The sequence below is a fragment of the Brienomyrus brachyistius genome, chromosome 23, assembly GCF_023856365.1.
Source record: "Brienomyrus brachyistius isolate T26 chromosome 23, BBRACH_0.4, whole genome shotgun sequence".
NCBI lineage: Eukaryota > Metazoa > Chordata > Actinopteri > Osteoglossiformes > Mormyridae > Brienomyrus > Brienomyrus brachyistius.
The window spans coordinates 19,809,034-19,872,087 of record NC_064555.1 but is presented as its reverse complement, the minus strand read 5'-3'; the positions used below and the strand labels follow the sequence as shown (position 1 = coordinate 19,872,087).

At 45.0% G+C, this 63,054-nt stretch overlaps 4 protein-coding genes across 6 annotated transcripts; 2 read left to right on the top strand and 2 right to left on the bottom strand.

Annotated features, from left to right (window-relative positions):
* Window positions 1-4,828: 4,828 nt before the first annotated feature.
* xkr8.3 (XK related 8, tandem duplicate 3) lies at window positions 4,829-7,930 on the bottom strand. Its single transcript, XM_048993441.1, has 3 exons — window positions 7,082-7,930; window positions 6,157-6,344; window positions 4,829-6,006 (listed from the first exon to the last, which is right to left on the bottom strand). Exons 1-3 carry the CDS (start codon window positions 7,435-7,437, stop codon window positions 5,309-5,311), a joined length of 1,242 nt encoding a protein of 413 aa, XP_048849398.1. The 5' UTR covers window positions 7,438-7,930; the 3' UTR covers window positions 4,829-5,308.
* Window positions 7,931-9,149: 1,219 nt separating this feature from the next.
* srsf4 (serine and arginine rich splicing factor 4) lies at window positions 9,150-14,590 on the top strand. Its single transcript, XM_048993026.1, has 6 exons — window positions 9,150-9,348; window positions 10,632-10,774; window positions 12,676-12,779; window positions 12,898-13,112; window positions 13,379-13,456; window positions 13,559-14,590. The coding sequence occupies exons 1-6, from the start codon at window positions 9,170-9,172 to the stop codon at window positions 14,181-14,183; spliced, it is 1,344 nt and encodes a 447-aa protein (XP_048848983.1). The 5' UTR covers window positions 9,150-9,169; the 3' UTR covers window positions 14,184-14,590.
* Window positions 14,591-16,135: 1,545 nt separating this feature from the next.
* LOC125718855 (uncharacterized) lies at window positions 16,136-21,329 on the top strand. Its single transcript, XM_048993027.1, has 2 exons — window positions 16,136-18,624; window positions 19,355-21,329. Exon 2 carries the CDS (start codon window positions 19,379-19,381, stop codon window positions 20,453-20,455), a length of 1,077 nt encoding a protein of 358 aa, XP_048848984.1. The 5' UTR covers window positions 16,136-18,624; window positions 19,355-19,378; the 3' UTR covers window positions 20,456-21,329.
* A 4,464-nt stretch (window positions 21,330-25,793) lies between these two features.
* LOC125719180 (protein 4.1-like) lies at window positions 25,794-61,284 on the bottom strand. Of its 3 annotated transcripts, XM_048993726.1 has the most exons (24): window positions 61,192-61,284; window positions 54,667-54,706; window positions 52,747-53,096; window positions 52,402-52,623; window positions 52,100-52,204; window positions 50,256-50,298; window positions 49,825-49,897; window positions 49,489-49,707; window positions 49,108-49,195; window positions 48,365-48,517; window positions 47,757-47,854; window positions 47,245-47,420; window positions 45,824-45,910; window positions 45,343-45,627; window positions 44,244-44,479; window positions 43,449-43,523; window positions 42,448-42,489; window positions 41,528-41,590; window positions 40,698-40,877; window positions 33,450-33,581; window positions 32,555-32,656; window positions 32,356-32,436; window positions 31,785-31,879; window positions 25,794-30,817 (listed from the first exon to the last, which is right to left on the bottom strand). In XM_048993726.1, exons 3-24 carry the CDS (start codon window positions 53,086-53,088, stop codon window positions 30,799-30,801), a joined length of 2,916 nt encoding a protein of 971 aa, XP_048849683.1. In that variant the 5' UTR covers window positions 53,089-53,096; window positions 54,667-54,706; window positions 61,192-61,284; the 3' UTR covers window positions 25,794-30,798. The 3 variants fall into 3 exon arrangements, with proteins under 3 accessions (XP_048849683.1, XP_048849684.1, XP_048849686.1); XM_048993727.1 differs by lacking the exons at window positions 45,343-45,627; window positions 45,824-45,910; window positions 54,667-54,706; window positions 61,192-61,284 and adding an exon at window positions 56,064-56,210; XM_048993729.1 differs by lacking the exons at window positions 25,794-30,817; window positions 45,343-45,627; window positions 45,824-45,910; window positions 54,667-54,706; window positions 61,192-61,284 and adding an exon at window positions 56,064-56,210 and having other exon boundaries at window positions 31,781-31,879.
* Between the last annotated feature and the right edge of the window lie 1,770 nt (window positions 61,285-63,054).

Sequence of the window (63,054 nt, the reverse complement as noted above, 5' to 3'; positions counted from 1 at the left end):
GTGCAACCAAATTTAAGCAGGTTATCAGTGCCCTCCATGGTCAGGAACCTCAAAGAAGAAAACGTGTATTTTTGTCTCTCAAAACTACAGCATAATTTCAATGCCAGCAAATCACTCCACCAACCTCCAGATGGGGGACAGGGAAAATTAATTTCCTTGCAGTACTATATCTGTTTTTGAACCATAGAGAACATTTACAATACAGCATGTGTACTTAAAACAAAAGGATCTTTTTGGTAGGATTGAAAGATGGCCACATGAGAGCGGAAGAACACATATGTTCTCACAAAAACAGGAGACACTTGGGATGGTCCGTCAAGATAATGCCATCCAACTGCATGAAATACCACAGTAGATTATTGAAGACAACATGCAGTTTGAAGGCATAAACAGTGTGAGTTTATAAACAACAGACTGTATCCTGCAACGCAACCAGATAAGTTATGAAAGAAGGCTAAAGGGCACTGTCTGAATGAACTCAAAGAGTGAAAGTAGTCATTTTAATATGTGCAAGCAAGTAAACTTTTTTGTGTCTCTTGGACTTTGCGACCAGGGGAGAAAACTGTTTGTATCATGTTTATACCAACATGAAAGATGCATACAGAGCAGAACCATGTCCACATCTAGCCACCTTGGACCATATCTCTGTTAAGATGATTCCAGCCTATACATTTCTTCTCAAGTGGATGAGACCGGCGAAGTGAAAGACATGAGTGTGGCTGGAGGGGGTCATCTGAGCACTGCAGGATTATTTTAAGTGCATAGGCTGGAATGTGTCCAAGGTGAGGTGAAGGACACATCCCCCGGATGCACTGGGATGCATCATCAGTGATGTTTCCTGTGTTCGTGGGGTTTCGGGTCTCACAGCAGCTTACACCCAGGTGACCCAGCTGGGGTTGATGCCCAATCTTCCCGAAAGTACAGTCAGTTCTATCAGGTCAAGCTGTTTTAGAAGCCTCTGACAGAAGGACAATGTCTGGTCGCAGTGATGTTGCCAGGATATGTGAATGAAAGTGTGAGTGAATGAATTAATGAATGAATGAATGAACTCATTGTCATGTTCAAGAAACCAGTCTGAGATGATTCGAGCTTTATGACATTGAGTATTATCCTCCTGGAAGTAGCCATCAGAAGATGGGTACACTGTGGTCATAAAGGGATGGATATGGTCAGCAACAATACTCAGGTAGGCTGTGGCGTTGCAACGATGATCAATTAGTACTAAGGGGTCCAAAGTGTGCCAAGAAAATGTCCCCCACACCATTTCACCACCACCAACCTGAACCGTTGATACAAGGCAGGATTGATCCATGCTTTCATGTTGTTGACGTCAAATTCTGACCCTACCATCCGAATGTCGCAGCATAAATGGAGACTCATCAGACCAGGCAACATTTTTCCAATCTTCTATTGTCCAATTTCAGTGAGCCTGTGTGAATTGTAGCCTCAGTTTCCTGTTCTTTGCTGACAGGAGTGGCACCCGATGTGGTCTTCTGCTGCTGTAGCCCATCTGCCTCAAGGTTCGATGTGTTGCGCGTTCATGTAGAGTGGTGTGGAGGAACCGATCTACTTCTTCCTTGGAACATGTGAGACATCCATTGCGCTTGCTCCCGAGCAACTCCCTTGTGAAACCAAAGGGGTTGGCAATAAAAGCAGCCCATTACCTGGCTCTCTCCTTGCCCCTTCCCAGTGACAGCCTGCTCTCCACAGGACCAAGACCTTCATCCTTAACATTGTGCTGTGGTTTCTCCTCTTCCTCTGCATTCTTGTATTGTTTTGTGTGGGCCAAGGAAGATGCCACTTATGGGGACTATGTTAACCTGGAGGAGTACTCAGGGTCTGTTACTGGCTACAACAGTAAGTGCACAGAGAATGTCACTCACACCAAAACCATCATTATAAGGGCAAACGAGAAACTCTGGATGACCGGTGATGTCTGGTAGCTACTGAAAGCCAGAGATGCTTGATTCAGATCTGGTGACAAGGCGCCACTCAACACTGCACGAACTAACCTGTCTTGAGCAATACAACATAACTGGCCAGGTGCTGCTGAAGGACTGTGCAAACCAGCTGGCTGAAGTTCTCCCAGGTGTCTTCAGCACCTCCCTCAGCCAAGCAATCATCCCATCATGCTTCAAAATCACCACTATAGTTCCAGTCCCAAAGAAATCTACGGTAACCTATCTGAATAATTGCCGGCCTGTAGCATTTATTTCAGTTATTATGAAGTGCTTCGACAGGCTCATCACGAACCATATCAAAGCCAGCCTCTTCAGTCCGTTGGACCCTCACCGGTTTGCCTACCACCCTAATTGGTCCACTGGAGATGCCGTATCAACTGCACTTCATCGATCACTGACACAGCTGGAAAAGAAAGCCTCATATGTGGGGCTGCTTTTCGTTGATTTCAGCTCAGCTTTCAATACCATAATCCCACAGAGGCTTTTGTATTACATCTAGATATACACAAGAAGCACCTGGATTGTTACTGTTGTCTATTGCCCACTGTCTGCACTTTAGATAAGCCTTATTGTGTGGTATGGTTATTGTGTATTGTTGCCGTTATATGTGTACTGTTATAATGGGGGGATGCTGTTTCATCTCACTATGTAATTGTATACAGTTGTTGATGGCAATAAAGTGAAACTTACCTTACCTTTTACAGTAAACTCAGCACTAGCCTGTATATTGTACTGTATGTGAAGCAGCACATGTCTACAAAGCACATCATACTGTGTCATTTACAAAATTGGGTGTAGTCTATTTTCACTTTGTATGGAGACTTTTTGACTCAATGGAGAGGCCTCATGAATACAAAAAAGAAACATAATTGGTCAATATGCCATTCTAGATGTGCCTGGTCAGCGTGGTGGAAATGTGACCATATGCGCTGCCATAAGCAGCTATGGGATTGTCGACCACCCTGTTACTGTCGGCCCATACAACACTGAACACCTACTAACATTTCTGGATGGTCTATGGGATGCTTTGCTTGAGCAGAAAGATTGCGAGCAGGCAGAGCATCCCATTCATGTTATCATTTGGGACAATGTGAGCTTTCACCGTGCTCCAAGAATATGCGATTGCTTGAACAATAACCAGCATTTTATGGATGTTTGCCTTCCACCATACTCTCCCTTTTAAAACCTATTGAGGGATCTTTCTTCGCTTGTTAATAGAATGTATATGACTGAAACCCCTACACACAGGAAAATCTAAACAAGCAATGGATGCAGAATATGATGTAGAAGCAGAATCTCGCGAAGGCTGGATTCTGCATGCCAAGGAATACTTTCCATTGCATGTTATGTAGATGAAGTCCTGTGGCCTGACCCAGTGCAGAGGCATGATGCCAAGGCAGAATAAATGACTAATTCTGCTGTAAAAATGTAAAATCACATAGTGCAATTTTATTTTCGCTGCAGGCTTTTTTTTTTATGTAAATAAGCTTTCATAAGTGCATGAATATCCAAAATAAAGATTGTTTTCATTTTATCCCAGAAGGTTTTCAATTTATTTATGTAGTGTGTAACAGTCACTGAGTAGCGTTTATACATTGGCTGGTTTTGTGTGATTTCTGACCTTAGTGCTTAATTTTGAGTAAAGCTAAAATAGTTTAGGGTCAATTGTTTGATTTTGCAAGACAAAGGTTTTGTTAGTGCAGTTTAAATCATGCAGTTTGTGCTTAGTGTACTAAGAACTGGAAAGGAGATTTTAGGAAACGCATTTCAGCAATTAAAAAAAAAAAACTGTAACATGACTTCTACTAAGGCAGAGAATTAGTACGTGTCAGGGTTTCCTCACGACTTCAGCCTTTTGTTTAAGTAGTTGCAAGGAGATTGAGCTGCACAGCAACACTATTCAACATTGAAAATAAAGTGATTATGCCCCATGTAACATTATTAAGCTCAGAGATCACTTTTCCCCTAGCTACACTCAGTGACGAAAAAAGTTATGCAGCCAGAAGCCAGATGGAGTGGTGGAAATTAAATGAATCCGCACGTGCTGAAAGGTCGTGTGACTATCGCAATGAGTATTCAGATCAAACGGATATTATCAGATGAAACGGACAACAGAGTTGGCAGAATGGGCACACTGCTAGTCCCATGTCAGTAGGGGGTGGCACCCCCCCCCCCAGGCCTGGATACATTGCCTCTCCTGCGGCAAGGTGGCCCACGGCTGTTGTAAATGGCCCTCGAGATCCTGCAGATGGGCACTGGGTCTGAGTTGATGTCCGAGCTGATCCCTGACCTGGCTGACCACAGGAGGACCTCAACATGACACAGGCAGTCCATAGACACAATGCCTGTGTGACTGTGGTTGGGCTATACCCCGGGTGGCATTGATTGGCTGGGCAAGTGCAAAATGGGAAGGAATATGTATAAGTCGAGCTACATAGTCGTCTCTTTCTCATCGTGACTTTCGCCATCGTGGTTTCGGCACAAGAAATTGAATGGAAATTTTGAGGAGTTTCTGGGAGCTTTGCAAAAGCCGCAGATGGCACACAAAAAAGTTTAGCAACGCATAAATGTATTAAATATATGCGCAGCGCTGGCTGGGAGGACACCGAGTGGGTTTACGGCAGCCTCTCATGCGATATCGCGCAGTGATCTTTCAATCTCGCATTTCTCATACCTTTTTGTGCTACTCGCATGCTCACTTACAAAAAATGCATGTGGTGTTTCCAGATCATGGTGGACCTGCGCCCCTATAACCCCTGCAATGTGGAATGGTTTACTATTCATTGAGGCCCACTCTAAAAACCGTAAACTGTAGTTCAGGCCCAACATTCACTGAGAAGGTGAGTAATAACAATCAATGATACAACTTTTACAGGTAACGCAATTATATGCCAGGTTTTATAGACAATTCATCAGTCCCGACATTGACAAAATATTGTGTTGCTTAGGAATCACATAAATAGAGCAAAAATGTATTTTGAACCAAATGGCATTGTGCTGCTGGTAATTACATTAATAATAAAAAAACTTTCTTACACTTTATTATACATAATCCCTCTATATATAAAAATATACATATTAATAAAACACATCAGTAGAAAATAATGAAAATCTCATTCCACATAAAAACTCCAGACACATAGATGTTTTACTATACATTCTTTCATAAATGCACATTTCAAACATTTTGAATGGCATCCAGCAGCATTTCTCCTATAATGTTATTTCTGATAATGATATGTTATTGTGATATAATGATATTATTATGCTACTATTTCTCCTTTGCGCCACATAAGTTTTACCATTACAAAAATTTTCTGTTATAGGGGGTTTGAAATAGCTTTTTGTCAAAGACTGGCAGCTCTGTTAACATTCCTGGTCAGCGGTAATGATTGTTCAGTAGCATAAAAATAATTAGACTGGCGTTCCATTCTTTGGTTCTGCCACAAGGTCTTGCCATCCAACATGTCTTCCCTATCCGTACCAGCAGGGGGCAATGAGAGTGTGGGATGGAAGCAGCGGTAGTACAGAATCTTCACCAAGATGCCCAATATGTGAACAAGAACCAGTATGGAGACTAACCATATCGCGTAGTGCTGCGTCTTCTCTGAATCCCTGTAGCACCACCATGTGGTTAACAAGATGGCACCATCGGTGACCATAAAGGCATGGTAGATAACAGCCCTGCCCTTTGTATTCCCTTCAACTACATTGAACCAGCTGAAGTACCAGACCAAGCCCACAATGGTCCTGTACAGCCACTCTCCAAAAGTGCTGTCCATAAAAGCCGTCTTTTGCAGATGGGCCCAGAGGATCAATGATGGCCATAGCAACAAGAAGTGATACAGGAGGCAGTAGGGCAACACGCTGGCAAACAGGGCCACGCTGCATATACGCTGACCAATCAGCAACAGATTCCAAAGGAAGTAGAGAACAGAGGAACCCCATCCTTGATTGGCTTTGTCAGGCAGAAATGATCGCATGGCACGATGGTAACTTACCACCATCCAGGCAATGGAAATCATGGAGACTGCAGGACTGATATCTACAGAAGACAAAAGTTAAATGGCATGCTTTTATGACGAAAGGCCTTGTGAGGCAAACAGAAGTTCTCAAATGAGGAAGTTAGGTTAGCCTGCCCCGAGTTACCCACACTGCTGCAGAAGGCCGTGTGGGGGGTGGGGGTGTTACTTACACTGGAAGGTCCCAACATGACTGTTGTGCAGCAGGATGTAAATCATTAGTGTGAGCTGAGGGGTGCTTTCACAGAACGTCTTAATGAGTCGCAGCATGCTGATATCATGGTCCATATAGAGCACAAAGTCGGAACTCAGCTCCCCATTACACCGCAGACGAACACCCTGCCAGACTGTAGAGATGTACCTGTAAAAAATAACCAAAAACCTCAAACACCATTATTCAGACACGTTTTCATAGACGTTGATCTCGTTTGAGCTTTACATCTACTAGAAGTGATACAGAACCCATTCTCAGCACATGACCAGTAAAGGTTTCTTATAGTCACCAAGCAACTCCGGATGCCTAAAATAGATCTACTATTTACTGGAGACGCCCACATTACGTACTCCAGCAATTGCATAAGTGAAAATATCACAACATTATATTTTTTTCTGTAACTTGTTTTCTTACAGTAATTAAAGTATTCAAATATTAGGGTACAATGCCAGCCTGATTGACATAAGTCCTATGAAGTTCTTACACAAAAGAAGAAAAGTTAAACGACTTACATGTGAATGATGATAACATGAACAAATTAAGAGAACATGACTGGAAGACTCAAGAATTTACTAGCTGAAAATTTGAGATAATACAGGCTTTTTTAGTTGCTTGTAGTTACCGAACTTAAATTAAAATAACTAAAATAACTACCTAAGATTTCTCCATCTTAAGAAGTTCAGTCGAGGGTACCATATGAAAACATAGAGCATCATTAAACAGCCTGAATTACTAAAAACATAACGGCTAAACTAAGACGGATATTTATGTGTATGGATGGCTAACTATGAGGCTAACTTAACGAACTCTAATATTTAAAAAAGTAACAAAAAACTAAATTGTACTGCGCAATACTTAAAGATTAACTTCTTAGTGTATGTTACCTGAAGAGAAATCCGAGTTGAAAGATGTGTAGAACACTAGAAAGTCGTAGGAATCTTTCAGTGCCAAAAAGCACATTTTCTTCCGCTGTTTTTGTTTCGAAACCATCCACTTTTCGGTCGTATTTATACCACAGCCAGCTAAACGCTTGGACCACGATAGACGAGGAAATCATAAAAAAGATCCACACCCCAAACCAAATGAAATCTCCGTGCGAAAAGAACTCACTGGCGACCCAAAAATCGGTTCCCACGTCGATCAAAAAAGTGCAGAATCCAGTGACCGAAAATATCAAATCTAACAGTGAATAGTTACACTTCAATCTTCCCATCGTGCCCTTTAATATATTGACAGTCATAGTTAATTAATCAGCCAGAGAAAGCAGTTCTGGCTAAAACTTTTAAGGTGTTTCCGCGAATAAGCGTATTAAGTACGAACAGAGCTTTCCAGATCCACAACGAGCTACACTCGATCTCTTCCACACTGTTTGCATGACGGTAACGAAACATTTTATCAACAAAGAAGTGAATATTTGCGCGTCTCGTAAGGCTTTGCATTCCTCTGGTTTTAGGGAAGCCAAACAAACGTAACGCAATCGGACTCCTCCTCCTCCATCGCTACATCCATGCTCCACGCCATGATGTAAAGTAATATACCTATATGCGTCATATCTATCCGTAATCGGCTCGTCCGCTTTGCAGTGTGTCTGCATCCTGCCCCGGGAAGCACGTAGCATAAGACATGGGGCAGGATGGCACGCTGATCCAGTGCATCTTTATGCACTCTATGTAAAATGTCCTTGTGCACCCGGGAGAAACCGCCACACACAGGAAACTCCATACAGACAAAGGACACGCATATACCCACAGAGTACATGTATATACCAAAATGACTGCCAGCTGAGTGGAATTAAAAAGGCCTTTGATACAGTTGCGATGTGTGCAACATCCGGGGCCGTTGTTATGGACAATGTTGTTTTCAGAGTATCTAAATGTAATGAATGGCCGTGTCTGTTTTGGCGGTTTTAACAGTTGGCAACGTTGCGGGAGGGCTGGAGCCTGTCCAGGATGCAGAGGACACAGGCTTCGGGTACACTGTAGACGGTATACTAGGCGATCGGCTGATATTATTATCAAGGACAGCCGTTGAAACTGGAATCGACTTACATTAAATGGGAAAAAATGCCATGAGAGGATGATGGGGTAGTAATTGCAAATGGCGTGCTATTTTGCAATAAACAATGTGGATACAGCTAGGCCTATGGATTTGTTGGACCGAAATACTGTACAAGGCTACACTTTGCAATGAGAATTAGAACCATTTTACGTTAGTATGAGTCAGTTTTCTTATGATATGTTACCTTTTTATCTAGTTATAACCGAATAAGCAAAATGTCGCATATTGAGGCCAGGACCTACGTTTGGTTTCAACACCGGTATCATCCCCTAAACCCCTGCCCCCTAAACGCACGTGGTAGCCCCCAATATTGGTACGGACATGCCTCTGCCGCCCATACTCAAATGTACGCCCTTTTAGTCTAGAAACAGAAAATAGGAAATAAAACGTTGTGTTCTTCGGATTTAAAACAATTCAGCCACGAAATGTTTATATAAAAATTACTAAGCATAAAAATATCGTAAGGAATACTTCTCAACATTAAAACATAAATGTAAAGCATCAAGCACAGACTTTAGGACGGCATTTATTTGATATTTGTCATTCTGTAATTGTAATTCCAAATGGTCTGTGTCATAGTATAACGGTTAGAGGACATACACAATCAGTATGATTAACAGTTAACTCGCTGGATATTTTACACCATGAGTCCAGAATTATAGACCACTGCTAAGATATCAGGTTATGGCACACATGATTTCTCCAGGAGATTGAAAAATAACCAAATCCTACTAAAAAAATACAAAAATTTAAGTAAACAACCAGTACTGACAAAATAGCAAATATAAGGGATGCATTGTCTGCCTCGCAAAATAAATATATTTGATTGTAACCGAAAAGTGTAAGAAAACGCGCGATTTAGCGGAAGCCACGCCCCCTAATGTGTCGTCTAAAAGGGGCGGCGCTTCTCATCTATGCGCTCTTCGGCCGGACCGTGTGTTTTGATAGCGTGTAAAGGGGGGCTACGTGAAGCCAGGGCCGGGGAAATGTCAAGAGTTTACATCGGCAGATTGAGCTACCGTGCACGGGAAAAGGACGTGGAGAAATTCTTTAAGGGTTATGGGAAGATACTGGAAGTCGATCTCAAAAACGGGTAACGAAAATGAAGGCCGAGGCAGAGTCCCGTTTCGGGCTAAGTGAAGCGTACATGCGCTGGGGCCTGGATTTAAGGGCCTGTCCAGTTGTTAGGGGGCAGCCAGCTGCAGACAGCCGTAAGCAGTTTAAAGGATGGTCTCATGGGCGGAATGTTAATATAACCGTAATTAAGTTCTTATTAAGATATTGTATATGTTTCTTTGTAAATACAGGCGATTCACGGGCGCTCTCTGATGCGGTGCCTGGTAGCCTTATGGGTTAGCGAGCCCGCTAGCTGGATATTCTGTTTGCTTATTGCGACGAATAATTGCTGCGCGTACACACCAGGAGTTAGCTGCTAATATTTGCGTCGTCTAAGATTTCTTTTTTAGGGCGGAATTATTTATTAGTAATGCGTGATATTGTATATCATATATTCCCGTCGAATGTGCATTTGGCCGTACGGCTTGCTACGTTAGTAGCGGGTCGGGCGGTCAGCAAACCGGCTAACGTAAGTTACGAAACGTGGAAAAAAACAACGTAACAGAGCAGCGCAAAGCATTAAAGCAGACCTTTGTAAATGTATGCGATTTGCCATCAACTAGCTTTGATACCCGTTAATGGACGGATGTTCGTGTGTGTGTGTATGTGTATTTTCTTTAAAATCTCATTGCTGCACTACGGGAAGGCCCGAAATAGGCCTAGTCTGGATAGTTAACTGTTACCGCACAGCGATGCGTTTGCGACATGTGATCTAATTGGATGTCGCCGCTCAGCGATAAGTCTCGAAACCATTGTTTGATTGGTTACGTATGTCTACGGTCGCTCTGGACAAACGTGACTTAAGTACCTGGCCGTAGATGCATGACTCCGGATTGCGTTAGGTTTATGAACTCCCTGGAGCCATTTAATACAAATAGCGGTTTATTGTAGTTTCGGGGCCCGGTTCTCGAGTCAAAATGAAAACCACCCTACTTTCTTTTTTTTTTTTTTTTTTTTAATAATTCTGGCTCATGATAGCACACTACATAACTAAACTCGCCTGGTTGCAGTCTACGGCGCACTAACCAGCTTCAATACTTGCCCTACTTATGGTGATTTCGTTGTGAGGTTTTGTTTGATTGGATGTGGTCATCTTTAATTTTCAACATTGCCATTGTTTTGTGTGAGGAATGCTTTTCGGGGCTTTCCGATTTATTCTTTTCCATTAATATCAGTTATATTCTCTGTGTGTTGAATCTCCCAGGCTGGGCCTTGGTGTTTGGCATGTGCTTTCAGTGGTGTCTCTGGTTCCCTGTAAAGGTATGGGTTTGTAGAGTTTGATGACCCCCGTGATGCTGATGATGCTGTTTATGACCTGAATGGCAAAGACCTGTGCGGTGAGCGAGTGATAGTGGAACACACCAAGGGTCCCCGGCGCGATGGGAGCTACGGTTCTGGGCGAAGTAAGTAAGCGGCCACCTGGCCTCACATGTGCATATGTACACAAACGTGCACACGGCGGCTGAGATGCACGGCAGTGATTCTGCTGTGGTCCTGAGATGCTGCAGCACCGTGTGCCTTTCACTCCTGCTTATCAGCTGAGGGTTGATCATTTTTAAGGGTGGGGGAGTCTGGCTAAGGGGAAGTATCTAGGTGAAATGGAATGGGCAGAGTCCCTTTAGATTTGTATAAATGGACATTCATAAACTATATGGCCAACAGTATGTGGACACCTCTAAATTTAGGAATTAAGCCACACCTATTGCTGATACAGGTGTATAATTAAGCATACAAGTCGCACAAGCACCTAAAACATTAGCGGTAAAGTGGGGGTGTTGTACAGGAGAGGCTAATGACTTCCTATTGGCACCATCATATGACATTATTCCAACAAGTCAGTCTACCACAGGTCTGCCTTGCTAGAGATGACCTGGTCAACTGCAAGTGAGGTGATTGTGAATGTCAGAACATCTGGGAGCAGGTTCAGTAGTGAAGTGGTAGGTCACACAAGCCCACAATGATATTGGGTGATCAGGTCCCAGTGGCCAGCTTGATTGGCAGGAATTCCAACATGTAAAGCTTTCGCAGTAGGGTAGAGACTGTTATAGGAACAGTGAGCTGACCAAGTTCATATTAATGCATTTGGTTTCAGAACAAGATGTTGGACAGGCTGATGTCCACGTACTTTTAGTCATGTAATGTATATGCCAGGATAAACTGTATTTGGGGGGGTTGTGTCAGGGTTTCTGAACTAAGCAGGAGTGAAAGAGTGCAGGACCTGCAGCCTCTCAGGACTGAAGCTAGGAGGCAGACTGCTTCCATGTCAAGTTCCACAAATTTAGCACGTGAACATGTTGTGTTGCTCAGGCACGGGCTTCCCTGCCCTTGAGCCAGTACAGCTTTGTTCACCAGCTGCCTCGATTGAGCCTTTTGGCCTGGGTGTCACTAAATTGACACAGGAACAGATTTGGCCATTTTCTGATGCAAAAACCAAGCATTCAAACAGATTAATGATTATAAGCTTATTGAATTAAGTGTCACGTGTGCACGTGCATTTTACGCAAAAAATGTTTTGAAATGTTGGTTTGATGAATCCGTTAATATTTTTTAGTGTTCATTGCCAGTAATAACTGATTTTTTGTTTAGGTTTTTTCTCTTTTTTTATATTAACTTTTTTTTTTTTTTTAAATGTGACTGTTATTAACGCTAGAGATTTAACAAAGACCCTCAATGTTTTAATTGAAAGAGTCCTTTGAGGCTGACTGACTGCCTGCCCCTATTGCTGGCCTTGGGTCCCTTTCCAAGCGTGTGGCTCTTTGACCTTTCTGGGCCTCTGGCTGACCAAAAATGGGGAGCCATTGTGAATGAAGACCGCTTTTCCCATTATGCCCAGGTGGTGAGGATGCCATGGGGGATAGGGTCAGATGGGGGTTCAGTTCTTATAGGTGCTAAACAGCTTTTTTGATTTTGTTTCATTTGTCTCAAACTGTGTACTAGGACACATACTGTAATTGGCCGTAAGTACTTAAATGATGGCCCCTTGGCTGAGAGTAAACTATATTAGTGAGCTGTAATCATACAAATTCTGTATGTACTTGAACACTAAATTATATTGTTATACAAATTTATTGTTACATATCTTAGACTTGTATACTTCTCCATGTTGTCATATATTCATTATATGATGGGTTAGGTTATACTCTTATAATTGTGATAGCATTTTTGTGCCCTTTGCCTCTCTCTCCCAAAATCTAATGGACATTAGTGTTTAAATTGCAACAGGCTGGGGTTTATAGGTTACCATTCTGCCCTGGACTTGTCCCCATCTCTAACCTGTGCCCAATCTGTCCCTGTCGTCTTGAAGGCTACGCCCGTGGTGGGCGGGATCGATATGGACCTCCAGCACGTACTGACTACCGGCTGATTGTAGAGAACCTCTCCAGCCGTTGTAGCTGGCAGGACTTGAAGGTATGGAAATGGAAGTTGATCATTGTGCTTCATTTGTATAGATTAAGAAGACCCTAATTAGTGTGTACGAGAAACTTTGAGTAGCTGTTTGCTCGGTTGACAATGTCCTTCTGTCCAGGACTACATGCGTCAGGCGGGTGAAGTGACCTATGCCGACACCAATAAAGGTCGCAGAAATGAGGGTGTGATCGAGTTTAAGCTGTACTCAGACATGAAGCGAGCTCTGGAGAAGTTGGATGGGACAGAGGTTAATGGCCGAAAGATCCGACTGATTGAGGACAGGCCAGGATCACGACGCAGGCGGTCCTATTCCCGCAGTCGCAGCCAGTCTCGGTAAGCAGTTTGTCACCCCTGCCTAGTGTTTCTGAGAAGAAGGCTTGTTTGCAGTCACACTTCCTTGAAGGTTGCTCAGGCTAAATTGGTATCCTCAGTGTTCTTCATGTCTGTGGTTGAAGGAGTTTTTCTTGTGTAACTTGTATGATGAAAGGAACCCAACCCAAGATGAATTTGAGAAAGCAACTTGTGGATCTTCATGGCTGGGATTCTAGAGCTATTTCTCATCAGTGAATCAGAGTGATGTTCCCTCCCTCCATCTCCAGATCACATTCGAGGAGCAGGCGATCCCGTAAGAGCCGCAGTCACAGCGAGAGCAGCAGCCGCAGTCGCTCCCGCTCCAGGTAGGTTGGGGAGGGGGAGGTGAGACAATGGCAGTGTAGCTTCTGGTAGCCTTGGGTTCCTTTGGGGTTGGTGCCTGTGTTGACTCAAGCTTCCACTGGCAGGATGGCTTCCAGATCACGTAGCCATACGCCTAGTAAGAGGAAGAGCAATGGGGCCCAAAGAAGCCGCAGCCGTGACAAGCGCCTTGGCCGAGACGAGGCCCACAGTCGCTCCCGAAGCCGCAGCCCTCGCAACAAGAGGAGCAAGAGGGAAGTTAAGAAGAGCCGCAGGGATGATTCTCACTCCAGGTCTCGCTCCCGCTCCCGCTCTAGAAAGTCCCGATCTCGGTCAGTGAACAAGGATCGCACCAGGAAGTCCAGGTCCCGCTCTATATCAGGAAACAAGGATCGTTCCAGGAAGTCTCGCTCTAGGTCCCGTTCGGGAAATAAGGATAGCTCCAGGAAATCGCTGTCTCGTTCCCTGTCCAGGTCAGGCAACAAGGATCGTTCCAAGAAGTCTCGTTCTAGGTCTAAGACCTGTGATGCCAAAAGTGATATTGATGAGGGTGGTGCCGGTCCTGCCAAGGGTGACTTCCGCTCCCCATCCTTGCCCCAACCCAAGTCCAGATCACCTTCCCCCACCAAAGCCCTGTCTCGTTCCCCCTCAGTGTCCCGCTCAGATTCCCGTTCCAAGTCCCGTTCTCCCTCTAAATCCCTCTCTAAATCCCGTTCTCGTTCTCGCTCCTGAACAGCTATGCTGTTGCCCCACCCTCTCGTTGGTCCCAATTTTGTTTTTTGATAAATAGGATAGCTCTAGGATAATGGCACTCTCGCTTGACTTGTCTGTTAAAACACATGCACCAGGTTACTTTTCATGAGTATTCTAAATTTTATTTTCAGTAGCATTGTCTCCAATTAGAGTTGTTTGTAAAATATGAAGTGTGTGAGACTAGTTTGAGAGGGTATTGCTTCATAGACTTTTATAGGTTAGACGTGTCTGAAAATACAGTAATAGATGTCAACCTTTGTATGGCATACTGTAAAAGCATAACTCGTACACATTTGTGTGGGTGGGGTTGTTTTATTTTGCATATTTCACCTTTGTGGAAATCATTTTACCAGTTATTAAAAAATAAAATGCTTGATACCCGGAAATGGATTCAATTCACTATTTTGTATTAAGACTCAGCTAATTTAATATTGTAATGTGTCTTGCTAGGTAGAACCCTATTTGTCCTTTATCAACAATGTATGTTCACACACTATTTAATGATACTGTGGCATTGTTTATTTCTTTACTTTATTTCAGCCTTCTCTAAGCCTTTTAAAATGAGTCTTCAAACTAACGCCCAAACACTAGCGCAAATGGGTTCCCCTGACATTGATACTCCACACATGGAATAGATGCTATTTCACATGAGAAATTGGAAACCACCGGTTTATCTGACATCCATAACTGATTTTCCTGTATAAGGTTGGGGTGAGTCTGGAGGTAATCCCAGGAAGCGTAGGGGATTCCCTGGATGGCACAGCGGTCCATTGCACCTACCCACATGTCTTTGGCCTGCACTTCAAAACCTGCATAAACACAGAGCCACATAACTAACGATTGGTGTGCACTGAGCTCCTGTCATTGCACTAGGCTGAAATAAAATGCTAAGCGTAACCACCGTTTTTTCAGTTGCGCAGTTTGTATTTATTTGCATGCATGTTGTGCAGTTGTGTTGACATGCTTCTACTCTAAACCAGATGCTATTACACCGAAGTACTTATGAGTGACTGCCTTAGAGTTTTCTAAAATTTTCATAGCATCCAGTTAATGGAAGCATATGTGGGTGAGGGTGAATGCATCGTATATAGGGCATCATTCATCTCATATTCATGAACATATATACCAGCTCTGAGTCATTAATTTGGGTGACCAGCTAATCCACGTCAGGTAGGACACCTTGAACATTGAAATAGGACAATATTTCAAAATTACCATTTCAATTAATAGCACCTGGATTTCACTTAAGCACTGATTTCTTGCTGTGTGCTGATTGGTCTGTCTCCTATAATCATAAATGTGTCACTAATGTTAATGTGAAACCGTTGGATGAGTCTTTCAGTCAAGGAAACAAACCGGTCAACGTGCAAGAAGAACTGAACTATTTAGCCAAACGTGTGTTTTTTACTTGTAAAGTAGTTTATAAAAACCTGCAGTAGCTCAAAATATCCTTCCTGACATGGATTAGCTGGTCTCCCTATCCCTAAATCACTTGAAATGTATGTTTTTGGAGTCTAGGGCAAAGATTTATTACCCAGATGATACATATAAACATCAGCAAAATGTGCGAAAGTCACACACACACACAGCGGCAGCTCATTTGCCCCTGTCTCTGGAAAGGATGTATCTTGTATCTGCTGTGGTGTTTTTCATGCATAGGATGTCCAGGCCTGACCTTGGCTGAAAGCGCACCTCAGGTGGAGGGCTGAAAGTGAGGTCTCTGCTGCAGGGGCCCCAGCACGCCCTTTAGCAAAGTAATGGCTAATGTGAAGCAATAGCAGCGAGAATCAGCACCTCCCAATCCAAGCCATGGCACGCCCTTAGAAAGGAGAGATTAGCTTATTTCAAGCGTATGTGGTGGTGAGGGGGTTCATCCTCAGTGCCTTGGGGTCTTATTCGTGAAATATAAGAGGGAATGTGAGATTCACATGATGGATCAGTTCAGTGACCGCGATTTTGTGGCCATTGAGTTGATCCATCACGGTGATGCCGTAGTTAAGTTACTTGACATGGCTCTCAGTTTACTGGTCAATCTACCTTCAGTTTTACAATCCATATCCTCACCTGTGGTCATGAGCTATGGCTAACGACCAAAGTCAGTCATGAGTACATGCTGTCAGTATGAGGTTTCTCCGCAAGGGATGCTGAAGCTAACCTTTGTGATAGAGTGAAGAATTTGGGTATCCCAAAGGACCATGAAACAGAACCTCTGATTCTGCACCTTGAGAGGAGTCGATTGACGTGTTTTGGGTATATATTAAGGATGTCACCTGGAGAGCTTCCAAAGGACTGTGTAAGATGAGCATGTTATATAAGTCGGTACTGAGTTTATATAGAAATGTGAACATTTTTAAACCTTAGTGTTAAAATAAGAATCTATAACGACGATGTCCATTCGGCTCGTTTGGTTATTTAATATAGTAGGTTCGTCTGTAGACAGCGTAGGCAATATAAGCTGTACGTGCTCAGTGAGGATTTACTTACGTAACATTCTCTGCAGATTAAGTACATCACCATATCTCGTCCAGCAACCATATTGTTGATCTTTCTGCTTAGTGGGTGGTTTCTCGTTTCATGACTTCATATTCTTTTAATCATGCATCTGTATGTTTTAAAATAAGCCATGTGTTCAATTGAAACGATGTTGTTACACTGAAATAATGAACACATTCGGCTAGGTCACTCTCACGGAGCAGTATCCTTGGACTCCATCATTGCACATTGAATCGAAATTCGGCTTTTTTTGTTGTTGTTTTCAGTGGTTTTTTTAATAGGTGTGTCCGTTTTCCATGTCCACATGGCTTCTAGCGTTTGAAACGTATAGGGTGCTGCCATATACTCGCCAGTTATATCGCTGTACTCATGAGCACAGATATCGCTCCGCACCATAGCCACGTTTCTGACTTGGGTGTTTATAGCTGCTTTTAAGTATATTAAGCTTACATGCTAAATGTACTTTTTTAATCAACGAATGCTTTTTCGTATGCGATTACATATTTTGCAACAATCGAACGGTTTTTATTTTTTATCATTTTCATTTCGGTGGGAGTCACTACTGCATAATACACAATTAGCTGTATGATCTCTTTATTAGCTAAACCCAGAGTGAATGGACGTGACTGACCAAGCCGTTGTGATGGTTAGCATAGGAAATGTTGGGAGATCAAGTTATTATTGCAGCGTGATCTTCAGATATTGGGTGGAAAGCGACAGCATCATATGTAAAGAGGGGGGCACGCACGGCGCTATCAGAACGTGGAAAGCCTTGGAATGTAATGGTTATATAAGCTGAAATTCCTGCATTCATATGTGACATTTCTTGCATCTCCAACTGAGGAATTTGGGAAAAGAGTGGCGCATGAGACCGCAGGATTCCCTCGGTATCCGTCACCCTCCTCTCGCTCCCCCAGTCGTTTTGCGTTCATTTAACAGCTTCGGAGAAATGAAGCTGCACGGAGTGGTGGGGAGTATCGGATCTTGTGATGTAAATGGCTTGGGGGGAGACAGAAAGCTACTTTACAGCTGTAAGGCAAGCCACAAAATCGGATCCCGTACGATCCAGAGGGCATGCATTATTTCTTTATATTGTGTTTGAGAATTGGTACTAGACGTCTTTAAAGGTTTCGCTTGACCTTTGTTTAACTTTGGACGTTCACTAAGAAACTCGTGAAGGCACACATCTGTTTATTGGCGTGGCAGCAGTAATATATTAAGTCATAAAACTTTTGCGCGATAGAAATCGTTTCTGGATGTCCGTATTCCTTATTAATTATTCAATATACAGATTCTGCGTGTACGAAATTTCTTATGCAGAACTTCGGGATGTGTTGAAACTTTAAATCCTTCGCGGGAAAATAAGCCGATGTCTACTGGATTGTCCTTTCATTTTTTCACTCGCGATTATTTTGATGAGGTTTACGAGAGAGGTTTTTGTTTCATAAAGATGGACAGATGTGTGCTTAATGCATCTTAGCATACTGTATGGATGACAGACGCTAAACGATTAGATATAGGTTGATGTGGCTACAGCGCGCAAAGCTTCGCCTGGAATCATAAGGAATTTTAGATTTTGCTGCATTCGTTACATCACCCGTTCATACTAGCGATGGCTTTTTGAAATGTATCGCAGAATCGGAATATTGCACATTACTTTCCAGGGAACCTGCGTAATTTTCGGACATGACACTGGGCGTACGGGCTTGGTAGTACAATAGAAATGACCGTCTATACTCCATAGAGCAGTACAAGTAGTGGGTCGGTGTTGAGCACCCTGAAATCGCATGGGGCGTCGGGCAGACAAGACATCGAGAAGAAAACAATTAAAACGCTGATAAAACGAAAGAGGTCCAGTGTGAGAACGAAAATCTGTTTTCTGGACAAGCGCGTTTCATCCGGCTCCGGGCACGAGCGGAGCGCATAGGTAAGTACGGTAGCGTTGATTTAATCCCATGTAAGAAAAGAGCTGACTGTAAGGTTGATCGCAAAACATTCAACTTGTTGAAGGTTCTTTTATCTGGCCAGTTTATATATCTTGAAATGTGATGCTCTTTGATGCCTTTTCAGCTAAATGGGTTATCAGAACGAGAGTTCACGTAGATGACAAGAAATTAGGTGGGATGCAGACAGAGCGTGCAGCAGATGAGTTATAAAAATATCTAGACAAAAGCAGCTCCTTCACCTCATGTGGAGGGGTTTGAATGTAAAGCAGAAGATTTCATAATTATTGTAATTATATTTGGCACCAGGCGGATGAAGTGCAAGAAGGATAAATGGAAAGTAATTTATTGGAGAAATAGCACCTATAATATAGTGGGTGTACAGTGACAACAGCAGATGCTTATGAAAAATATTTAGATGTTTGCTTAGATACCTCAGTGCATGCATCAGAACTGCTGTAATGGAGCAGTCAGTCAGACAGACGAGATGCTTGGGTTTATCGGTAAGTGATGAAAACTGTCCAAGGAAGCTGGTTTGAGTTGGTACGATAAAGCAATTAAGACCCTGTCTATCTTCCGATTAAGACCTTGCTTGGAATTCTGTCTTGTCTTGGTCATTTCTCTACACTATTACTGCTTGCAAGAGTGTGTTTGTTGAAGATCAAGAAAAATTGTCCACGAAGCCAAAAACATTGACTTGTGCCCTCTCTCCAGTCTGCTTCTGGGTGGCAGGGTGCCATGGGGACCCCAACCAGGGGGGAGGTGCCACACTCTTCCACTTGCCAACAGCTACCCCAGTTCAGCTTTTCCCGCAAGAAAGCGAAGGCAGTTCGGGGCAAACTGCGCATGAAATCCCCACCGGGGATCCTCCTAATGCTGGGGGCCGTTGTTGTCATGGCTGGCATGATTGTTGCTGTGGCCGGGTATTGGCCACACCGGGCCCATCGTACAGCCCTGCTCAGCCAGGCCAGTGCGGGTACAGGTCTGAGCGGTACCCAGGCTACTAAGTGGGGACAGGGAGCCAGAGGCATGCTGACTGTGACTAGCCTGGTGCACCACACCCGCATGAGGCTGCTGGGCCCTGTCATCATGGGAGTAGGGCTCTTCATTCTGATCTGCGCCAACACGGTGCTGTATGAGAACCGTGACCGTGAGACACGCCTACTTCTGGCCCAGACCCGCGGCCCTACCAGACCCATCTCTACCACAGTGCCACCCAGGGGCCAGCCCTGCAATTACCATTGGTTCACCAAGCTGACTGTTGCTGACCTTAACGTCCACCACTTAGGTCAGCAAGCCAAGTCTCAGGCAGGAGGTGGCGGCAGTTACATGCATTACTGCGTCCAGACTGAGGCACCCCCCCAGAGACCTTCATCGCCCCCCACCTCGACCCACCCCAGCAAGGCCTCCATCAACATGCTAACTGTAGAGTTCCACCTGGAGCCCAGACTGAAGCTCAACGAAAGCATGGGGGAATCGGCACAGGACGATGGCGGGATGAAGCTCATGGCTCCTACTGGAGGCTCCTATAGCTTGTGCAGAAACATTCTTCCAGTAGGGGGTCACATTATACAGAATCTGGCTGACGAAGGCCTGGAGGATGTAGGACTCCAGGATGTCGTGGACATTCAGGCAGTTCCACTGGAGGCACTCCCTAGGGAACCAGGGTCAGTCAATGCAGACCGTGACTGCAGTCTTGCGGAAAGCACAGAGGAACGGAAACATCGCAGCTGGCCTCCATTGAGGCTCAGCACGGCCAGGAGGTACTGGGGGCTGGAGAACAAGCAAGAATCTCTGGATGAGCTGCTGGACTAGCTGGAGCAGCAGTGTTCTCAGAAAGAGATGTGCTACCGTTTAAGGAATTTCGAGAGACATGTTGTAGATGAAACATTTTGCTGAAGGTTAATGTCATGTGTGTTTGGGTATATCCAGGCTACATATTTGTGCTGGTGTGGGGGCATCCATTTTGAGGATTGATCAGGTGTTTATGAGAATATTACTATTATGGTTGTTATTTCATTGCTTAGTGCTTTTATCCAAAACAACATATCATTTTCTTCCATTTACACAGTTGGATGTTTTACTGCAAAAATGTGGGATTCTCTGTAAGGGTGCAACAGCTTCTGCTACTGCTCTGAGGATGTGTTTGACAGTTTTTTTTTTTCGGAGTGTTTCTTTAAGTGTAAAAAGTCTCTCTATTGCCCTATATAAACAGAAGCTCTGGTGGGAGTCAAGTGGGATCTTTGGCAGTTATAATTCCTGAGCAGTAGCTGGAACGAAATGCAGACCCTCCTGTTGCCATCCAAAGAAGAATAGATATAGCGGTTTGTTTGTGGGAGACATCAGAGGAAACGATGAGTTCCTGGTGCTTGGTGGCCACATCAGCCCGGGATGTGAGCTCCTAGACCAGGCTGCTCTGCCCCAGTCACCAGGAATAGACACTAACCCAGTGTGTTACTGAAGCCTCCACATCCCTTTCTGCCTCATTACCTGGAGCAGGATATCTGGGAGAAGAGGAGAGGAATTCCCCCGAAAGTTACATAAACAGAAGGGTCTGTGTTTTGTCTCTCTTAACCCATGTTGTACATGTATAATAATTATTCTATATACCAAGCAATAGCTGCGGACTGGTCACATGGTCAAATATAAGTCTATTTAGGACATTAAAGAGAGCCATGTTAGTGTCACATTCTGTGTTTCTGAGTGTCTTATTTGCACAAACACACAGCCACCTTGAGTCAGAATTGATAGAAGCGTATTTCTTATCTGCAGAGGAGTCTTTCTAAAGAACGGGGATGAGCGGTGATGTCCCCGGTAGCTTAGAAAGCACGAGTGCAGCAGTTCGGTTGTTCTTTTTGGGTTTCACAGTCATTGTTGTCAGTGACGTTTGTCGTTTGTTTATCCTTTAGAATCACTTACTCACTGTGACTTTTTCCGCTATCATTGGCTGTCATTGGGATGGATACGGTTATGGTAAGTTCCTGGGAAGAGGATCAAAACAATATGTCCGACCATGTCAGTCATCACTTCTTGTCATGTGACTCGAGCTGAATGGAATGTGTAAGTTTTTTGATTGCATGGTTTTGTCCAGATGGGCAGTTTGTGACTAATGGGTCTAGTCAGCTGCCAGTTTGCTCTTCTTGCTGTGGCTGAAGGCACAGAGAATACAAATACTGTGTACATTTATTTTCGCACTTCACCTGTATTGTGATGGGGTCTCTTTTATATGTATGATTTCACCAAGTTTCTCGCCTTCAGCTCAGCCTAACTGGCGCTGGTTTCAGGGTGCTCTTCCTCAGCCTGTGCCTGAGTGCCGAAGTATACAGTCATTTGCTGTAGCATGGAGCCTTCAATACCTTTCTGGGGTAATATTTCGGATCTGACACAGGGATTAACACTGTTTTCTCTGTAATATTATTTTCCTAGGAATCAGGTTGTTGCACCAGGAGAAAACACAAGTCCTCATGTCCCCAGTGCCCCCCCCCCCCCCCCCCCCCCCCCCCCTTGTCACGTCGACATCACCTGGGTCACATGGACTGGTTGAATGGTCAAAAATAAGACAAGAAGTTGCAGAATCGTGCCCTGCTCCTGAGAAGACAAGGATGCACCGTATGTAATGACTACCTCACAAACAAGATGGCAAAGGCTGCTCCGTTCATTCAAAAGGCTCATTCTATATTTTGAGATGATCCACATGTGAGTTTAGAAAGGTGGTGAAATAGACAGATGCACAGCCACATCCACAGCAGTTTCAGGTCTCAGCCCTTCAGTTGATTAACAAAAAATATGAGTGTGGCTGCAGAGGCAAGCAATAGGAGTGGGTTTGCTGAATCAGTCCCAGCCGTTTCCTCCTGTCAGCCCAGGTTGTGTCAGATGTAACCTAGTGCTGGAACCATTGATGTAAAGGGTTATCTGCCAAGGGCTGTGCTTCAGACACATCAAATCCCGCTCGGCACCTTACGGGATTCAGGCATGGTTCTCACAGGAACGTGCTATCTTACCAGTGTGTTCCAGAATTCTGGAAGTCACAGTGGAAAGCCGGCAGTGACACTGGAAGTCTCTAAGAGCAGACTAGAGGTACATAGATAATAGGAGTCCTAACAGTCATAGAGGAAGTCACAACAAGAGTCTAATCCTGCTGTGAGATATTGCAAGACCCTTAAGGGAATAAAAGCATTCAGTGGCTCCCAGCATCAGGTACACATAAGCAGGTCACCTTTTGAAGTGTAATTTGCCCTCTCTGATCGTAAGGCCATGTTATAAGGCTCCTCTAGCTTGACAAGCAGAGCACTGTCCTGACAACGCAAAGGTCAAAAGTCAAAGGTGGGGAGTCCGAGTCTTAGGGAGCTTACACAATAAAGTCCCAAAAAATGATCTTTTAAAGGGAGAGCTTTTAAAATGCTCTAAAATTAGAACAAAAAATTGTCATTCAAAATTGTTTTGAAAACCATGACGAAGCCAAGAGTGGGTGTTGTGTGTGTATGGGGGGGGGGGGGTGCGGGTGCAATTTTTGACACTGCCTACTTTAGCACAGGAAGACCAGTCATACAGAGCTGCGCTCATTGTGCATGGAGTTAGTGACAGGATGGGGTGTGGTAGGGGGAAAAAATTAGAGGGAGGGGCTCAGAGAGAAGCTCGGCCAAGGAGGAGGATGTGATACGGCAGGGGGGGCAGAAGAGAGCTGGAATAATTCGGGACATGCAGATGAAAGGCTTCTGTGGGAGGGAGAGTGTGAGAAAACTGAGAACCTGGGGGAGGCGTACAGAAGGAGAGGGAGCCAAAGGCACAGGGACAGGGAGTGGGAGGGAGAGAGAGAGGGAGAGAGAGAGAGAGAGAGAGAGAGAGGGAGAGAGAGAGGGAGAGAGAGAGGGAGGCCCCGGGGAGAGAGCGAGGCTCAGCGTCACATGGAGACTTTTCAGGGAGGACAAGCGGGTCACTTCTGTAAGTGGGTTACACCCACCCCATCCCCATGCGGACCCCAGGATTTTATGTGTCACGCAGGGATTTTACCAGCAGGGTAGGGTGTAATGGAACTTCTGACAGCCTAAAAGATGCCGAGCGTGCCTGTATTCGGCTGCAGCTTCGTGCTTTATTGGTGTTACTATAAGGACACATCCCCTGAGAAGTGTTAGGGTCACTACAGGTGTGTGGTAGTTCTAGAGACTCAGAGAGGTATTAGACTGGGCCATTTCCTGCAGTGGTATTCATTAGAGTCTTAGTCATTGCATACATAACTCACCTTGATACTATTCAGTTGTCACATAAGAAAACACGGCTGCTTGCCGTAGACTTAGAGAGTCATTGTTGTTTCCACAGTGTATGGGTGATAGCTCGCAGACAGCTCGCCACCTGACAAGGCATTTGGGGGTCGTGCAGATTAATGGCTTGAAAACAATCCTCCAGCTGCCAGATAAAGTCCTCTGTTAGGGATGGAAGGTTAGAGCCTCAGCTCGAAGATCAGCGCAATGAGCCGCCTCCGGATTTCCTCCTCTGGCTTCGTGAGCCAAATAATCTCTGATATCCTGAGCTGCGCGGCTGATCAGCCACCGGTGGAGCCTAACAGGATATCCGTGTGGGCAAACAGGTGGACAGCCTGGTCCAGGTGCCCATGTGCCAGCGTGGATAAATCATTTTTCCCAAACAGGACTTAAAGCTTTAAAAGCTTTAAAGCTCAGACTCATACAGAATACAAAGGGGGTACAGACGTGCTACAGAAACAGAACCCAAAGCAAACGACTTCTACAGCAAAATTGGAATAAACCCTAATTAAGCTGGCATAATTTTGCTATCTTCCAAAAAAAATGAACAGATAGTGGTGTACTAAAACTGACAAGTACAAGCGGGACTGACACAGGAGATGCTATTTCCACCCTGGCAGTGATCCTAATCATTTTTGGATCCCAAGTGTGTGAGGTCTATTACCCCAGCTTGATTAGCAGTCTTACATCACTTTCACTGCAGACGGTTACATACATGTTCACAGAGGGACAACATAGAGCTGCACCAGAGAATTTCCATTTATAGTAACCAGTCAGAATAGGGTCTATTCCACCTAGACTACCGGGGTATCAGCTTTACACAGACCTCTATACGGCACTTTGTTCCTGAGATTAATGTCCTGCAGGAAACAGGAAGTGGCATCAAAATACCCAAGAAAACAAAATAAAACGTGCCTGAGCTTAAAACAAAACAAAGGACAGGCAGGTGACCTAGAAGTTACCAATGTGGGCTGACCGCATTGTGTGACCAGTTATTGAACTAAGCCTTATAATCTGAAGTCTCGCCAGTGGAGGGCAAATGGGTAAAAGCAAGACTGTAAATTATTTAAGCGACTGAAGCATTCATCAAAGCATTACTAAAGCAAGTGAAAAAAATATTATGTGATGTTGCAAACACAAGCTTAGAGTGTTTGATATCATTAGGGAGCAAGACCACTGGAGAATCCTTCAGTTTGCTGCTATATCCGAGCATTGTGGGTCATTGATGCCACCTGTTTTCGTAATTCCAGCGCTCCTTGTCACGTACGTATTGGGAGATGGTGTCCCAGGTGTTCTGCAACACCTCTGCATCCTTCACTCTGAATAATACGCCACCCACGGCTAATCAGCGAGAAGGGAACTATACAGCATTAAAATTCTGGCCATCAGAAGAGATACAATGTCATAACTCAGACTGAAGAGAGCCGGAGGCTGCTCACTTATGAATTTAGCTCCTGGAATAAATGAAACACATGAGACGTGATCCGGAATTGGAATGAACCGCAGTGACCCGATAAGAACAGGGAACAGTACGAGATAGAGAGTGGACAAGGACACACTATGGGATGCCACTCAAGGTGCACATCAAACCATTTTAAGTCTGAAGTGTGCCACTTAAAGTCACTTTGAACCTTTGAAGTTTATAAAGCAGGGAAAGGTAGAGGGAACAGAGGGTACAGCAAAACAGGGTCGCGCTTTACAAATCGGCCAGGCAGGGTCACATGACCTGAACCAGACAGAGAGGCTAACACCAATGTGGTGAGACTGCTGTGAAAATATAACCCTAATTAAAACAGAAACAGGCCAAGAAATGTCTAATTAGACCAGATAACTCCTTACATTGGCACAAATAGCATAAACGCTGGCTATATCATTAAATGCAAGCAGTCGCGCTATTTGTTTGATTACTTTATTTATTTTTCAGAAAAAGACAAGGAAAAAGTACAATGATCAGAAACATTCACAATGACAGCCAACACTGGGTGCCACTGTGGGTTTGCTATCGACGGAAAACCGCAAATACAAACGTATGTATGTGGCACAATCTCATGGTTCCTACCAAAACCACAGAGGTAAGATATCAGCTGTTACAAAATTCTCTACAGTTTTTTTTTTTTAAATCTATGACATGAAAACAAGCTGGTGAGGAAAGCAAAGCTACATTTCTATACTATGCAGTTCAAAATGTTCAGAAAGCTTTACAAAATAAATTACAACTTTCTCTCATCTTCACTCTGGCAGTGAAAAAATATATGAACGCCAGCCTCAATCAGGATATTTAAATAAAGGCCTGTGTGTCAGGGCTGGGGGGGGGGGGGGTGGGGGTGGTATTTAAAATAGCTGACAGACATTATAAGCTACGCCACCTGCTTCAAATCTACATCATAAGAGGTCCTCATTTAGAAATGGCAGAAAAAAAGAAGCTAAAACATAAAACAAAGTCTGCCCACCGCACCCAAGCCGCCTCACACATGCAGGCTCAGTGGACCCACAAAGGAGTGGTGCCAGTTCTAGCTATTTTCTGGGCCCAGGTACAGGACGGCGCCCCTGCAGACTCCTTGAGATTATGGCCAAGCAGAGCCCTCTATAAAACAGCAACGACGTCAAAGCCTCCCTCTTACGCACCTTATGGGGACCCTTTTCACAAGCCCCTTCCTCGTGCCATATTTTACTGTTACCTTTCCTCACCGGAAATTCGCAATGCCACACACAGTGCATTGTCGGTAAATGCAGAAGGATTACTTCAAATCCATTTGTTTCACAGTTTTCCCTGTGTTACAACAGCCGAATGTAACACTGTTGATGACATAAACCAATCTGAGCAGACCGTCAAATTTAAATACTGTGTTGCCATGGCATTTAAAATAGGATGAAAACTATCTCTGGAATATGAGAAGCTATTAACTCCCAATTTATGCATACTGCCACAAAACATACGTCAATGATTAGGGGAGAGTCTTCCTTGGTTAATACAGAATGTATCAAAAAACAGGCTGTAATTTACCACGTTTTCAGGCAGAATTCTCTCAGTACAGCTGCAGTAAATCAGTGTGACCCACGTTTGGGAAGTGTTAATATTATTATCATGTGTTATTGTGGGAATATGCCAAAACGTATATGAAAATCTGCATCTTTTAACAGCTGGAATAATATAAGATACAAAGCAGGGCATACAACTTGCTTCATACTTTAAATTGCAATTGACCAGCACCGCGTTAGGATTTGGCAGGTGTTTTTTATGGATATACGCTGAATTTCTGCAGATACTTTTAATGACACCATGACCGTCAAAGCAGCTGCCTTTCCTGAGGGTTCCCATAGCCACCGCATTCACGCCAAGCTCCCGGCACCGTGAGAAACCAAGCCGTCTATCTACAGCACACAATTACGATACAATGATTTAAACAGAAAATTCAGCACATCAACACAAATCTCTGGCCTCTTTTTTATTCCTAGCAATCGGTTCCAAGTGAGCTACATCCCAGGTGCTCGGCCCAACCCCTAACGTTTCCCTGAGGAAGGAACCCGCGCTCCATGCCACCTCATGCTGCTCCATGCTGCCATATCCTTGATCAGTGCATTTGGCCTCCCCCCCCCCCCCCCCCGCCAAAAAAAACATCAGCTAAGCACATAAACAATGGAAGGAGCAGTTCAGTTTCAGAGAAACTTTATACGGAGTGCAGCCTTTGAGCAGCCCCAGATTATGTTATAGACTGGCCCTAGGATGGCTGAGTTCTCAACACTCATTCTGTAGTACTCAGTGCTTGAAGTGGAGAAAAACAGATGCGGGTACTCCCCTTGTTATTGAGTACTATGTGCAAGTACTCCATTCCTATTCAGTACCTGGTGCCAGTACTCTCCTTATTATTCAGTACCACGTACTCATACACCCCTTGTTATTCAATACCACGTGAAAATACTCCACTAGCTATTCAGTACCAGGTGCTGGTACTCCCCTTGTTATTCAGTACCAGGTGCAGGTACTACTCTTGATATTCAGTACCAGGTGCAGGTACTACGCTTGTTATTCAGTACCAGGTGCAGGTACTATGCTTGTTATTCAGTACCAGGTGCAGGTACTCCCCTTGTTATTCAGTACCAGGTGCCTATATTGCTCTTGTTATTCAGTACTGGGTGCCGGCACTGCCCTTGTCATTCAGTACCAGCAGATATTGAGAGGTTATCTAAAGAGAAAAACAAAGAGATACCGTGCCGGTGAGTATCGACCCACTTCAAGCACTGGTACCTCTGTTATCATAGCTGCTTCTATCCTGCTCATTCAGTGCTTCAGCAATAACAGTACTCATTCCATTATCCATCCATCCATTTCATATAACCGCTTATCTCAGGACTGCCCAACCCTGCTCCTGGAGATCCACCACCCTAGCATCTCAGCATTAGAATCAGCTAATGTTGAAGCTAAGTTGTCTCTCACACTGAGATATTACTGAAGGGCCTGATTATCTGTATCAGGTGTGTTAAATTAGGGCAGCACTTAAAACTCCAGGAGCAGAGTTGGGCAGCCCTGGCGTAATCCTATTCAGGGTCACGGGGGTCCGGAACCTATGGGTACAAGGCAGGGAACAACCCAGGATGGGGAGCCAGCCATCATGGGGCACACTCACACACCAGTCACTCACACACCAGTCACTCTCACATGCACTCCTACGAGCAATTTGGCATGTTTTTGGACTGTGGGGGAAAACCGGAGAACCCGGAGGGAATCCCACGACAACACGGGGAGAACATGCAACCTCCACTCACATGGAGCCATGGTGGAGACTCAAATGCTGATCCCAGAGGTGTGAGGCAACAGTGCTAACCACTGTGCCACTGTGCAACCCTCATTCCATTATCATTTAAAAGCATTTGGTCCGCGAGTACTTATTGAGTACTCCTCTAGTCATAGCTGCCCCCTCAATATTCATTCTGTACTCTGGTATTTACCACTGACCTTTCAATACCCATCCATTTTCACTTCTGCTCTTGCTTAACGAAAAAAACCAAACAATTTTAATAAAAACTGCTTTGAAACATGTCCAACTAGCAGAAGAGAACTGAGCAGTGCTGACACGCTCACAGAGACCTTCGGGAATAACAGAAAAAGCAAAAGCGTATAAGCAATACAGCAATATTTTTCCCCACTAAAACACAATGTGAAATGAATACTGACAGAACACATGGAGAAACGTCATCGGAAATACATCGGAATGTCCACAACATTCAAGATGAGCCTGCGTAACTAACGCCAAAGTGTCCCTTGAGAGAAGGACAATGCCTTTGTGAGCGCTAACGAGGATCTGAAAGATACTGGGAAGGAATGTACGGTGGAAAACAGAATTAGCTACGATGGCTGCTGTGACTCTCCACGGCCTGTCTATGGCGTCCTGCATTTATAGACCGGGCTCAACATTCATGGTGTTCCAACATCACCAAAGATGTGGTCTACAGCACTTAAAAACACGCTTCCTCAAATAGCACCATAAGGTGCCCTTCTGGTCTGGCTGTCATATTCTGTACCATATAGGCTTCCTCCCTTGAGTAGAGTCTGTGGCACCATTAGGGCCGTATTGTCATACATCCTCTTCGCCTGGACTGATTGTGGTGCAAAACATACTCCTTCGTATGAAATCAGCTTGAAAGATACTCGACCAGGAGCTTCCCCTCAATAAAACACAACTGAGTCTCATCCTCTTCTACGCACACGTCCGCAAACTACGAAAGAGGGAACCGGGAACAGGAGCCTTGAAATGCAGTGAGGTTCAGCACCTGCTCTTCTTGACTGATTTGGTCAGTGAAAAGCACTCGAATAATTAAAATCAGATATCTGTACAAATTCCTATAAAAGTGTCATATTTAAAATAGACCAAAAATATATGTGCTATACTCCCAAAATCTGTTCCCAGGAAAACAGAATCTGGCTGTTCAATCTCATGTAGTCTGTATGACTAAGTGTTCCTCACCACTGGCTAGGCAAGGAATTCACAGTTAGACTGATATAAACAGCTCCGTTTTTTTTCTCATCTGAATCAAAGAGCTATGGCTGCAGTCCTTGTTGACAGGAAAGTCTGGCAGCATGATCCAGACGGTTATCGATATTCTATTGCTGTAATAATGTTGCTCTGTGAATAAGGCTGCGGAGCATGCTTCCTTTAAGAGGACGGGAAAAATCATTTAGCCATTTATGCGCTTGTTGGATTTAGGCCGATTTAGAATGAATTTTTTCTTGTAACATTCCAGAGTGCTGGACATCTCTGTGGCTAATGAACACACACTGCCCCCGTGTGGTAGAGACATGAAAGTACAGCTTCGCTACTCTTTCTTGTTTTGTGATGCCGTGAAAAACTACACTAAAACATTTTTATAAATACAACTACGTCTTTATAAACACCACTACAACTTCATGAACAAATATCAAGAGGACCGATCTCCAGTTCTGAATAATTCACAAAACTTTTTGCTCAGTTAGAAAAAAAATCAAAATGGAAAATAAAACGCTTCTACACACAGCAGTTATTAATACAATCTGGAATGGTTTTGGTGTTTCTATCTGGTTGCTTTGCCAAATTTCAGCTATTAAAAATGTCTTTGGAAAAAGTCCCACTATCACAAAATCATCACACCAAAACCCATTTGACACTTAGAAAATTTCCCGGAATAGAAAGAAAAGCTGTAGCGTTTGTCCTGGAGAGGGCGCTGGTGGAATCAAGAGGCTGGAGGTCAGGATCCATGTCACGGCAGTGTTCGCAGAAGGCAGGGAGGTAACGCGACACGACACGCTGCTGAGATTTCCCCACCCACGGATTTTTGCTGGTGTTTCTGGCGTGTCTCAAGGATTGGAGCACGGAGGCAGACTGGTCCTCTGGATGGTGGCGTGACCCTCTGTCTGGGGCTGCTGGTCTACAACTGAGATGTGGTGCTGAGGGAGGGTACAGCAAATGGGAGGGGGGGGGTGGAATTTAAGAAATGGCAGAGAGTTTCTGCTCATGACCCAGACACTCAATGCCGCTCCCCTAATCCACAGCAAGTGTCAGAAAAGAGAGAGCTTGTGTTCGCCACAAGAAGGCGAGTTTCAGAGCCAGGACCGTACAGCAAATGGTGAGGTCATGTGATCATGACATAATGAGGTCATGTGATCATGACATAATGAGGTCATGTGATCATGACATAATGAGGTCATGTGATCATGATTTAATGAGGTCATGTGATCGACATGCAACATGATCGCTCATATCATGTGACATGCTGAAGTAAAAGCCAGAATGGGAACTAGGGCAGGTTTGTGGGGGGGGGGGCTGACAGAGATGACCAGCTGGAACATGATACTGCCAAGCTGCAGTGCTGGGGGGGACACTGATGTGATAACTGGCAAGGAGGAGGGGACAGAGGTGGGGCAGTGTGCGATACAGCACACTTAACTGACGGCAGACAGAATTAAATAAAACATTAAATTAAATAAAACAGAATGTGATTTTAATAAGGCCGGGAACAAACACACACATAACACAGACAGACACAAACAAACACAGATCAGGTATTTATATCTTTCTAGGGACTCTTCATTCATGCCCATCAGAAAAATCCTAATCCCAACAAAGATAACTTTAACCCTAACCCAGATCTTTGAGGGGACCTGAAAACAACGTAAAAAAAAAGTAAAGTAAAGTTTTTATCACATTGTGGGGGACATTTGATCTCTACAATGTAATATAAACCTGATCCACACACACACACACACACACACACACATAGGGGAAGGAGGTACAGTGAATGGACATTCATGGGAATTTACACACCCCGTGTCTCCATGTGACTGATACGAGGGTGAGTGTATGTGTGTGTGATGGAGTGAGACTGGCATTGCGGCGCATGGCGGCGTGTCTCACTCTGGGGTGATCTCCGTCTCCTGGTGCACCACCACCCTGGTGACGGACATGTCTGGGTGCTGCTCCTTTGCCTCCTTTATGGCCTGAGCGAGAGCCTGGGGGTGGGTGGGGACAGTCAGGACCAGGGCTGGGGGAGGACTCTCGTCCACACACAATCACAACACACGTTTGTATTCATATCTTTGTGGGGACTCTCCACTCATTTCTATCGGAAAAACCCTAATCCCCGCTATGACAACCCTAACTCCTACCCTGCTTTAACCCTAACCGAAAGTAGCCAAGCAAGACTTGACATTTTTAGATTTTTGATTGCGATTTGGTCTCCATAATGCAATATATACATGCCCCCCCCTACATATATACACACAAACATACAGATCATGTTGCCTGCACTCACACATACTCTTGGTTAGACCACCGCTCTCACTGATATATCCTTATTGAGATATAAGCTCAGTACACACTGGCTTTTGTGCATCGCTACAATGTTATTGTAATGGTGTTTCAATGGATTTACATAGCACCAGGCATGAATAGCTGCATCTGGCTATCCTGATGGATCAAAGCTCACTTTGTCATGGTCGATCTCCATGTCTCCAGTGATGACGATCCTCTTCTCAATGCGTGTCTCCGAGATGCCACCTTTCACCGTCTATGGGACAGAAAAATCTCCCATAATTGCAGGCAAACCTCACTGTGCTTCTCATTAGTGCCACTAGAGGTGCCAGAGCACCTATTACAATGTTTCCACGGCGATCGGAAATCAATACCTTGGTGATCTGGGTGGTGGTTGTGGTGCAGACCGTGTCGGAGCTAATTGTCTGGGCACTCAGCAGAATACCACCGTCTCGGTCCAGAACATTATCTCCTGTCTGCAGTGAAGAAGGATGTCACTGGAGTGGTCTGCAGCGCTTGAACCGTGCACTAGGTGGCAGCCAAGGGCAAAAACGGTCCCATCTCAATGGGGTTCATAAAAAAAACTGTACCTCCATCGAGTAGGACAGTGCTTCCAAAAATAGGTGAGCTAAATTCATTCTGAAGCATGTGTGCAAGTTCATGGGTGATGAAAGGTTATTGGTGGCATGTTTTTGAAAAGGTAGAGAATGCCTACAGGATGTGATGTGTAAGAGAAATGCAGCGATGCAAGAGGGAGGAACAGTCTTTATAACATATTTTTGTCACTGTTCTTGTATCAAGTCACTAACAATTGGTTGTTAGCTTTTATTTAATTAAAAGAAGACTTCATAATTTTTGCATAAAGATTCTGATCTTGATAAGTTCTTTGTTCACATTTGTTTCCCTGGTGTTAGACATCTTCCAGGATTATGCAAAGGTCTGCATTCAGCAATACTTTTTAGAAATACACTGTCAAAAAAATTCACAACTCACAAATTTAAACGCACGCTGTAAAATATTCATGCAGTTAATTTTTGGAACTATTGCTTACAGGTTCTACACCTCCTTCAAATGCATGCAGCACCTACTAAAAATGTAAAAATGTGTTGCATTCCAGGGCCACTGGAGATCACACCAGCATCGACAGTCAGTCCCCACATTTCTTCACATCCACTTTGACATGAGGCACGATACACATCACATGACATGCAGTAAATGGCTGGTTCTTGTTTGAAGGTGGAGACTGCAAGCTTGAGCCACAGCACTTACCTGTGGTGATTCATAGGTGATGGTCCTGGTCTCTGTGTGCACAATGGGGACTTCCTTTGTTGTGGGATCACCACGGATGTTGTTGGTGATGTCGGAGATGGTGACAGTTTGCATCTTCTTCACCAGGGGCGACTGTAAGGTGACAGGTACACAGACACACACAGATACACACAGACATATACACACACACACATACACACACACACACACACATACACTGAGAATTGGGACTCAGAACACTTAGCCCAGATGGCTTCCAGTGCAAGGTGTGTCAAGACTCCTTTGATGACATTTACTCCGTTTCCATCAATGTGGTGCTAGGTTTTCCCCAATCTGGAACTGGTTCTGTGCATTTCCACTGCAAAAATTTGGCTCCAACACAGCACTACGGAAAAGCTGGTCTCACAACTTGGAACTGTAACGTCAGCAGAAGTGGGACTGGCTATCACGTCAAGTCTTCCACATAGCCAGAATATTTGATTGATACCCGATATAATTTTGTCTAATATCATTAGTACCAGCATTAAACAATTTTCCAGTGCTTATTAAGGGAATACATTGTTATTTTATTCTGTGGAAAATGAAAGATTTGCAGGCCAGATTTAATAATGAATTAAAAATATGTTGCAGTTCGAATAAATAAAATATTGTGGTGCTCGAGTCATGAAGCAGACAGCAAAGTTACATTTTTAGCAGACTCTTAAAAGGACGGCGGTAAAACAGCAAGTGAGAAAACACTGACATACACAGACTGAGGAGAAATTCAGCCTTTAAGGAGATAAAAATGAATACAGGCAAAAGAAACAGAGCGCAACGAGTCAAACTCTGAAAACTGCAAGACCTTTTCTCTCCTTAAAGGCTAATTTGTTTTGTGATTATTATCAGCTCATAATAACTTAAAATCCAAAACAGATTAAAATATAATAATAATGAAAAACAGAAATTGGAGAAAAATATAGTGGTTTTCATATGGACCTATGCTTTACTCTCACTCTCACCTTTGTACTGTTACCGCTCTGTTCTCTTTTGAAACCAGTGGAAACACGGGCCGGTTCTCAAAAGGAACCAAAATCAAGATCTAGCCCAGCACTCGTACCAACACCTGCGACTCAAACCACGTCAAATGACAATCTCAGATCCCTATTCCTTGGGCAGATATAGAATAGCACAGGAGCACACTGGACTTTCCTATGACAGAAGGAGACAATCAGGGACTCAGCAGCTTACAGGAACCTTCAAGCAAGCCACTGCTGATGCTACCAGAGCATGAGAATCAGATCAGCATCACGTTACAGTCTGAGTTCAGTTGAATATTGACAGATGAGACAGTATTGAATACCGGTACATGAAATTAACTGATATAATTTCCTCTTTGTCTGAAGCCAATATAGAGGGTCCTCGAACCACTGTCTGCCAATATGGATGTGCTTGGTGTAGGGGATTTTGCCTGTAAATGTGAGTGAATATTTTCCTTAATCAATGCAAGGCTGTGTATCTAGTCCTGAAAATCTCATCAAAATCCAAAAAGGTTTGGGGTGCTTTTTCACCGTACCTGATGCCATACTTTTGGTAATTTTCCTTTTCCACTGACTTCCAAGTCGAGTACCAGTACCAAGAGTTTCAGTACCAGGACTTGCTGCGGTACCAGCTGAGGTACTTTTTTGGTACTTTGGGGTGGGACTTGAAAATGTTGACAAAGGATAATCTTGAAAAAGAATAATCATTAAAATTGCAAAGCTTACTATTTTTTTCCAATGACAGAGTAAATATGTTTTATTGAAATGTAACACCCCGTATTACGTCTGGACAGTATGAAAAAGCCTGATCTCAACCTAGTTATTGTAGTCCTTGCGAGAATGGCATGCGTGTAACATGGGATGTTGGCATTAATATGCCGTTTGATGTATATGCCATAATGGGGTATTAATCACAGAAATGTTTGGAGTATCAGGCAGCTGAGATACAGCGTTATGCCAGGAGCCCCACTGTAGTGATTACAGTGAACTACATCCAGTTTGTAAAGCTTCAGCCCAGTAAAGAGGCGAAACAGAGACGGTGTAAAGAACAGCATCCTCCTCGTCATGTCCGACCATGCAGCTACGAGGCATCAGGATGAGCTCAACTGACCGAATTTCATTACAGCCATAAGAAAGACCAACTTGTACCATAAAATATATTTTACAGTAACATTTATTAGTTACTTCTCCTTTCTTTGCATTCCCTTACAGTCAATAATAGGGTAAAAACAAGCGGTGCTTTAACGTCCAAATGAGGGGACAGGTTAAGACAATCCTCTTCTTTATAAAGACCTACACCAGCGGGCATTGGTCCCACAGAAAGAAAGAGCACCAAGCAAGCTTTGTGTGACACGCATGTGGAATTCATGTCCATGCCAAGCCGTCTCAGGCTCATGTTAAGAGGAACCAGCATGTCCTGAGTGTGACAGACATTCCGCTTGCAGCTTACATAGTGTTAGTAATCGTAAGTAAGGCTTCCCTACAGTTGCTTCTCAGAGCCAAGGCAGAATATTCCAGAAAAGAGCCATAATGAACCAAAGTTTGCACAGGGTCTACTGCAAATGAATGGCAAGCAAAAGGCATCATGGATATTGCGAGTAGAGGAATAGTTACTCATGACAAGGCCTGTACTATTATGACATAGTCAAACCAGTTCACTTGCAAGTTATGATTCTAAACCAGAAAACTGCAACAAAACATTAGCCATTGACAGAGCCATTAATTGCATAGCTTCCTGGTTCTGAGTGCAAAAGTTGCTTTGAATTCCCCCAAAGGTTACATGTAGACTACGCACGTAAATGAGATCAGGTCTGAGTGCGTGTGCAACATCATCACATTGTCTCTCACAGTACCATATTCTCCTCCAGAGAAACCTTTTCCATGGAAGGCCTGGGAAAGCTGACAACCATGTTGAGAGGTATGGAGAGGATGTCTACTGAAGGAGCAGAACTTCTTCAGATAAAGACCAGCCACCAAAGAGTGACGGTCATCAGCAGCAGGCAAGACAGCAGGAAGGAGACCCGCGGCCGCTGCAGCATGACGGGGGTACTGGCAGGCCTTGGCCGTCTGCTTGCCGTCATCCAGAATGGCCACTGCCACTTTTGAAGAGTGCGTCTCTTCTTCTTCTGCCTCCTCTTCCTCATCATCGTCCTGGGCGCTCTCCCGTCTGACTGGTGAGATCCCCTGCAGAGGTCTCTGCTTGGCGCCCCGTACTAGAGGAGTCTGCCCAACGGGCTGCGTCCAGTAGCAGATCAATAGACACAGAGAGGCGTGAGGAGCAGGAGGGCAGCAGGCGGTTTGGGGTAATCTGGGGGAGCGGGGTGTGCAAAGAATGAGGTATGGTCTTACTACTGGCCGGTAGAAGGCTTAGCGCACTTTAAATCAACTTTTCTCTCCATCCCTTGAGGTTCAAACTTCAAGCTCATTCCTACTGCTTGAGCATCGCTATCCTTCAGTTCACTAATAGTTGTGGAAATTAAGCAGTTAATAGTCTTGAAATCATCATAGACAGCCAGTTGCCAGGTGACGTCTTCCAGTTCACCGATTGGATGTTGGACGAGTGCGTCTTATAACCACGGTAACCAGCAGCTCTGTAATGGGCCGTGTCCAAGTGGTTAGTGTGCTGAAAAACACATCCGTGCTTAGGATGGTCCAACCTGGACTGACCCAGTCGTGCACACAGTGGTTCCGCCAGGCTGCAAGCTCTCTGAGGCAGCACAGGGCTCTGGAATTTTTATGGGGTTGACGCAGCATAATAGTTCATTTTATTTTCGGCTAGGGATGAGTGCCATGTTTTGGATGGTGTTTTTTGGGGACTGGATCCTTCCACGTGGCTGGTTTGGTCTGCGAGGTGGAGCAGCAGTGGAGATCTTTGGCAAAACTCCTTGGGAGACAGGAGAGACACCGTAAAAACCCACCTGTTTGGACTGGCGGAATCACTGGGCGCCCGTGCCAGAGCGGACAGCTCTGCGCCTGGCCTGGGAGTCTGGCCCTGTGCTCGAGCACGTCCAGCAAACGAGAGCGAGGGTGGCGAGGCTCCTTAGCCAGGGGACGAGCTGGAGCAGCGTCTAGTTCACGGCTTTCACAGAACTCCACTCTGGAACGTTCCGGCTCCGTGCTTCGCCATGCAGAGCTGTGGCACTTATCACGGCACACTGAATAAGCTCCGGGTCAAGGGGTTTTGGGGTCACGGGCTCCATGTGTCCGAATCGATCAGGCTAGCGGTGTGGCCAAGCAACGGAGGGAGAGAACATGAAACCTGAGGTAGTGTGACCCTTACAACCACCCAGGCACTTAATACCCAGCCCCTGGCCACCTGCCCACTGCCGTGCCAGCTTCACGGGGGAGCGCTCACACTGTGTATATCTGTTTGAGAGTCTTTGCACACCCCCTGTTTGGGGCCGGGGTGCAGGGGGAAGAGAGGGAAAGAGATAGAAAGTGAGGTAGAGACATAGAGATAAGGAGAGAAAAGACGAGACAGATATTCGTGGAGAGAGAGAAAGTGGGAGAAGGAGAGAGAGAGGGTGCTGTGGAGCTCTGACTGGGGCAGCCCCTTCCTGGCCTTTGATCACTCCATTCTTCCGTATCTGTCCTTTTTCTCTCTCTCTTTTCCTTCTCTCTTCACCAACAGAAGTCAGACGCCTATTACTGCCATGCAGCTCTGTGTGAGGTCAAAGCAGCCATGCCATCTACTCAAAGCAGCCAAACGCGGAGGCAGGGTGGGCAGTGCGTGTGGCTTGGGGGGGGGGGGGGGGGGGTAGAGCCGAGCGCCTGTCTTCATCACTCGCTTTCTTTACCACAAAGAAAGGAGCGGCTCTGCTCAACGGCAAACAGGCTTTACCTGTGCGACAGCTACACCTGCCACTGCTGTGTCAGCCGGCAGGAGGCTGGAGGTCTGCACCTGCACACACACAGAGAAGCTTTACACCTGGACACACACCTGTGTGCGGGTGCACGCACACACACACACACACACACACACACACACACGCACTCCTTCCCTGGGCAACTGCTATAAACGAATAAATAAACCAACATGTTCCAACATTCCCTCCATAATTATCAGCCTTATTACTGAGAAATGGTTACCGATTAATATAATGAACGCTGTCTAGATTAGCAAATGCAAGTGGACCAGATGTCCCAATTTCTACATTAAGGTTAGCCGACCGTGGGCAGATAAAGTTCCTGCCAATAAACTCCCCACAGGGCTCAAGTTTCTCATTTTCTGGGATTAGACAAGCGAGGGACACCAGCTGCTGACATACCGGAGAGAGGAACTTCCAGGTAGGAGTGACCGGAACACCACTGAGATTTAATGGTGCGTGTCTGTTTACATTTAAACTCGCACGGCTAAAACGCTGCATGTCTGTTTGCACTCCAACCCCATGGAAAAACAGCTTTGTGTTGATTTATATCCAAGGCAGTCAAACAAAATGCTGTCTCCATGACCCTGACGGCACCTGGGTAGAAATACTAAAAAACACACCATATGCAAATAAAAAATCAAATAAGAACATAAGAAAATTACAAACGAGAGGAGGCCATTTGGCCCGTCAAGCTTGTTTGGGGAGAACTTAACTAATAACTTGTTAAAATCTTATCTAGCTCTGGTTTAAAGGATCCCAGGGTTTTAGCTTGCACTACACTAGCAGGAAGACTATTCCAAACTCTAACTACATACTGTGTAAAGAAGTGCTTCCTCAAATTCATTTTAAAATGTTCTCCTAAAATGTTCTCGCTAATTTCCCTTTGCTCTTGCATTTAAACTAATATTGAAATAGCCAATTGGCTGAACAGCATCCCAACCTGTAAGAATCTTATACATCTGGATCATGTCCCCCCTTAGTCTCCTTTGCTTGAGGTTAAACAGATTCAGCTCAGCTAATCTCTCCTCGTAAGACATTCCTCTAAGACCAGGAATCATTCTCGTAGCCCTACGTTGCACCTTTTCCAAAGCAGCAATGTCCTTCTTAAGGTATGATGACCAAACCTGCACACAGTATTCTAGGTGGGGTCTTACCAAGGAATTATATAGTCGTAGCATCACCTCCCTTGATTTAAACTTCACACACCTAGAGATGTAACCCAACATCCTATTGGCCTTTTTTATTGCTTCCCCACAATGGCGATAGTGGGACATGGAAGCATCAACATACACACCGAGGTCTTTCTCATAATCAGCTACCTTTATTTCAGTGGAACCCATAAAATATCTGTACTTTATATTTCTGCTCCCTGCATGGATTTCCTTACATTTATCTATGTTAAATTTCATCTGCCAGGTATCAGCCCAGTCGCTAATTAAATCAATATCCTGTTGTAGCCTCTGTGCTGCTAGATCAGTATCTGCTACACCATCCACCTTAGTGTCGTCTGCAAATTTAACCAATTTACTGTTTGTACTGGTGTCAACATCATTAATGTAAATTAGGAACAATACTGGTCCTAAAATTGAACCCTGCGGTACCCCACTATAAACGCAGGCCCACTGTGACATTGTGCCTCTAATAACTACTCACTGCTTCCTGTCTGATAACCAGTTTTCGATCCAAGCCGCTACAGTTCCTAAAATCCCTGCAGCTTTGAGCTTAAGCAAGAGCCGTTTGTGGGGGACAACATCAAAGGCCTTCTGGAAATCTAAGTAGATCACATTGTAGGCCTTTTTGTGATCAATTTTTCTTGCAGCATCCTCAAAAACTCAATTAAATTACTTAAACAGGATCTACAGTATCTCTCCTAAATCCATGTTGGCTATCCCTCAGAATGTCATCTGAATCCAGTAATCTACCATTTTCCCCTGGAACTAACCTCCCTGCTCCCCCAGCCCCTAGTTTAAATATTCTTCAACTACTCTACACATACGCCTCCCCAATACACTGGTTCCCCTCTGGTTCAGATGCAACCCGTCCAGCTTGAACAGGTCCCACCTGTTCCAGAAGGTCTTCCAGTGTCCCATAAACCTAAACTCTTATTCCCTTTAACACTAACCTTGTCCATTTAAAGAGCTGCTATTTCGACTTCACTAATCACAGCCATGTGAACATCGGCCATAAAGAAAGCTCTGTAAAATCAAACCCAAAATTGTGGGTATCAAAACCACAGCCAGTGACAGGTGTGAGGAGCAGCAGGTATGCAGCGGGAGAGCCAGGTGCTACACAAGAGCAAGCCCCTTCCATCTGCTGGGGTAGATGGAAGTGTTAGAGCGCCCCCAAGAGGCAGGCATTCTCACCCCATTGGCACTCGGCTGCAGCTGCCCGTTGATGGTGATGGAACGGAAGGGCGACTGACTGGACAGGCGCTTGTCCCACTCGCTGGGCCGCTGCTCAGGCATGGCCTCCATGAAGCTGCGCTTCAGCTCGCTGATGCTGGCATGGTGTCTCATCAGCTCGCCCTGCGTCTTGTCCACATCCTAGGGGGTGGGGGGAGGGGCCAAGGATGGCAGACAGAGCGAAGGGTCAGAAGGCGAGAAAGAGAGGTTGAGTTTGAACACCGCAGCTCAATCGTTGGCTTAGAGGCCAGGGGTTATAAGCCGTGCCCATTCCTCCGAATTTCCGATGATATAGGAGTGATGGAAAAGAAAGACGTGTCCAATTCAGTCTACCCAAATGAATTTTGCAGATCTCAGACACAAGCTTTTATCCACATATGGGCAGCAGGACCAGATTAGCCAAACAGGACAGAATGACACAGAGTGGACAGTCAGTCAGACAAAAACAGAAGTCAACCAGACAGAAGACGGACAGGGGCCTGCATGGCAAGGAAGTACGAGCGACACACCGCGAAACCCATAGAGGGATATTAAGATCAGGAGAGTGTTCTGAGACTCAGGGGTCATGAACACCATATCACGGTGTGCAGTAGGCAACAAGCACAAGGATCTAGGACACAGAGACTGAAGAAACACAAGGCTAAGAGGTATGAAAATAAGCAGGCACCGGGAATCAGGGGTTATGTTAGCTACTAAAGATGGAGGAGCTGTCAGATGGAACAAGGCAGCAGTCAGTCATCGCAAACACACAGAGCATGCAGCACGACAGCAGACACAGAGTGTATACAAACCTCCAACATTAAATTGCTATGGCGGATATAAATAGTTTCACCCTCTATTTTCTTAGCTCTTTTCTGTGAAAAACAAAAAGAAGGCAACAGTTGGTCTTTTCAGTCTATCATCTAAACGCTTTTATGGCCATCGTGTGGCACTGTAACATTATGAATGTACGACTGGAGAAACCACACGTCTGTAGACGGCACAAGCAGCATGATCAAGGGGTAAAATGACTGGGATCCCAGAGAGAAGAGGTAAGCGGTGTATTGGTCAGGCGCCCGTCCAGGTGGACGATGAGAGGCGATACAGCAGGCAAACTCAGGATGTGTCAGGGAAGGCAAAGCAGGCACAAAATGTGATGATACGTCTTATTGCCTTGTGGAAATCAGTCAATTAACATCAACCAGGAAGTTGCATATCAGACAGATTTAGAATCCAAATGGCTATTCATCCATCTATCCTGCATTCACTTACCCAGTACAGGGTCTTGGGGATACTGACTGCATTAAGTAAAATACCCATCAAATTTAGCCTTTGAATCATTTGAGTTTTAAATGATTGGTTTAAAAAACTAAGAAAAACAGAATTGGTAGATGCAGAAATCGCACACTTAATGCACTCGTTACATCTTCAAAAACCAGAAAGCAGCGGCCCGCTTGGCTGCTGCGAAGATATGAGCTGGATTTATTGACATGAAATATGGATCAGCCAGCCTTTGGCTGACCAAGTGACTCACAGGCCTGTGATACACAAAAGCTGTTCAGGGAGGAGACATCGAAAATGAATGCAGGACAAACTAACGGCAAATAAGCAGCTACTCCTAAAGCACAGGTTTGTTTTTGGTAAAAACTGCTCCCAAAAGACTCCACTGAACCACGTTCAGCAATCCCAGCGTGAGGATGAAGACGAGCGCCCTCGAAGAGTGTGATCTGACCTTTCTCATGCGCACCGGTTCAGTCTCAGGCCTTGGCAGCTGCTGCACCCACAGAAAGGGGAGAGAGAAAAGCCGGTAAGAGCTCAACCACCCAGCAGGCCCCGGATCGCATTACAAGCACGGACCTTGGTTTTAGCTTCTCGCAGGTGGCATTTAAAACGCATGTGTGACCTTATGAAAGAAATTTACAAACGAGAGGAGGCCATTCGGCCCATCGAGCTCGTTTGGGGAGAACTTTAACAGCTCAGAGTTTTTTGAATCTTATCTAGCTCTGATTTGACCCTCTGGGTTTGAGTGCATCGTCGACGATGCGGCGTATTTTTCGGCTTCTATTTCAGTTTATATCTCGCTGAAATCTTTATGTATAATCATGAAAAATATCGCTGACTAAATCCGGAATCTGTCTTCTTCTCAAAACCTCCATTGTCAGAAGTATTAAAGTTTTTAAAATTAGGTTAAATCGGCAAAAAATTAAACCATGTCACCTTTCTTTGTTTTACCTGCATCGGGGGCGTGTAGTGCCGCCCTCACCCAAAGATCGCGATTCGCATTCTAAATAGTCGCAAGGTTTCTGTAAGTGCTCCAAACTGCATTTTGCAATGTCTATACTTTGTTTGTCAAATTACAAACTTAACATAAATCTAACATTTACAAAGTAAACTACGATTAAGATGAGTTTAATGCCAAAACAAATATATAAGAAATAATTTGACATGAATTAAGTTTATGATATTGAAAGAAATGTGTGACCATGCCCCAGTCAGTGAGCATGCGTTCCCTACCCCTAGACCCCAGAGGGTTAAAGGAACCCAGGGTTTTAGCTTGCATTACACTAACAGGAAGATTATTCCATCTCTAACAACACGCTATTTGTCAAGATGGCTCCCGCTGAATCCCGTAGCTAATGAATTAAGTGCTGTGAGAATGCCTCTGGTCACTTCCAGGTGTGCTAAATGCTTTACATCCCCACACGCCCTGTCCCTGAGCCGAGCAGCACACACCTGGGCCGGTGTCTCCCCCATGGAAGCTGCGGTCTTGGAGATCTCTCTCCTCTCCCGTCGTGATGTTGCTAGTGCCTGCACACACATAAGCACATCAGCTACTGTATGGGCCACTGATGGGCACCACAGTGACATCCTAACTGGCTTCTGTTTCCTGCTGTATAGCTGGTGCTTGGTTTTGTGTTGTGGTGTACAGTGCTGCCCCTTACCTGCGGGTCATAAGTTGTAAGACCTATCGCAGATAACAGCGAACCATCCGCAAACCCCACATATAATGTGATTATCATGTGCATATATATACGATAATCTTCAACTAATAAATTACGCAGTAGGACATTACCAACCGTAAATTCAGTAATACAGTACATTATAAATTATTATACAGCACTGTACAGTACTGTACTCTCTCTAGGAAGGAAGGAATTCTGATATTTTAACCTAATTCTGAAGGGACGATAGAGGAATGAAAAAATATCATGTATCAAGGGATAATGGAGCAATGAAAATCATGCTTTCTATACTTCTCAACGGACAAAGGAGCAATGAAAAACCATAGACTATTGTTACACATTTTACAATGAATGTATCATGTGCTTGTACATAACCCTGTAACGAGAAAATTCTATTTGTTAAAATGTATCTATCCTAATGTGGGTACTCACTGGCTTACAGCCTGCACGTGCTTGGCACGCGTTTTTCGCACTGTGGTAAACCACAGATATCTGAAACCGCGGATTTGGGGGTCCCACTGTATAATGAGTGTTGGTTTGGGTTTACTTGTTTGCACTGTGGTACCTTCGCCTCTCGTAGCAGCTCTGGTCTGGGGGACTCTGCCGTGTGGTATCCCTTCCTGATCTCTGCCCTTCTGTCCTCCAGGCGGTTGGGGCGACGGCTGGGGGTAGGAGCTACCCAGTGATCAGCACGTGGGGTTGATGGCGATGCGGCTTTCTCCCCAAGGGAGACTGGCGACACTGGAGACATGATGGGGGCGCTGACAGGACGGCTATTCCGATCTGGAGTCTTCACCACTGCTGTAGGTCAGAGATCAAGGCCCAGGGGTCAGGGATGAGAAGCTACACAGCACATGTAGTATGATATATGATGTTTGATATTACAATGTAATTCTACAAATGGACGCAAGGGGCCTCCCCATCAGGGGAGGTTCCAACAGTGTAAATGAATCATCTTGCCACAGAGCTGCAGAGAGCAGGGACGTAGAGGTGGAAGTGTCCTACTCACAGGACCTCTTTGAGCTATAGGATGCACAGAATCAGGTGAAGGTCCCCATGTGAGTCACAGCCCCAAAGCGACCCACCCCCGCACCACAAGCTGCTGTAGCCAGGGCGGTATTTCAAAACAGGCCATTTTTCCCTGCTGCAGGAAGAAGTTTGTCTTTGATTTTTCAAGGAGCTCAAAGAGCATTGTGGTCAAGCTGGGAGGCTGCAGATGGTTTTAGCAGTTAGCATCATGCTGCTTCACAAAATGGTTATCAGGCTGCCGCTGTGCGTGGCGGTTAGCAGAGAGCTACTCCGTTTAGCCATCAACGTCGTGCTGGTCATCGCAGTACTCAGTGTCTGTTGGTCCACATCGTGGACCATGGTTCCAAATGCCAGAGAGGGACGGGCTAACCAACATGATGGTTAACGGATCACTGCTCAACATAGCATTTAGCATCTGCTCCTTTATAGTGTCGTTACCAACACGCCGCTCAGCATGATGTTTACCGGATCGCTGCTCATCACAGCGGCTAGCAATCCGCTGCCCAACATGGTATGGAGTCTCACACTGCTCAAAACAGCGCTTATAGTTGCTACTGCAAATGGGACTTAGTGGGTCACTACTGCCTTGTTAGCCATTAGCAAAGCTTTGCACGACATGGTGGTTAGCAATCTACCTGGACTTTGGAGGATGCAGTCCAGCAAAATAAACCAGTCTTCTGATTCTCTGAGGTTTGGCAACTTAAGCATCCAGTCACCGACTGACTGTGTCATCCTCGGCACCTCCACCTGATCCTGCAGTTCCTGTGCGGACTCCTCCAGCCGGAATGCAGGGTCTAATGTGGGTACTGCTTCAGGGTCGCCCATCACCCAGCCAACCCGTTTGTATGGGTGGCGTTCCACTCTCCTTAGCCTTACCTGGGCAGAGGAGCAGCCCCCTGGCTGGACACCAAGAGGCCCCACTGATGAAAACAGAGAGTGACCACAAGTTACCAAAGCACCCTAACCGGACACATGACTTCAGGAGGCGCGAAGGCCTATAAAGGGCCACAGCTCGCTGATGAAGCCACTGGCAATAAAGTCGGACACACTGAGCAGGTGAGCATGCCAGACAGCTCAAGATGTTAGTGACGTTCTCCTTATTTGAGGGGGGCATACCTGGAGGGGGCGGGGTGGTCTTTATGGGGGCACGGTCCAGCAGTTCAAACCAATTGTCCTCCTTCTTTGTCTGCGTCTGCAGCTGCCCTGCCAATTTCAGACGAGTCATTTCCCTGACATCCCTCTCATACTCTAACCCTAACCCCCCACCCCCACCCCACTGGTCTGGCTGTTCAGTTCCACCAAGGGGAGTGCCATGAACACCGTGGCTAACAGGGACCCACCAGGCTGCTGCTCTAGGATAGAGCTGCGCTCCGACCATCAACTACAAGAGAGGCTGCTTAAACATTCCCATCTGATTGCATACGTCTATTCACCCGGGGGGGGGGCTGTCACATGTCGCTGGGGGGGGAGCCGTGATGACATTCCATCAAACACAAACAATGGGTTTGGTCCTTATCTGGTGCATTATCTATTTTGTCCTCCTGTCTGCCGGATGAGGCTTATGCTTGACTGAAGTTTGAGAAAAACACATTAAAATGTATAGCTGAGAAAGGAATGAAGAGGGAGACCATAGCAAGGTGAGCAGCTTGTGGGGTTCGTTCACAGCCGAACTAACCGAAAACACACATATGAAATTTTGAATAAGCTGAGCAGTTGTTTTCTAGGTGTTTCAAGCTGAGTATTGAAGCATCGAAGGAGGATGGGTGACAGTTCAGTCTTGTCTGAAGGGCTGAGATCATTGGAAGAGTGCCGCGCTGAGCGCCATCTTGCTGGGTCTCTTCACAGCTCGACAATGCAGGACATGTACAGAACCGTGAGCTGGGCACCGTGCTTATCTGCGACACAAGGAGGGAGTCACATGCAGAACAAAGCACTGGACAGAGCACCGCTGTCAATGTGACAACAGAGAGATGGTGGCAGATGGGGTTTCCTGTGATCCCACACCGCGAAAGACAAGTGTCTCTGTGACTGGCAGAAAGAGCACATCCACAGTGGAGCAAAAGTGCCTGCGAGTGCAACGCTGCAGAACGATCATGAGCATGAGAAATGGGAAGAAGGATATTGACCTGTCATTACAATGCAAAGAAGTGTCAGTGGATGCAAAGAACATGTAATGGAAGCCAGCAGCCCGATACCTTCTACTAAACAAGCGTGGAAGATGGATGGAAGCTGTCAGAAGCTCTGGAGTTTCGGTCTATTTTCGTTTTCAAATTCTTCTCCTCCAGAACAAACAATTTTATTTCCTGTTTTTTTGTGTATATTTTCTTAATTTACAGCTCGTGCTGATCCTGTCCATACCAGGTGCCTGACATTCACTTTCCAGTCCCAGGGTCACACACATCTGCTCACTATCCTGTCCCAACCTGTGCTCTCCTTGGGGCGATCCGTGCATTCAGGGTTTAGGTGAAATCGGTCAGATTCTAGAAGCAGAAACAGGAAGACTTCAGAAATTTTTCCATCAGCACAAACATGCATACCTTCGTCAAGGCTGCGTGATGCCCTCTTGCTTGTAGAGCGCTGGAATAGGGGAGCAGGCCTGTCGATCATGGAGCTAGCCTGGCGTGTCTGGGCCTGGGTTCGCCCACTGTAACGAAACTTGGAGCCCAAGGCCAGGAACCTCCGGGGTGTGGTGGCTGCTTCCGTAGAAGAGAGTCTGTAGACAGAGACAGTCCCTTCTAATCATCATCACAGCGATGACACCTACAGCACATACACATCATCATTATGGAGATGACACTGACTGCTGGTACAAATGATCATCTGAGACTGTGTCAACCAATCACCATCACGGAAATAACAATGGCTGCCTGTACAAATGATTATCTGGATGACCGCAGCAACCACCTGTACAAATCATCATCATGGAGATGACAGCGACAGCCCGTACAAAGCGTTGTCACTGACAGTCCATACAGAAAATAGTTACATGCAGCTTGTCGGTGCTGATTTTATGACGGACACCCCTGGGGAAGTAGCAGACGACCTGTACCTGAAGAAGGTGTGGTGCTCCACACACACTTTCCAGAGCCTCTTGGAGGCTTTGCAGTTGGGCAGCTTGAAGCCAATGGTGCTCTCATAGTGCTCTAGCTAAAAAACACATAGATGCAGGTTAAAGTGTCTTCCACTGTACCAATTAAATAATTCATCCATGTTCCATAACCATTTATACAGAAGTGGGTCATAGTGAGTCTGGAGCCTCTCTTAGGAAGGGCAGGGTAGGAGGCAGGAAACAGTGCCGGTCCAAACACGCGATATGCAGTTTAGAGGGGCTCACATGCCTTTGGCCAACAGGAGGAAACTGGAGGAGGAAACAAGATTGCCAGGGAGAACAGGCAAACTCCACATGCATATGGCTGGAAGAGGTTCAAACCCACAAACCATAGAGGTGTGAGGATGCAGAGGTGACCGCGAAGTCGCCATGCTGCTTAGGAGCGGAAATACAAACACGATTTTAACACAAATGAAAATGTGCAAGTCAAACAAAACAATACTTCGATATTTAAAATGCAGGGGAACTGAAAGTAGTAAAATAAGGCAGCTAAACTACTTAAAAAGCTTCTGCTTCTGTGTATGTTGGGATGGCAGAGGGCAACATACCTCAGAGGGCCGGACTTTTATGTAGAAGTTGCTTCGTTTGTAAGAGATCTTAAGCACTTTTGGCCAAGGGAAGCGGTTGATTCGCAGCTTATCCTTGTAGACCATCAGTCCGCTGGAGCAGACGCCCAGCATGATGTCCACACCCTCAAGGTCCTGTAACGGAAGCAATGTTGTGCATTACTCACCAATGAACAACTGCTCACTCTCTACCGCTGGCTGTAACTGTCCAAGTCAAACAAGAGACACAATGACAGATGTGTACCACTAGAGGGCAACATCAACCAACAGTTGATATTAACAAATTCCGCTTTTGATCTAAATCCCTGCCTTTATGCAAATAGATTGACCTCATTTCTACTTCACAGCTCTATGTCCGGTCCAAAGAGAAGCTTTACAAAACTCAGGCTGATTGCATGGCTCTGCCATTTTGGTTACAAAACACAACAAGGCACTTCAACTCTGGAGTTCATCAAACTCCTCTGAATGACAGTTTCTTAGTTTGATATGCATTGGGCGATAATCTCGGTGGATTTGACTAGAGTGTACATAACATAATGACGATTCTTTTGACTATTGTTAAGCTCTTAAGTGTAAAATTGAACAAAAACACTGTCCACCATTGCTTTAGTCATGGCTTACAATGTAGAAACAGGCCATCCAAGTAGATACAGAGCTGATCTTGACACTGAGTGGCTACTTCCTCCTCCCAGCTACCCATTACAGACGTCCATCATGGGCCCTACCTTAGCTGGATGGAAGTCCAGTCCGTACATAGATAGTTTCTTAGCATTTTCCAAAAACATGATGTCGGCCTGTGCCGGGATCATTGACCTGCAGACAGACAGGAAGTGAAGTTAGCGAAGAAGACTGATGCACAGTCAGCTGGTGAGCAACACAGTTAATAAGACAGAGAGGTTTGCTGATGTTCAGTGAGCAGGAAGACAGATGCATAGGCAGTCTGAGAGACACTGTGAAACAGGCTGACGGACAGAAAAGCAAGATCTTCACTGTGAAAGTGAGCATGCATGTGTATGTAGCACTGCTCAGCAGTAAAGGAGCTTACGTATGTACAGACGCGCATGTGTGTGAACGTAGGGCTGCAGGTCGGTTTCAGCGGTGCTCACTTGTAGGTACGGTGTAGCTCCATCACCTTCTCCTCCAGCTCCCTGCTGGGGCGCGGGGCAAGCCGCACCTGCCGAGTGTAGTCAGGGCCGTGCAGGTCCGGATCGTACTCGCCCAGCTCTGACTGGACCGCGTAGGAGCCCAGCACTGCCAGTGTCACAAAGGAGCAGGGCAGCCGGCCACTGAAGATGTCCTTGCGTAGCTGCAGACACAGGTAGTACCTGAGGGGAGGAGGTTCTGCGTCAAAGGTGAGGGATCACTGCTGGCTTGGGACAGTTCAGAGCTGAGGTCGGCCACCAACGGGGGTCACAGGTGGACTGAGCTCTTAGATGTGTTACCTGGTGATGTCTTCCGTCAGCTGAGTTGGATCAGGTGGATAAAACTTCACGTTGAAGGTAAACTCGCAAATTCCTAACGGAAAAACCATAGTGTGTAATCTTCCTCGTGATGTTAGGTGCGGCGACTGACTGAACACGATTTCTCACAATTGACTGGCTACATTAATTCCAGCAGACAGCAGCCTAAGTGATAGCTGACTACCTACATCTCTGGACTTCAGCTCTCACAGCTAAGGCCGGTGCACTGGACACAGTGCTACATCTCTGGTGATGTTCATGTTTAGAACTTGATAGAACATCTGTCACTGCGGTCATTACGAAAGAGATGCTTCAATTATTCTAGGACAAACTTCCCATAAAACACAGCACCGGGAGACGGTCAGCTGCCTTTGAAATAAAGGCATCGAGCTCGATGATGGAAGGGCACTAACCTTGTGTCTGTTTCCGTATCTCCTTAGCGAAGTCCAGCCAGGTCTGATAAAGAAAGAAAAACACCAAAGAGCTTCTTCTGAAACATGCACACAGCTAAATCCTTGCTGGTTTGTTTATGAATACCTCGTGTAGAAAAAAGAAAAATCTCCAAGACTCAGTGTGATAGTTAAACAGTATCATTCCAAAGAGATGGCAAGTCCCAAAGTGCAATATCAAGACACACACAAACGTTTGTCATTATATCTTTGTGGGGACTCACCATTCATTTCTATGGGAGAAACTCTAATCCCAGCATGACAACCTTAATCCCTACCCAGCCCTAACCTTAACCAAACAAAATACGAGGCATTTTTAGTTTTTTGCTTGCATTCACAGATCTTTGTGGGGACCTGAAAAATGGTCCCCTCAACGTCAAAATAACAGGTTTATTACGTTGTGGGGAACATTTGATCCCCACAATGTAATATAAACATAATCCCCCCCCACACACACACCCATACACACACACCTGTGCACAACAAATCGCTAAGATACCAGGCCAGCACCATTGGAATGAGCATACAGGAATGCGAGTGACTGGTAAAAATAACCTACATCATAGGACGTGAGCAGACAATCAGCAATGACTCCCTCAAGCTCTGGAACTATAACCACTAACCCTCAGAAGACCAAACCGGTGACCTCTGGCTCCCCTCAGCTCCCGAAACACATCACACCTCTGCTGATCTGCTCTCATTATCTCAAATATAAAAACTCATCAACTATTTCCAGCCTGCCTGTCTTCAGAGATCACGGGCCATTTTTAACACGTCTTTGGGCCCCGGAGGAACACTGCAATGCTTCAGAGCTACAGAGGGGGAGCTTCAGGAAGAACAAATTGCTTCAGAGCTTCAGAGGGGAGCAGGGCTGTTCCTGACACATCCCCCTGTTCCCCGCATTAATATTAGGTTGCACTAGCAGGGGACCAGTTGTAATGTTGAGCGGACATGATGTTGGTTTGAATAAACGGGAAGGGAATTTAGCAATACTGATGACCACAAAATACATCCATCTCCCAAACACTTACCCTAAAGAGGATTACAGGAAGCATACCACAAGGCAGGGGTACACCCTGGGCAGGATGCCAGCCCATTGCAGGGCACATACACCCATTCATTGACAATCACACGCTACGAGCAATTCAGAGACACTAATCATCCTAAATGGATGTATTTGCACCATGGAAGCGCACCCTCACGGAAAAAGGAAAGCATGCAAACTCTCACACACACTCACAGAGAGCAGAGGGAGGATTTGAACCCCCAGCCCAGGTGTTGCCCTGGACAGGATTAATAAAGGAACCAATAAAGGGATACAAATCAATTTAGGAAGGGTGCGGCACAGCTGTACCGCGAGTGAGCACAGGGGATCATCAGCGCCTGAGCCGTGGGACGGCTCAGTTTCACTCTGCCCTCTGGAGCCGTGTCAGGACAGCCCTGGGAGCGACACCGACAATACGCTGCTGACTGGCTGCAGTAATTATAGACGCGGCTTTAAAAGGACCGCAACCTGGAGAGTTTGTCTGGGGGCAGTGTGGTGCATTGAATAGTGAGTGGCTGTTCAGTTTGCAGCCAATAAGGGCAGCCAGCACAGAGACACAGCTCGAGCGACCCAAACTAGGAGAGCCAATCAAGATCCTTCTGTTCACTTAGGGCAGCATATCCCAATGCGGTCTTCAGGGACCAGCAGGTAGTCCAGGTTTCTGCTTCCTCCCAGCTCCCGGGAAAGGAGAGTTTCTTAACACCTGTACTATGAAATATATTTCACCAATCTTTCTTTTTTTACTGTTAAACGTATATGATACCTTGGTGGTGGGTGACTCCCAGAACGCCAGCCCATAGTAATCCTTCTCCAGCAGATTCAGATGGTCACACACCTTCATGAAGAGATCCTGCCCTCTGCTATGTTTCTGAAAGGAAAAACAGGAAGGAGGAATTAGGCAAAGAATATATGCACTCTCCTAGCGGGCTGAATCCTGCCAAAGGCATATTAAACACACACACACACACACACAGATACACTGAAACACAAACACACCCATACAGACAGACACACAGAAACACAGACAGACACACGTGCTACGAGCTTCTCGGACGGTGTGCTCACCTCCAGCTCACACTCATACTGAGTGTCATCAAGCAGGGTGACCTTGCAGTGCATGGTGCGCACTTGGCGGCCAGCTTTCCGTGTCTTGGATCCCTCCTTCCTTTCTTGATGCTGGAGGCCTCCTTCCCCGTCCTTGTCCTCCTGACCCCCCCTCCCAGCCTCCTCTTCCTCCAGAGAGTCTTTCTCCGTGTCTTGGTCTTCTTTCTGGTCCACGTGGACCAGCTAACACGTGCACACACACATATAGACACACACACACACACGTCATAAAATAACCTGCTGTGATGCCACATTCTTTTCCCAGTATTCCAACTAAAATCCCAAAACCGGGCAGCTCCCAGTCACCTGTATCTCTGCACTGCTGAGGGACTGCAGATCGAGAGCGGTGTCCTCCTCTGCCCGGAGCTCCGGCTCTGGGTCTGCGATGGGGGCCTTCAGCTCTTTCGTCTCCCACTGCTCCCCTGGCCCGTCTCGCTCCTCTTCGGAGCACAGTGACCGCTGCTTCCGGAAGGAGGAAAAGAGGCGAGAGAGCCCACGGCCCCCTGAGCCGCGCGTGCGAGGTCTCGGCACCTGATCCTCCGGGGACGAGCGGTCCTGCTGATCCGAGGGCCCACCGGGGCCCCGATCCTGATCTGGACTGGGGCGAACGTTCCTACGCTGCTGCTTCTCAGCCTCGTCTGTCGTCATGGCGACCACTGCAAGAGGGGAGGGACCACAGTGAGGTGAAAACGGAAACATAGCGGTATAGGCAGAACCTGGGCACTACTGCTGAAGAAAGTGGGGACCGTTCAGTCGAGACCATTTGGAGCACTAGAACTTGGCACTTTAGAGTCCATTTTGGGAAGCAGACTGATTATGAGCCTGTTACGCTGATTCAGTGAAACTTACCTATTATATTTCCCATTGATTTCTTAATGGCTTTGTTTCTGCAGACAAAGCGGAACCACAACCTGGAACATTCTGGAACTGTATCTAACACTGCCGAGATTTGAATGTTTTCACCCCTGAAATGAGCCACAGCCTCTTCCCTTTGGGGACAACAGCACATGCTACAGCTGCACCACTCATTTACATCACTGCCTTTAATCTGCTCCCCTGCCCAGGTGCAGGAAGCATCTGTTGCCTCGACAGCAGAAGAGGCTTCCTGGGAATGAATGGGGGAGGTGCAGACATAAAGCATCCAAATCCTGTGGCCAGCAGCTCCTCTGAAGCCTGCATGGACTGTCTGACTGACCCTCCTGGGACCACATTAATTTTAATTAACGAGAAGTTTTTCCAAGTTTTCAATTACATCACAGGCAGATATGCTCACCTACGACAGACAGAGTGGTAACACTGCTGAAAGCTGCCCCTTGACACAAACACCTTTACCTGTAAGTACACACCCACCGGCACCCTCTAAAGGGAGACCCCACCCCACACAGCCTCATACTTATGCTTATCATCCCCCCTTCTCTGAGCTCACATTAAGTTCATGGTTTTCTCTGCAAACTGGCTTAATGAACTCATCTCCGATACACTCTCTCGGGCTTCAGTTCCAGCGAGAGCTGGACTTGAGCACCGTTTGGTTGCATTTAGAGTGCAGACTGGCGGCTCTGCACAGAAGAGCAAGCGCATATATGCAGCTGTGTCGGCTGGTGCATGCTGGGAGAGCAGCCAAGCCAGTCTGTGTGTAATCGATTAGTCGGAGGCAGGATGCTTTGTATAGAGAGACACACCTCAGGGCTAAAAATCGCCGAGGGCAGAGGAGGGGCAGCTACATCTCAGGTACATCCAACAGGTGCAGAACACAGCAGGAACCACAACATCCTATCAACCCTCCGCAAATGGTGTACGCTGTGACGTGATTGGCTGTCTGACCATCCTGTTCCGGGCCACAGCATCCAGAGGAGTGCTAACCCTAACCCCAAAAGCATGAGCACATGGAAAGGCCCAATAAAAATAAACTCATTCAGATCCCAAAAGGCTTCCTTCCTCATAACCGTTTACCAAAATCAAGCCTCGGGGGCAAAGAGGTCTTAAGATAATCCCAGCACGGGATTACAGCTTTCCAGATACCGATGTGGTGGTCAGTGTGTGTAGCAGTGCACTTTCATCAGCCTCCCCAACAATACCGTCCCCCCCCCCACATGGCACTCAATCCGAGACTCATTATCCACAACACAAACACACATGCACCTTTCTGAATGCACTATACGTCTATTGACTGCGGTTGGAAGCTCATCTCCTCTATTTGTCCCTCGCTGCCCCATTCTGACCGCTCACCTGGTGGTGTGTGTTACTGGAGAGGAGACTGACATGCAGGCTGCCGAAGATGCAGAGAACTAAGGATTCATAAACAAACAGTGAAATGCGACAGTCAGCTCCCCACTTCCTGACATCAGCTCTCACCAGCTCCGCTGGAGTCATGCCTCAACGTGTTTGCAAGCAAAGCCATTTAATCTAGTTTCATCACCATCATCTTCACCAGGGAAATTAGATAACATGCTCAGTTTAATACATTCTGCATGCTTGTCCAGTTTATCAGAACTGGACCTGCTAGGAGTTCGACTCCTGTTCTCAGGATGCACTGCATCACCACTGATTGTAAGAACATAAATTTGACCACATGACGAAGAAGCTGTGAACATTTAAAAACTTTTGTCAAAGAATGGCAGTGAGTCACAAACAGTAATACTGACGATTAAGACATTAAGAATAAGTACAGAGGAAATTATAAACCTTGCACACATATACACATAGTTTATATATTGTGTATAATATACACCCATATATGCATAGAAATAATTAATGACCAGTTTATTACAGGCAGATTATTAAACCTGTCGACGTTTACTATAATACTCTACGTCATACTCAGATTCTGCGAAAAAGAATGAAAGCAGCAGTTAAGTAAACGTCCAAGAAAGGACCCAAGAGACTCCCATCATGTTAAGGATGCCGATGTAACTACCGAGGTAAGTGGGAGCTGAATGAGCCGCACCGGGCGCCGCACACAGCTCAAAGTACGCGCTTTGTTTACACGCATAAGCCGCCGTGCTGTAAATCACTGTGGCTGCAATTAAAACAGAGACATATCCCGTACATGCGGCTGCCAATGTCCCTATACTGTCAGCCGTACTGTACCGTGCAGTTTAAACACACCACTGTCGAATATCAACTGCAACTCATCACGCCACATATGATTTTAAGAATGCAATATTTTCAACTTACATTTTTACAGTAGGTTTAAGGTATTTGTTTGCATGTATTACATATATTTAATCTCGGTGAAACAATGTTCACACCCATTTTCAGTTGCAGAACAACCCCTCCTACAGTCATATTACAAGAAATCTGAGGTTAAAACAATATCTATCGGTAACATTTCGTTTTACGTTGCTTTTATTACGCTTCACGCCTCCCCCATCCAGCATCCAGCTAGCCTTTCATCACCACAACTACTCATTAACCCGTTTCAAGTCTATTTACTTTACACCATATTATGCGATTGTCATATTTTAATGCACCCATTGAAACACTGAATAGAAACTGGCAGGCGGGCATTTAAACGGTACGAAAATGGCGCCGAGCTTACGAAAAAAAGTCTATACAAATTTGAGATCAACACACCACAATACACAATAAATCAATGAAGCACAATGCCTCTGCGTTGCAATCACCTTTTTCTCCAATCCTCTTTGCCTTCGATGAAGGAAAACAAAGCAAGTCCACCAGAAAATAAATATTTATGATCAGCAATTCATTCATACACTGGATACAACGGTGTTTAAAAATAACATGCGTGTTTTATCCGTTCCTCTTTATAAACTGATGCTACGGTTCTAGTAAAAAGGTGGAGCTACTAATGCAATAAGCAAAGTTGTTTCAGAAACTGTCCAATGGGAAAGGTTCAGTTACTGAGGTCGTCCAATCACCGTAAAGATCGCCGTTGTTCGATGGCAACCGCTAAGACTGTCGCTGCCCGAACAAGGGCCTTTAAACTGCTTTGCATTTATGACAATAAAACAAAACAACGTCGTCAACATTGAACATAGAATCCCTACGATCATCGTATATAATAACGAGTAGTATATCTTAAAGGAAATTCCAAATTCTCTAATCAGCCAGTTTAATTATAGGAAAATATTAACGATACACCTCTGCCTCGTGTCGCTCATTCAGAATCTTCCTGTTCGCTTTCATTTATATTCGGGTTAAATATAAACATCGCCCCCTGTTAATAACTAAAAATAATTTAGAAAATAATAAATAATTATAAAATAAACTGGGGAAACCTGAGAATACAGCGCATGAGGAAGGACACGCCGCGGCGTTAAAATGAGAAAAAATGTTAAGGTTAAATAATCAATAAAAAGTAATAACGATGATGATATGTTAACTTTACAGCCACATGCACACAAATGAAAACCAGAAATCCCCAATCAAGCTGAGCTTTCAGTCATCCTCTCAGAGCTCCCTTTTAAGACTGAAAATGACTTTCGACTGTCCATCCATCCATCCATCCATCCATCCATCAAAGACAGGGACATGACAGGTGACTACTATCTCCTCTATATTTAGGCTCAATATATTCCCCGAAATCACACGACTGTATATTTCGAGTAATCCAAAGTACAGAACAATGTAAACATAGTACAATAATTATTATTTTTAATTTATCATGTACCGTTATCTATTTTTGTTTGCTTTTATTAACTTAGTCCAAATTTAATTAAACTCCAGTACATAGTTCAGGGGTCCAACATCAGTTCCAGTCAGTTTCATTGGTCTCAATGGTCTGTGATTGCTGTAGTTATCGAGGCACACTGTCTGCCTCGTATTCACGTTAACAAAACACAGAGCAAACAACAAGTATTCAGAAAGGGTCTCCTTTGTGTTCCGATTGCGTTCCCATTAAGAAAACCGAGTGCATTTAAAGGTGATTTACCTTTTGGCTGGAACAGTCCTTTGACACACTGGGTGAAACCAGTGGTTTGTTCTAACTATAACTAGACCCCCTAGTGGGCAGCTGCATCAGCTTCCTGTTTATTTTTTCCATTTTATTTTTGTGTTCTATTTTTCAGCACAGCTCCTGTCTCCAGGGCTGTTCTCTGGCCAGTTTGCACGCTGCATGTTACTGCGTAATCCCCATCTGGAGCCAGCAGCCACCTCTCCACCCCTTTCCCATATGGGGCAAAATGCTGCCACCCAGTGGTTGTCCAGGGAATTGCTATGGTAAAAAACGTGAAATGTGCATTATCCCCACTGTATCTTCGCAATCAACAATATGTCCGGTATAAAAGGAGGAGCATATTTAAAACAACGATGTCTTTAGTTCAGCCAAAAATCTTTCACAAACCGAGTATGTGCTGACACCAATTTTGTAGCCTTTCTTATCAGTTCTAGCCTAAAATCAATGAACATTCCACGAGTTTCTAAAAGTCAGCTTTAATCAATGTGTTATTATCTGGAAAAAAAACATGACTTTGTGACCAGCGCTAAGTGCCAAGAGAAAATTATTTACTGGTTCTTTCCAACATCGACCAGCAGAGGGCAGAATGCAAAACACAAAATAAACCTGGCATACTCACCAGATATCACCACATAGAGCGTGGTTCAGAATATCAACAGCCAATCCAGGACACGGAGAGGCACAGCATACCGGGAAAGAAAGAGAGGCACGAAACACAGTCAAAAGGACAACATACAGTCAAATGCATAGCTTACACATGACACAGAAAATTACATGTTGTATTCGGCGCCGCACACACATATATTGTATATGGATATATGTTTGCACCCACATATACTGTACATATATTATGCAACACAAACATACACATGAATCATGACAAAAAATATATGCAAACACATACAATACATGTATTAAAACAACACACATACACATCTATAAACAGTTATATAAAGCACACATACAAGCATGATAAAATAATTATTTAAATGCCAATACATACTTATCCATCCAAGACTATACACAGGGTACCGGTACAAACTTCACATGCTTAATCCTTGCAGTTTATACACCACTGTAATATGTTAAAAGAGCTTATCGCCCACACAGATTAATCATAAAAATAACTCAACTGTTCTCATGAAAGCCTGTTTCTTATGTCATTGCATCTCCAAAAGTACTTCCATATACATTCTCTGCAAATAACAATGGATTTAAATTTTAAAATCGGATATAAAACAAATGTAAATATAGTAAATAGGCAAACACAAAAAAAAAACACTGAGTATGTCTTCCAAAATAATCCATGCAGTGTTTCCAAGGTCCAGAGGGGTAAATTTAGCAGAGTGGAAGCGCAAACCCGAGGCTCTGGATCAAATACCTGAACAGTCTGTCTCAGTATTATGCGAGCAAAGCAGAGCACTGAATGGAAACCCTCACAATGAAACAGGGGGCTTGTGAATCCTAAAAACATGGCGATGGGGCAGGACTTAAATATGTGAGGTAACAATGCTGAGGCACTCATACATAAATTCATTCTTCCATCTTCCGTTACCCATTATGCAGGATGCCAGTCAGCCTAGAGTCTATCCAAGAAAGCTTAGGGAATGAAAGAGGGGGCAGGATGCGATGCCAGGTCACTGCATGGCACACACCAGCTACACATTAAGGGTAGCTGAGACATCAGCTTGCCTAATTGCATCTTCTTCGACTGTGCGTGGTGGGGGACATGTGGCCTCCGATAGTCGGGGGGGGGGGCGCAGTGCCACCCACTGCACTGTACAAGCCTTTTTATTCAATTATTGTGGATTCATAACGCATGTTGGCAAATATCAAAATATACATCACACATTAAAATAATATGTCTAAACGTGAGCCTCTGAATCAGCCGCCTCCTTCTGCTTTCCCGGTTTTTGCGTCTAATCTGCCTGTCTTCCCATCACATCAGTTCCGTTTTCTCTATCCTCAGGAGTGAAGTCTGCTCTGATAGCGCTAAAGATGCTTCATTTCCGTAACATATCTCAAAGCTCTTCAGTAGGCACTGCTCCCGCTTACCTGCGAGGCTCGTTCTCACAAGCTAATGGACCAGTACGTTTGTATGAATGCGCAGCCTCATGGAAGGCTAAGGACAGATGCTGGCCATGCACCTGTTAAAGCTGCGTGCTGCGAGGGGGCAACTCCTGTGCAACGATTCATGTCAAACGAAACCGATTTGTGCCAAGCAAAAACTGCACATAATTGTAGAGTGATGATTGACTGGATGTAACTCCAGTCAGTTGGATTAGCCACTGCAACAGAGAATCGTCTTTTAAACCCAGTTAACCATCCCACAGAAATAAACTATTTCCTGATATAGTGATTGCATCAAATGGGATTCAGATAGGCCAGCCTTATACTTGTAATGATTTATGTGGTTGAAAATCCTTGCTAGTTTAATTGTGTTCCATTATTAATTTTCATTCATTCATTTTTCCTGAACAGCCTGTTCCAGGCAGGACACACCAACAGGAGAGAGCAGTCAGTCTGAGATAACACACACACACACACACACACACAATCTCATACACAAGATGCAACTTCAGGCTATGGAGAGCAACCAAAATTTGAGAAAGTACACTGGCACACGGGGAGAATGTTAAACTCGCAAGCAGGAGCTGGGACAGGAACTGAACCATCATTCTGCACTTTGATATTTAAAAACGACAAAATAAATTAGAAATTTATCACAAGTAAAACTGAAGGAAAAACTACAAGGAAAAACAATGTGTACCCTCTTGCAATTCGAACTTGTATTAATCCCAGGTCTAATCTCAAAATATATAGGTCTAAATCATAAGCGTGAAGGTGACTGGACGTCCCATCAACTATACAAACAAAAGCCGAGGAAACGCAAATGCAACGTTTCACGGACGCCACCTTAGATGTCCAAATATTTCCGAGATTCTGTCACGAAGACCAACAAAACACCACACATCGGTGTCCAGAAGGCATAATATGAAAAACGGTGCAGAAAGAAAAGGCATCACGGCTGAAAGTAAGGCATGGATAGTGACAACAAGCACGCCGCAGAAAGGAGGTTTGATCACTACTGAGAGCCTCCTCCAAATGAGCGTGCAGGAACAACAACATCCCGCTGCATTCCCGCACGTACGGAATAAGGACAGTTGGGCGCAGTACCACTAGTTTGTTTGATCTCTGATAGGGATCCGTCAGGGTGCGCACAAGCTGACACGGGCACGAATGCAGCAGGGATCTGGCAACAGCCCTGCCTTCGCACGGACAGGCTGTTTACGGAGTATCAGGATCGATGGCGTACACAATAAAACAATAACCCAGATTTTTTATACTAACACCGTACGTTGTTTTTCTCTTCGTATTTATTTTGACAGCGTCTGATCTCGGTCTAGCGCACCAAGAATGGCAACTGTAGTGTTATCCGGTCAATAGCGGAGACACGATGTTCTGCCTGCCGACTGTCACCGAGGAGCTGCCGTCCCGCACAGACGGTCCTGGGCGCACCGCGGTGGTTATGGTCAGCGGTACGTGTTCAAGTAAAAAGAAAGATCTGATCAACCCGGACGATAATGAAACACTTGGACAAAACGGAAAAAAACATTAAAACTTGACCGCACTGAGTGACCGAACAGAGTCAGAGTGTGAGCATGTCATGCAAATGTTTATCCGTGGGTCTACGCCTGTGTGATATATGTGTGTGCACATATATCACACACACACGGATCCGAAAATATTAAATATCATATTTGAAATAAAAAAATCAAATCAAAATATATCTAAATATGTGACTACGAAATGTATTCATACATCATGTTGTTTACCTTATAGTCTTTAAGAGCTGCCTCCAGTTCTATCTTGTTATTTACCGTAATTTGCCACTTTGAGGCATTCTGCAGTTTTTACGGACACGGCCTTCCTCGCGCTGGAAAAAAAAATGAAACGTCACGGAGCGGCTTCCCCCCCCCATGCCCATATCACAGAGAAGAGCTTCTCCGCCCCCCCCACCCACCCCCCACCCTCAGAAGGCTATTGGAATCCTGCTGTCTGGTCGTACTGAAGAGGTTTAGCAGGTGTAAGCGCTCATCACGCCGGACTATAGCATATTATGCAAGATATGCTATATAAATTGCAAATATTTTTTGTATATATGCCTGTGTTTTTTTTATCCGATTTTTATAGTAAAATGCGTCTAAGTGAGCGATGGCGATGAATAATATACTAAATATAGCATGTATTTAAATTGCACTGCGTATCATACTACCCCGTTAACGCATATGTTTTATGTGATTATGCATGTCCGTTTTATAAAAGGCTTTGAATATCCGAGAAACCAAATTCAGCTTCTGACGTCAACATCCAACCTCCATCTGGGGAAGAGCTTTTGCTTGCATTCGAGCCAGGGGAGCTGATACCGTGTCGTAGATGGACAACAAATGGCGGCTTGTGTATAGTGGCAGCTACTGTATAAAATCATGGGAATGTTATGGAGGGGGAGGGGGGATGCACGCTACCGTGCACGTGAGCATAATACTGACTGAGAGCATTGCACTTAGCAGTAATTAAATGTGCACATCATCTCATAGGCTAAAAACAGTCACCCACAATATGTTCAGTGAGTCATATTTACATTTCATAACAGAATCGTAAATACGCTGGAAAATACTTGTGAATTTTAAGTAGAATCTGTTTTCTGTGATGGACTGGCATCCTCTTGCTTTCTGCTTCCTGGGATGGGCTCCAGGCAGACCGTGACCCTGCCTAGATACAGGGTTATGGAAAACGGATGGCTGCAAACAGTCTGGTTTGCTTTAAATTAATACCAGGTGTTCGCATAAGTTAATTGTTGCTACTTTATGAACCGTGTACAAAGAAACAGGTTTAATTCTAATAACAAAGAAACAGGTTTAAACCTAAAAGATGTAACATCTTTAATTCCAGAAAACAAAAAATAATATTAGATGTCTTGAGAAAGACTGCATCCATGCTCATATTTTCAAGTATCAGAAAGTAGAGAATTAGCAGAATGGTTTCATGTTATCAATTGTCATCAGACAAGGCACATACCCTAACTGGCAGCTATCGGTCCTGCAGGCAGGAGTCCTCCGGAGCAGAGATAGGACCCTTGGTGCAGTTCATCTTCACTGGGTTGCACTGGGCACACCCACCCCCCCCAGAGATCCAGTGGTTACCAAAGTCATGTGGCTTCACAGAGCATACGCCACGTTTTGTGTTTTTGTTTTTTAAAAAAATACAATAATATCTATAATATCTCCAATAAAAAACACGGTAAACCACACATTTGTAAAGTGTTTTTAACCGGTTTTTCCGCTGTGTGTGATCAGAATGACCCCCTTACAGCCTCATGCAACTTTTATTAGAGCACAGAAGTCGGATAAAAGAAATATACTGGTATGTGTCAATGAGATACGGCCTTAATGTGGCCCTACAGTTGAGTTGGTAGGCAGCCAGCTATTTAACTATGGAACAGTGGAAGCCAGGACTTCTGAATTAGCAGGACACAGAAAATTCACAGACCGCTATATAAAAGGAGCTTGGTGACAGCAGAGAAGTATTCTGGGAAACAAGGCGGGTTTCGTTAATCTCAAGATAGCAACCTTAAATACAAAGAGGCACTGCGGTTTTATTTAGTGTGCATACACATACTGTCAAATACCACTAGATGC

What these genes read in the sequence shown, in the direction of transcription:
- xkr8.3 (XM_048993441.1), bottom strand. Translation starts at nt 7,437, where the DNA reads ATGACTGTCAATATATTAAAGGGCACGATGGGAAGATTGAAGTGTAAC. An exon ending in CAACTCGGATTTCTCTTCAG is followed by an intron (nt 6,345 to 7,081) that starts GTAACATACACT and finishes TATTTTTTACAG; the next exon opens with GTACATCTCTACAGTCTGGC. An exon ending in TCATGTTGGGACCTTCCAGT is followed by an intron (nt 6,007 to 6,156) that starts GTAAGTAACACC and finishes TGTCTTCTGTAG; the next exon opens with ATATCAGTCCTGCAGTCTCC.
- srsf4 (XM_048993026.1), top strand. Translation starts at nt 9,170, where the DNA reads ATGCGCTCTTCGGCCGGACCGTGTGTTTTGATAGCGTGTAAAGGGGGG. An exon ending in GTAGCTGGCAGGACTTGAAG is followed by an intron (nt 12,780 to 12,897) that starts GTATGGAAATGG and finishes CCTTCTGTCCAG; the next exon opens with GACTACATGCGTCAGGCGGG. An exon ending in CGCAGTCGCAGCCAGTCTCG is followed by an intron (nt 13,113 to 13,378) that starts GTAAGCAGTTTG and finishes CTCCATCTCCAG; the next exon opens with ATCACATTCGAGGAGCAGGC.
- LOC125718855 (XM_048993027.1), top strand. Translation starts at nt 19,379, where the DNA reads ATGGGGACCCCAACCAGGGGGGAGGTGCCACACTCTTCCACTTGCCAA.
- LOC125719180 (XM_048993726.1), bottom strand. Translation starts at nt 53,088, where the DNA reads ATGACGACAGACGAGGCTGAGAAGCAGCAGCGTAGGAACGTTCGCCCC. An exon ending in CTGCATCCTCCAAAGTCCAG is followed by an intron (nt 44,480 to 45,342) that starts GTAGATTGCTAA and finishes TCTGACCTACAG; the next exon opens with CAGTGGTGAAGACTCCAGAT. An exon ending in CCACCACCCAGATCACCAAG is followed by an intron (nt 32,437 to 32,554) that starts GTATTGATTTCC and finishes TCTGTCCCATAG; the next exon opens with ACGGTGAAAGGTGGCATCTC.